General features: G+C 35.3%; 3 protein-coding genes, 1 long non-coding RNA gene and 1 pseudogene across 8 annotated transcripts; 1 reads left to right on the top strand and 4 right to left on the bottom strand.

Annotated features, from left to right (window-relative positions):
* Positions 1–9,333: 9,333 nt before the first annotated feature.
* Positions 9,334–11,525, bottom strand: LOC127948981 (membrane-spanning 4-domains subfamily A member 4A-like). Its single transcript, XM_052545874.1, has 6 exons — positions 11,299–11,525; positions 10,966–11,085; positions 10,827–10,883; positions 10,090–10,227; positions 9,459–9,602; positions 9,334–9,342 (listed from the first exon to the last, which is right to left on the bottom strand). The coding sequence occupies exons 1-6, from the start codon at positions 11,461–11,463 to the stop codon at positions 9,334–9,336; spliced, it is 633 nt and encodes a 210-aa protein (XP_052401834.1). The 5' UTR covers positions 11,464–11,525.
* A 2,801-nt stretch (positions 11,526–14,326) lies between these two features.
* Positions 14,327–18,683, bottom strand: LOC127948980 (membrane-spanning 4-domains subfamily A member 4A-like; annotated as a pseudogene).
* A 14,255-nt stretch (positions 18,684–32,938) lies between these two features.
* On the bottom strand, positions 32,939–35,453 carry med28 (mediator complex subunit 28). The gene is made up of 4 exons (XM_052544883.1): positions 35,258–35,453; positions 34,414–34,480; positions 33,744–33,856; positions 32,939–33,569 (listed from the first exon to the last, which is right to left on the bottom strand). Exons 1-4 carry the CDS (start codon positions 35,417–35,419, stop codon positions 33,372–33,374), a joined length of 540 nt encoding a protein of 179 aa, XP_052400843.1. The 5' UTR covers positions 35,420–35,453; the 3' UTR covers positions 32,939–33,371.
* A 3,268-nt stretch (positions 35,454–38,721) lies between these two features.
* Positions 38,722–54,332, top strand: LOC127949304 (neuropeptide Y receptor type 1-like). 2 transcript variants are annotated; one of them, XM_052546397.1, is made up of 3 exons: positions 38,722–38,803; positions 43,354–44,188; positions 52,392–54,332. In XM_052546397.1, the coding sequence occupies exons 2-3, from the start codon at positions 43,463–43,465 to the stop codon at positions 52,806–52,808; spliced, it is 1,143 nt and encodes a 380-aa protein (XP_052402357.1). In that variant the 5' UTR covers positions 38,722–38,803; positions 43,354–43,462; the 3' UTR covers positions 52,809–54,332. The 2 variants fall into 2 exon arrangements, with proteins under 2 accessions (XP_052402357.1, XP_052402356.1); XM_052546396.1 differs by lacking the exon at positions 38,722–38,803 and adding an exon at positions 41,534–41,592.
* Positions 54,333–54,411: 79 nt separating this feature from the next.
* LOC127948599 (uncharacterized) lies at positions 54,412–58,674 on the bottom strand. Of its 4 annotated transcripts, none has more exons than XR_008152126.1 (6): positions 58,594–58,674; positions 57,769–57,817; positions 57,145–57,292; positions 56,921–57,056; positions 56,502–56,629; positions 54,412–55,685 (listed from the first exon to the last, which is right to left on the bottom strand). It is a non-coding gene; the product is annotated as an uncharacterized LOC127948599 (long non-coding RNA). The 4 variants fall into 4 exon arrangements; XR_008152127.1 differs by having other exon boundaries at positions 57,145–57,289; positions 58,594–58,672; XR_008152128.1 differs by lacking the exon at positions 57,769–57,817 and having other exon boundaries at positions 58,594–58,652.
* Positions 58,675–64,493: the final 5,819 nt, after the last annotated feature.

Here is a 64,493-nt window from a genome sequence, read left to right as displayed (position 1 = left end):
GGCTGCGAATTAACACGCCCGGCTCCGTCTCGATATGGTGCTGAATCAGGTTTGTACGGCCCGGTAGGTGCGAGAAGATGGCGGCAAATTCTGCCTGTAATTTCGTTAGATCAGTGAGTTGGGACGGCGAGAGGTGATCTCCCCCTGGGGCCAGGGCGACTGTGGACTGTGGTTTGACATTCGCCTCTTGTCCGAGATCATCCTCCCCGCCAATCACCGTTGCCATCATCACTGATTCCTCCTCATTCCAGTTTTTTTTTTTGAGGTTGAGGTGACTTGTCGTGTGACCTCAAACAGTCCCTGCCACTTAGCCATTAACTTAGAGCTCGACGTTGGGAGTAATACAAGTACTTTCTCTCCAGATGCAAATTTGCGTAATCTAGTTCCCCTGTTATAACTGGCTCTGGTGGTCCTGGGCTTGTAACAAATTCTCCATTGATAACCGCCCCAAAGTGTGGAGCTTTGTTCTCAATTCCAGCACATACTGAATTTTGTTTTTGCCCTGAGATGGCCCCTCCTCCCAAGTTTCTCTCTTCTTCTGGCGCCTGTAGAGAAGCTCAAAGGGGGAAAACCCCATGGAGGCTTGTGGGACCTCTCGCACAGCGAATAACAAGGGCTCTAGCCACTTATCTCAATTCTTGGCGTCTTCTTGAACGAATTTACAGATCATGGATTTAAGCTTGCGATTAAATCGTTCGACCAGACCGTCGGTCTGTGGGTGATAGACACTAGTTCGAATCGATTTAATATAATCTGTACAGTTCGAGTAGTGTACGTGACAAAAACGCTGTGCCCTGATCGGTGAGGATCTCTTTTGGAACCCCCTCACGGGAGATTAGACGAAACAGGGTGTCACTCTTAGCAGAAATGCTGCAGAGGGCCACTGCTTCAGGATATCGTGTTACATAGTCAACTATGACTAATGCAAAGCAATGTCCCCGTGCAGATCACTCTAATGGCCTGATGAGGTCCATTCTCTCGAAGGAGACCTGCATTAAGAGAAGGGGCCGCAAATGCGCTTCAGTCAGTTGGTGATTTCACCAACTGACATTCTGGACAAGACACACACCACCTGCACACGTTGTCATGAATGCCCGGCCAAAAGAAACGGGTCATGAGGCGATTTAGTGTTGCTGCCTGTCCCAAATGGCCCCCCCATAGGATAAGAATGAGCTGCATGGAAAAGCATTTTCCTGCAGCTCTTTGGAATAAACAACTGGGTTGTATTTACTTTTGTCTGAGTGTCTTGGGTCACTGATAAAACCGATCTCTTAAAATGGCAAAATACAGATAGGTGAGCAGGTGGGCAGGTTGGAGAGGATGGCCATCGATGGAGCGGACCTGTTGAAAAGCATGTTTTAATGTCTCGTCCTAAGACTGCTCCAGAGCAAAGTCATCACGCTCCAAGATAATAAGTCTCCCAATTTCGCTTGGTTCCCCTGAAGCAGAACCCAGCGGTTTCATCCAATGCCTCCGGTTGAATCAGGCTTTGATGGATTGATTTTTGTTTACATCCTGAATCCACCAAGGCCCACATATGTACCCCCCTTGATACTCACAGGTATTTTGTACTCAACGGCTCACTTTCTTTTAACAGTTCACTTTCTTTTAATGTTTTCTCTGCCTATTACCAATAGTGAGTTGAGCTCTGACAGAGCTCTGAGCCAATGAAAAGAGTTTGCTGATTTGTTCAAGCTAATGTGCTTTGAGCAACTCAGTAACACAGGAACAGATGTGGCCCTGTTCAGTATGTTCAGGGGACAAATTAGTGTTGAGCTTCCATGTACTCATAAACATGCTACGGTACTTTAACCAAGTGTTTCTGATTGCCTAGTAATCTTTTGGGGTGAGGAAAATTGACAAAGTGTGTGCTTTCTTATTGAGTTCTTAGTAAAAGACCAGTGTTTACTGCCTGATGTTCAATTCATACAATGTTATTGTTTTGGGACATACATAAACACACACAGTCTCTTTTTAGGCAAGGCTCTCAGGCAAACTGGCTGACACAGCATCTGCAGCTCAGCTGTTTCCTCTTGCTGTGTATAGTTCCTCAGCTTAAAGCCAATCAGAAATCAGTATTCTCCTGTAGCCAAAAATAGTTGTATCTCTTGCAGCCAATTAACGCTCAGTGTCAGATTAATTAACGAAGCACATTCAGAATATACTGCACTGGAAATTAATGGGAAGTGAATTACATATAGTAGAAGCATTTGGCACTACCAAAAGCTAATTTTTTGAGTTATCAACCAAATATATTTGAAACACAACTTCTTTAGATTTTTTTTCAGTTTCAGTTTCAGAGTAAAACATGGTTTCATATATATATATATATATTTCATATTAATATATTTCATATAATATTTTGAAACAAGCATTTTTTTGCACTTTTCATGATAATAAACTTAAACCTCTACAACCGTGTTTAGTTTCACTTTTTATGTTTTTTTCTCCCCACTTAATCTGTCAAGTATCTTCTTTAAAAAGAGACTAAATTTAAGTGTGCGCTCCAAAGCATTAAAGATTTACCACAGTTTAAATTGGAAATGTTAATTCCATGTCTATGCACAAAAAGTGGATACCATGTAATAAATGGATCATAACTATACCAGAAATATAAGTCCCCTAACCATAAATAATATTGCATAAAAATAAATAAATAAAAAATATAGAGCATTAATTTTATTGAGATAAATAAACAACACCAAAGTGTTAATGGGGTACCTCTGGGTTTTGTGCTGGACTCGGACCTCTGCTCGATATACGAAACATAGCTGGGACCAAACATCCAGGTACATTGCTTTTTCTATGTATGCAACACTGGCACACAGCTCTGCTTTTCAATCCAGCTTTACAATCCTAAAGGGAATGCACAGATGAAAGAATACCACCTCCAGCTCAGCCTATCCAAGACAGAGCTCCTCATTTTCCCAGCCAGCTCGGCAATTGATCACAGTTTAGCCAGGCTCATCAAAAGTAACACCATCCAGGATTATGGATCGGGCTAGTGCCTTGGGGCATCAGACTATCAAGGGTCCTAGTCTTAAATTCTGAAAGGTCCAAAGGAAGCAGAGCTATTTGTAAATAGAGCATGAGCTGAACACCTCTGGGTCATTCTGCACAGAAGGCACATTCCTTAACACACAACGGTCCCTGCTCCCCTCAAGAATATAATGCAGGACAGGCCTCGGAAACTATTTTTAGTCTAACGTTAGCTACAAAAACATGCATTTTATTTATTTTTCTGTTTCTGTGGTCTCCAACAAACCCAAGACACAAACATGTGCTACACCTTTTACTAGTGAAGTTTACGTGCAAACAAATCATATGATTAATGGCTCAATCTGACTAAATAGCCTTCAAGCAGACTTAGTCCAAATTAAATTTCTATCAGTTTAGAAGGGGTGGTGTACAGACCTGACACAATCCAAACATAATCCAACTATTTTTTCAAATACATTCAAAAAACGTGCAAATGCGCAGTTGTGTGGTGTATCAAACATTACCATATGATTAGCATTTTTCACACATGCATATTTTTATTAACATCTTACAAACTCAGTTTTGCTCAAAATACATTCTGTGCATATGCACACAAATATGTAAATTGCAATGCAAATTTTAAGGTTCATGTAAAGAGAATGATCTGAATCTGAAATCAAATAGGATTCATTAGGACTGACCAAAATGAGTAAAAATAAACATAACTGTCTCTCACTCTCACTCCACTGATTTCGCGTTCCAGCTGATGCTTGTGTACAGAACCGTCCCTGGATAAGCATGCTAAGCAAATGTATATTCCCTTCAGAAATCTGCAGTCAGTGAGTCAGTTGTGTGTCATGGCACAAACACAAAGAGAAACAAAATCAATACTGACTAATCACAACATCTGATTTCCTATTTATCTTCAGAAAATGCCAACTTTTTTGTGTGCACCTGGGTTATAATTGTTAATGCAGCTAAAAAAAGCGGTGCATTTTACAAGATTACATGGCCGTGCATGGGGGGTGGCCCGGTGGCTAGAACCACTGCCTGTTTGCCCTCATCGGCTGAAGTGCCCCTCTCACCAATCCCTTCATCACCCCAGCTCAAAGCTTTCTTTTACCTCTCCGCTAAAGATAAATTAATTCCGCTAATCTGCTCCATGTTTCCCGCCCACTCCGCTGCATCACTCACAATCTGTTTGCCCCTCTCTGAAGTGGAGACCACAGTCCCCAAAGGTCACTGCATTACCAGGTAGATGCATTACGATCCACATTAGTCATTGGTTGATCCACTGAATTAGTAATTAGTTGGTAGTCTGTTTTTTGTTTTTGTCAGTAAATACTCAGCCTTCGAAAAGTGCTAACAACTTGTACAAAATATCCACGTTCTTTGAATTAGAATGTCTAATCAAATTATTGGACCCGATCTTATCTAAAATATTAGATAATACCAAATTTGCTGTTGTTGGGCACAATTTGTAGACAAAAAAAATATAAAAAAACATAAAGACATAAACATAAAAAATAAAAGCCTTCACAAAAACGAAGACAGAGAGAGAGAAAGAGGGAGGGGAGGCTGCTAAAGGCAGTTCAACCATGCAAACATGAATACAAAGCTCCAGCATCCCAGCAGGTAAATCATCATATAGAATATTTAGCAGTTTGTCAAACTTTAGTTCTTGTAATTAAATGTATTTCCCATTATAATCACTTGTCTTGATACTAGTAATCTATAACATAATCTTTTATTAAAACCAATTTAATAATAGGCCTATAAATAGTTTAAATACTATAATGTTCTAAATTTGTTGTTTATAAGAAAATAATATTTATTTATGCTGTAAAATATACATTTTACTTATGTGGTCCTCAAGATAAGAGAAAATGACACTGAAGTACAATGAAAGTATCTATCCTATCCTATCCAAATGATAGTATTCCTTATCAAAATTATCAAAATGTATCTATGACAAAGGATTAAAGAAATGAGAAAAGCAAACTGAGCGGGAAGACAGCGGAGTGGATATGTTGAAAGGTGAACTTCATGAATGCATGATTTGTGGACAAGTCCTTCCTGCAAAGGATATGATCCAGCACTTAAAGAAGCACATTTAACTATCCCTAATATGTAGTACACCAGGAGAAAGAGTACGATCTGGCAAACACTGAGAAGAAATGACTCAAATGGAGTTGCAATTGTATCAAAAGTAAATTAATATTTTCAACCAATAAATCCATACAGATTACTTTGAAATTTTGACAACGTAGCCTACTAAATATAAATTTGTTGCAAACACATGTTTTTTTTTAATTAAATATATGTTATATTGAGTAATCTTTACAAGGCTTTTTAGATGTTGCCTTTTCGAGATAATATTTAAGCAAAATTTACTTACTGTATAAGACTAACAGGTGGATTTTTCTCAGATAAAAGATCTCTGGCATGAATGTGCTTTACAGTAAATATATATGACTAAGATTTTGATCTGACAAAGAAATGTATCTATTTTGTGATGATAGCATAGCCTACTGAAACCATGGAACATCTGTTTTTTTTTCACTGTACAGTATATATGTGGATGCTTTATGGTCTGATATTCATCATGGCTGGCTTTACCCAAAGGTACCTTGTCTATTAAATTCAAAATGTAGTATCTTTCTTTTGTCTTACACTGTCTCACTTCTGTCTCAGTACTTAAATAGTTTTCTGTGTCCATTCAACATCCAAATGCCTAATAAAGAATAACCTACATTATTAACTGTAATAGCTGCACTGGGATACATTAGGTAGTCTCTTCATTATCTCATCTAATTCAATATCTTAATAGCTAATCCCATCAATTAATCAATATTCAACTTAAATGACAAAGTGACTACCTCTGTTCCCTCATCAGGACTTTTCATCAGGGCTTTCAATAGAGAGACAGAAACCGCAGGTTTCGATAGTCAATATTTTATTTTGTGTTTCAAAGATTAACAAAAGTAAACAATGGCAATGAAATTACAAGCTATCTGACAATGTATGCAATAACACCAAATCACACTGAAAATGTCATATTCGGAAATAAAGAGGTACTAAAATCAAGTATTGAATTCTATACCAATTTTATTCACTCACCCCTGCTGACCAGCATACATTTTCTGAACAAGGCCGCAATCTGCAAAATTATTTGCGTATCCACAATCCCAAATTTGAGCTAATGAATGCAGCACTTTTGCACAATTAATGTTAGAGAAGGGGTGTTGACAAGCTCAAATATAAAACAGAATTAATCTAGGATTATCAGTGTCTTTGCTGTTAATGTGTAAAAATATATGTTGGCTTGCAGAAGTCTGTGAAATCTGTTTGATATTGGATAATCAGAACGCGACTGTTGAGAGCAGTGGTGCCCTCTAGTGGTGGTGATTATGCACAGATAATGCTGGTGAAAGGCAAGCAAAGCTTTAACATTTAGGGAAGGCAATTCTTTCCAGAAACACTTTTGTTAAACTGGTTGAAAATCTCATCACATTCTGATTAATAATTACAGGAGGTCTAAATATAACCCTTAATGGGATATCATAATTTATTAATGACACACGCTATATTAATGTCCACGCAACAAAATTTTATTTTAATTATGTCAAATGACATCCCCTTCAACCAGTAATTGTTTTGTTGTTGTTGATGTTGTTGTTGTTTTTAGCTACAGTCTGTGCTTCACATGTTTTGGTAACAAAGTAGTAAAGGAGACGTAAGCACATCCCTTACCACAAAGTGGGAGCTATACTTCAAATTTATTTTATTAAGTATACTTAAGTAAAGTTCAAGTCTACTTTATGTAGTACGTATACAGATATCAGTGTACTAGTAGTATACTTGTAAGTGTAGTATTTCAATACTCCTTGGGACTAAATAGGCCCACATTCTAGTATAGAAAGTATAACAGTAGACTTTGAGAACACAACAAGTTTAGATCAATATTTGTAGCTGCACCTATAATAAAAGTGAATTTATAAGTATAAAACTTGTAGTAGCATTTTAAGTACACTTTGTATAGTCTCAGTAAACTACAAGTTCAGTAGTTTTATACTGCAAGTCCTCATAAGTTTCTTTAAGTGAACATTACATCATACTTACATCATACATCATACTTTACTTTATTACAAGTATACTACTATGTCCCTATTTAGGTATTAGTTTGTATATATTTAATTATAAGACTGAACACAATAAAATATGTACCCCTAACAAGTATTGAGTATATATATATATATATATATATATATATATATATATATATATATATATATATATATATATATATATATATATATATATATATATAAAATAAATTTATGATATTTCATTGAGTATATATATATATATATATATATATATATATATATATATATATATATATATATATATATATATATATATATATATATATATATATATATATATATAACATTTTTAGTGAATACAATAAGCCAAATTTACTTTTATTAAATACACAAGTTTCACAATTTGAATTACTGAAAAAAATGAACTTTTCATGACATTCTAATTTATAGAGAATCACCTGTATTTAGACTTTTTTCTAAGTATAAGTCAAGTATACTTAAATGCAATTTTAACTATATTTCTGAGAAGTTCATAAAGCCCATTTCTGAAAGTATACTTTCCTTTTTTGTGTGTGTGTTTAAAAGAAGTATACTAAAAGCACACTTGAATAAGCTTCTTTTTCATAAGGGATGTTAGGTCACATGCTCTTCAGGCTCCATAGTGAGAAAATAGATAGAAAATATACATGAATTGAAAATAGAAATTGAAGAAAAATATAATTGTACATCCAAATGTGTTTTCTGGATATGTTTTACATTTTTAATGCACTTTTATAAAAACAGTAACTCTGAAATAAAAATCTGAGCGTCATACATAACTGACAAGTACTATTATGGGATGCATATTTGGTGTAGCTGGCACTATTGACCAGCATTGGCAGGCAGGGTAATAGCCTTTATGCATGTGTTTTAGGTCCATTTTTGTAAAATCAAGAGACAAATCTCTACTTATTTCATAAAGTATTGATGATAGAGATAGGAATGCATCAGTAATGTAGTAGAAAAGGAGTTGTTGAGGACCAATGAGGATAGAAGCAATGAGGGTGAGGGCAGTGATTAAGAATAGGTTGTTGTAGAAGTTAAGCATTCTGGGCACATTATTGTATGTTTGAATGGGGTAAGGAAAATAATCTCATTTCAAATAGAAAACAAGATTATGTTGCTTGCCCCATTGGCAGATTTTTTTGCTTGTTTCAGGCAAAAAAAAAAAAAAAGAAAATAATTTTTACTATTTTTACAGAGTTTTAAGATATTTTGACTGGAAACAAGACAGTATGCAATATATATATATATATATATATATATATATATATATATATATATATATATATATATATATATATATATAGTCAGTTATTTTTTTCAAGCTGTGAATCCCATAGAGGAATAAAATATATAAATATCTCTTCTGTGGAAGTCGACTCAAGATCATCAAATTTGTGTCCAGTCATTGCATGTACTAACTGCATGTCGACCTATGTATGAGAGTTTGGGGCATGGTTACGGTAGCAGGCTGAACCAGAGAGTGTTTAGCAGGTGTGGAAAAAGAAGTGCGAGCAAAATTCAAGTTGTTACAAGAATAAAAAAATTTTTTTTATGTAAGTGCATAGTAGTTAAGGCCACCTAAAATAAAGTGGGACCATTGGACCTTACTTTTACATGTTTTCAGGGGTATTTGCAAAAGACTGTTTGAAGACAAGCTATATTTTTGTAGTCCAGCTTGGTGACACCAGTAGCGTAGAAACTGCCTACTCTACCTTAATTTTCATTCAAAAATAATCACATTGAGGGTGAATAAATTATTTAAAATTTGTAAGGGGTAAATGATTCATTACATTTTTCTGTACAGCTTTAAACATGAAATCTCATCTCATATCAAAGCATATTTTACACAATGTAAATACTGTAGTTATTTGAACAGTCATTGATGTCAGACAATTATTATAGGATTGAGGATATTTGAAGGGGTCACCTTTATTAAAAGGCTTATATTATTCATAAAAAAAAAAAAAAATCAAGATGTTGTCGACAACATACAGGGTTTCACAACATGGTTTCAGGCTTACTGTATGACCATGCAGTCAGAGTTTTGCTCTCACCCTGATCAACTCACAAGCTCTCTTTTTACACATAGAAATACCTTGCTACAGATAGAAACACTAGAAAGTGTTTGATTGGTCAGAAGCCACACTATAAGATATTAATTCCTTGCAGTTTTTGGATGCTAGGATCTCTTCAGGGTGACTCAGTGTTGCTGGGAAGTATCAGACAAGATATATTAGAACAAGATTCACGAAAGTGTGAAAACCTGCAGAATTGTCTTATATAGATTAAAAATAACAACTAAAATAAAGCTTTTAAGTCATTCACCTGGTCTAGTTCCAGATTGACCACTGTAGAGTCGTGGTTGTTGTTGCAGGTGGCTTTGCATGCAAATGCTGAGATACAGATGGAGATAATGAACTGAAGGATGGAGAACACCAGCAATATTCCAATGATCCCAAAACCAAATCTCTAAATAAACACATTCAACATGATCACATATGAAAGCAGTTCCACAAATAACATCCCAGCAATTATATACTGTAGTTGATCAATAATTATATTGAAAAATTATATTCTACAGCAAACATTTATACTGATGTTAAGGGTATGTAACACAGAAGTACATTGTGTCATCATTTTCTCACTTGAAATGCAAGAGAAGCAATTTTGAAAAACGACTTTTAATGCATTTGCAGTGAGTGAAGCTTGAGCTTCCCTCCTAAAAAACTACAATAAATAAATGAATAAATAACAAAACAAAGCTTTATCAAATGGGTTTATACAACTTGTGCATTATATTAAAATTTTCTTTCAAATCATCCAACAGCTTTATGTGAGAAACAAAAATTATTTTAAGTGATTAATCTTAATTTTGGGGTGCACTTAGTAAATAAAACAGCAAATGCTAACCGAAAACTGAAATACAAATTAAAACAAAATATTGCACATTTAGTACCTCAGTATTTATACAGTCATGAATATTGTAGCAGTTTCGAGGGTTCAGTGGGCCTAATCTTATTTCATTGCCAGTTAGAAGAATGGATATTGCTGAAGTTATGGCACTGAACACATTCATTCCATGAGAGGCTTTCACCTACAGGGAGAAAAGTAATGAGATTGTAAAGTAATAAGTAAAGTAATAAGTTTGATATCTTTATCTGTTAGTGGTAAAAGGATGAATGCTCATTGTGCTAAAAAGCTGAGTAATGTCTTTTTTTTTTTAAATTGGAACAACTTAATTTGTGTGCAAATAAAAAGTTTTCATCTAAAATGATGTAAATATAAACTCTATGTTAAGGGAAGCAAAAAGTAAAATGCTCTGGTGGTATTCATTGCTAATTTTGTGTTTAAGAATTAAAATAAAATCACAGTTGTCTTTTACCCCAAAGTCCCATTGTACCCTATTAAATGTAGTCTTTACTCAAAGAACAGAAGATTGAAGGGGCTTTGTGCTTACAGAAACTAACTATGCTAAATATCAGATGAGTTTGGCAAGGTCAGTTGTGCATCTAATGTTAATCTTGATCGAGAATCAGTATAAAGCTACAATTTTATTTACTGCTAATAGTGTCTGGGCTGGTGCTCAACTGTTGACAACTTGTGGTGATTTAAATTGCTCAACAAATAATATTAATATATAAATAATGATGTGCAAATACCTATTACCTACAGATTTCAGTACATAATACATACCACACACGGATGAAGTTTATTCTGCGCAGCAACAGACAGAGATCCAGCACTGATGTACTGAGAGAGAAAGATGTTGAAATACATTCTGGCAAGTCAAATCAAAAGGGAAAATAAATCAAAGCTGTTAAATGAAACTTACAATGAAGGATCCCCAGTAGGTGATGCCACTAATGCCAGAAATCGTAGGAAATCTGTTGAAATTTGTGGACAGTACAATACCAAGTAAAAAGGACATCACTCCAGTCATTATTTGTACAGTCTAGAGAGCAGATAATGTCAAATGTAAGCATTTATGTTTAGCGACACAAAAGTGGAAGCTATTGATTTTTAATGCACTAAAGGGAATCGGGCCAAAAATTATCTTTGCACTTACAACAAGGGACTTCTGTCATTTTAAATAATCTAGAAGAAACAATTTCTAAGAATATTCCCAAAATCACATATCGTTGTAACTCATCATTAAATGCATCACCCCGAGTGTTTTTGGCTGTGCTTTGAGAAATCCTTTAAGAGCTGCATTGTGATTTGTTTCTCCTGCCTCCTGTCCATCAAAATAAAAAGCACTCTCTTTTGCCTGTGGGTTTATTTGTATGACAACTGTAGCTTTGTCAGATGAGAGAACCTCACGTGTTTCCATTCTAAGCTGAGTTTTGGATTTCACCTGTAACTAAGCATTAAATGTAAATTAATAATAACAATTAATAACATGATTTAATATGCACAGTAGTACAGATTTTTCAGATTTTTATGTACATCTACTTATATTTCATGTACACATACTACTAATAAACGCATTAAATATTTTACCTTAAATGAGTTGTGGTGATGTGGAGGTCTGATCACTCTTATGGTGTATCATTGTGTGTTTGGACTGTGACGAACCGCTAAGGAGGAGCTTGTGTCATGTGAGCTTCCTTCATACTTTTAAAGATTATGATGATGTGCTTTACATAAAGATAATAATTACCATAAACTATGGGAACTGATTGAAACAAAAATATTCATAATTAAAGGCAAAATCACACGTGCATGTGTTTCAAAACACACTAATTCTGTAGTTAGGCACTTTTTTGCCTTTTTTTGTGTATAAAAATTTTCTAGCAGCTTCATACTATTAAACAGGAAAGGCAAATTTAAATTCTGTTGTAAAGCAGCCCTCACAAAAAAGTGTCATTATATATATATAATATATATAAAAAATAAATGTCTCACACTGCAGACTTTAACTGATAAAATGTACCTGTTTAATATGCATTACCTTGAATGCAGTTTAACTTGCTCTGGAAAAGAATCATTTAATCTAATACTTAATAAGGATGTCTTGTGTTGAATGAGTTCAGACAGAAAGCTATTTTACACCAATCAGGTTACAGTATACCTTTGTTGACGCTTGACATTTCCTTTCCATTCCACTTGCTGTAACTTTGCTCTTGTTGGCAGTGGGGAGAGCTTGCTTTATCTGACATGAGCAGACTGCAGTAATTCAGTACTTCAGAGGTTTTGGTTTCCATCTCATGAGCATACTGTACTGTAAAAAACTGCAAGGAATTTACAGGATTAAGAGTAGCCTATTTTACAATAAAGGCATTTACTGTGAAACCAGTGCATTTTGGGTCATTTTCTTACAAATGACTGTGAATGAGCAGCAGAATGATGCTAACATCACACAGTAATCTAATGTTCTTGTTTTACTGTGAAATCACATTGTAAAGTTGTCTTTAACTGTGTTACTGTGAGACATTTACTTATTACTACTGCAATTTTTTTAAGTCACAATAATTGTGGTTCATTATTAGTATTTATTTGGGATCTTGGACCACATGTTCATATTTGAATTTCTGATAGTCACGTTAGAAGTATGACAAATGAAAACATTTGCAAAGATGGTGACAAGCTAGAATATGAAATAAAATGTTTGCCTGACTTTAAGGTATGAACTGTTCTTAACATGAATATTACGGTTTTTAAGCATTATTTAAGAAGATTACTCAACAACTTATGCATTACTGTTTCTGGACGGATATTACAGTGAAACAACTGCTGAGCAAAATTCAATAGCACAATTAAAACCAACAAGAATAATATTAATAATAAAAAACATTCATGCTGCATTGCATTCTGGGTGCCTCATATGGGTGGCTGCCACTGTATATACAGTGTGTATGCACAATTAGTAAACTTTACAGTTGACTGAATAAATTCTGATCTGATGTGGGCTGTAAGACATGCTTTACAGCACAATTAATACTGCTTTGACACAATGTGTATTTTAATCTTTGAAAAAAAAAAAACCTAGTCAAGAACTGTGGGGTCTGTGTGGTTTCCCATAACATCCTTTTCTACAGTCCACTGAATCAACAAAAAATGTGTTTTGATAGAAGAAGTGGTTGTGTGTGGTTAGTGTAACTTCTTTTCCCACGAATTTATCCTAACAGAACGACTGGTGACATTTCTCAGTTTTGCAACACCACAACTACATGTGGCTTTGCTGGACAGAGGTTATCAGTAAAGACCTGCTGGAAAAAATAACACCGGAGGGCCAATGAATCTAGCAATAATATTGGGAAAATTGGCCTCATACTTCTACTTCAGTAACTTCAGTTCTACTTCAAGTTTTGTCATGTATTTTTCTTTTTTCTAGATCTAGCAAAAATTTTTGTCTAGTGCTTATAAATAGTACTCCAAATAAAATAAAATAAAATAAACTTGTGGTATTGATAGGCAGTAATTTACTTTGGTGAGTATGCTACTTAATGGGTAGGATTAGGGTTGTGGGGTAGATGTGTATCATATGTACACGAAAACTGTATCATATGCATGGCAACAAATTTGGAATCATATGCACACAAAAACTGTGTATTATATGCATGCCAAACACATGCTTATCATAAAGTCAATTTTTTCCACAAGTTTTGTTTTTATTTGGGGTACCATTTATATGAATTTACATGATACCGGGCTCCATTCTTATATATACATGTATAAAATAGTGAAATCTCTTTTTAATCTCTTAAAAAAACTTCAAAAATGTTTGATATTCATCCCTGAGAAGATATTTTAATTCACAAGAGACGCAGAAAACCAATAGTTTAACTTAACTTGTATGTATTTTTGTACAGGTTTAGGCTTATACGAAAAAGAAAATTGTTTTATCTTGTTGTTTTATGATAAGCATATCATAAGTTTAAAGGCTTTTATTGGCAAAAAATATATAATGAGTCAATATTTAGAGTGCTGAATCTTGTTCTTCATAACCTCTGCAATTCACTCTGGCATGCTGTATTAGTTCTGGGCCAATTCCTGACTAATGGCGATCCATTCTTGTCTTATTAGTTCTCGGAGTTGATCACAGTTTGTGGGCTTCTACTTGTCCACTCGCCTTTTGAGGACTGACCACAGATTCTCTATGGGATTGAGATCCAGGGAGTTTTCAGTCAAATAAAGAAGTGGATTCTGCACACTGAAAACTATTGCTCCAGAGGAATTTAATCAAGCAACATTTAGACCTTCAGGTCTTCATCAGCCCGAATTTCAGTGTAATGATCTCCGAGCCACATCATCACTCCTGCTTTATGACATGGTGCTCCATCATGCTGGAAAATGCACAGATCATCACCAGACTGTGTGTGAAAAGGTAGTTTTTTTGGCCAACTAAGCTTGGTCTTGAAAACCTCTGTCCAGGGAAACTGCAGTTGTAGAGTTGCAAAACTGAGAAATGTAACCAATTGTTCTGTTAGGATGAATTAGTAGGAAGTTTCACAAACCACACACAACCACTTCTTATATACATATATATATATATATATATATATATATATATATATATATATATATATATATATATATATATATATATATATATATATATATATATATATATATATATATATATAGTATTTCAAACATTTGTCAGTGTAGTGTAGAAAATGATATAACAAATTTCAAAACAGACATAATTCGATAAATGTTTTAATCATGAAGCCACAAGGTTTTGACTATTTTTTTTCTCTCCACATTGTTGTCTCATAACCGAGCCCTCAAGTTTTGTCCAGTGTTTTTTTTATATATATAGTTTCTCTATCCTTGCTTGTTTATGTGGACAGTTAGTGTTTAATGTAAATGTTGAAATGTTTTCACTTGAAAACCAATTAACTTATTTTATTTTTTTTCAGCATTTCTCATCTGCTCTAGCTTATTTCCTAATTTCTAACTTGGTTTTGTACACTAAAAATATTGTTGGCTTTGTGGCGAATGGCTGATGTTCCTGTATTTTAAGTCACTTTGGAAAAAAGTATCTGCTGAGCACATAAATGTATGTCTGCTATTTCCAAAGTTAAATAAAAATAGGATACTACTTTTATATACAGCTAGTTATATCTAGTTTATATCTACAGTAAAGCAAAACAATAAAGCCTATAGAATGGCCCAATTTAGAATTAAAGAGTTCAATTAAAATTAAGCCATAAATTATTCACCCTGAAGTCATCCTAGGTGTATATGACTTTCTACTTTCAGACGAATTCAGTTTAATTTATTAAAAAAATTGTCTTTGATCTTTCAAGCCATTTGATGCAACTTAGCAGGTGTTGCACTCCATTGTTCCATGATAAGTTTAATATAAATCATCCATTGAAAAAAGCTCTGGGGGGTGAGCAAAGGCCTCCTGTAGTGAATTGATGCATTTTTGTTAGAAAAAATATCCAAATTCAAAACTTAATAACCCCTTTAATCTAGCTTGCGCTCACAGCGAAGCAGTTACGGGGGAATGATGTATGAGGTCAGCTTTGCGCCTAGACACTTTTTTTTTAATGGATGAGCTTTTTTATTAAACTTTTTATGGACCGATGGAGTGCAACACCTGCTAAGTTGCTTGAAAAATCAAAGACAATTTTTCTAATAACTTCAACTGAATTCTTCTGAAAGAAGAAAGTCATATACCTCATATATAAGTCATATATATCCAGCATAACTTCAGGATGAGTAATTTATGGCTTAATTTTCCTTTTTGGCTGAACTAACCCTATAAGTAAATACACTAAGTACTGTCCATTTAAGGCATGTTTTTGTGACATTGTTATTATTAAATGTTATCTTTAATACATGTAAAACATGAAATAAAAAATACATTACAATCCACACATGACATTTAATTATAAAATATGGACAAATATTATTGCCTGTAACCCTAGAAAATATATATTTTTAAACAGGAATTTGAAACTTTAATTCTTTGTAGACTTTGGATGCTAGGATCTTCTCAAAATGAAACAAGAGTAATTTTAATTCTGCCAAAAACCCACACACTTAAATAGTCTAAGACACTAATAATGGTATATCAATGATACTAAAATAACACTGGCTGTGATTGATGTATAGTTTATATATCCGTTTCAATAACTAAAATAACTATTTATTGGTGTGATAAAACTGCCAGGCTTGTAATACCCAAAAATAGCATTACCCCATCTTAATCATTTACCCGGTTTAGTGCCACATTGACCACTGTAGAATGGATGTTGCAGGTGGCTTTGCAGGCAAGTGCTGATATACAGATGGAGATGATGAACTGAGGAATAGTGAACAGCAGCATTATTCCAACAGACCGCAAAACAAAACTCTGCAAAACAATCAACATTCCCATATATGAAAGCAGTTCAAGAAATAACATCAGTCAGCTAGAGTTAAAAAAATTATACTGAAGATAATTTTAAGCTAATTATGATAACGTCTCAAAAATCAGCCTAAGTGATCAGTCAGTAAAATATCTGTCATCATACCAAAACCAAAAATGTATGCCTTTCTTTCTTATATGGAACGTTATATTTTGAAAACTGTTTTGAATTCAATTACAAAGAACTGGAGCTTTCAAGCTTCAGAGAAGAAAAAACAAAAAACAGCCATTTTGTTTAAGGCACAGATTAGTATGCGTGTCAATATTTACTTGATATTTTTGCCCCTCTGCTGAGCTCGGTTTTCTTTTTTTTTTTTTGGTATTGAGTCTTGAATTTAAGAAACAGATCAGTCCAATGAATGGACAAATCAAATGTATGAATTAAAAAAAAAATACAAAAAAAAAATAAAATAAAATAAAATAAATAGGACATTGCTACATCTCTCATGAGCTCTCATGAACATGCAAGGAAACCTGTCTGTTTCTTACACCAATCCATACAGCCAGCTATGAATGCAGTTTAACTGTATGGCACTATAATCTCCTGGAGAGCTGCTTTACAACTGAATCACATTTTGGAGACAATGCTATTAAACTGAATGTAATCAACATTAAATTAAGTCGAACTGAATAATGACATTGCTGTCTTTTGAAGAACTGCTCATAGTGAACCAACACTGAAACTGATTTGAGCACTATCCATCATTGTAACTACTGTATATGTTGCTGCGACCAGAACAATTTTCAGAAGTTCTCCATTGGTGTTTTACAAAATAAATAAAGTAATGCAGGTTTGGAACCATATGAGGTTGAGTAAAGGATGACAGAATTAGCATTTTTCAAGTTCATGTTTACTTTAAATAAGACAGCAATTAAAGACTGAAAACAAATAAATACACATAGTATTACAAAATATTGCACATGTAATATATGCATGTAATACCTGAACATTGAACCTTGAATACTCCAATGATAATCCTAATTGTACACCCATCAGAAGAATAGCTAGTCCTGCTGTTATGCCACTGAACACATTCATTCCAAGAGAGGCATTCACCTATAATAACAAATCCACAACATTCAGAAAATTATGCAAAGAGCAGATTAAAAATGCTTGCAGAAACACATTACATTTAATTAAAAAAAAAAAAATGTCTGAGCAGGGTTCAAATGACCCAACTTCCCTCTGGACCCTCAAAAAGTGCAAAAGTTTAAAAATGTTCAGTCTCCATTGGACTGTTGTGACACACTATCTGTTATATGTATATGTATAATGGACAGTGTATAACATATAACGTATAAAATCACCCTGACAATAATAACCATCCCTAACCTCTTTCTTTTTTTTTTCTTTTTTTTATGAGACAATCAAAGCTTTGCTGCTAACTGATGATATTTAAACCTCACATACATGTTTTATAAACTGAGGATAAAGTGTCATCAACAGAATTAGTGTGGAAATACATCATAAATTATGTTGCAAAAGAAATGTTGAAATCAGTGCATGATACTGTATGAACTTACCAATCGTGGATTACATTTATTCTGTGCAGCAACAGACAGCGAGCCAGCACTGACGTACTGAGAAAGGAACACATGGTATGTTAAATTTCATGCTGGAAATAAAAATGAAAAGGGAAATAAAGCAAAACTAACTTACAATGATAGATCCCCAGTAGGTGATGCCACTATTGACAACAATTTGGGGATAATAGTCACTGATGGAGAGACGCCAAGTAAGTTCAACCCCGAGTAAGAAGACAGTCACTCCAATCATTATCTGGACAATCTAGATGACAGGTATAGGTTGTTTTATTCATGATGGCCTAGAATTAATGTTTGAATAAAAAAATAATAATAATAAATGATTATCATTGTACACAGTCTAAATTGAATCAAACACATATCTTTTCACTAGGGCTCTTATGTAAAGAGATTTAATTCATTTTAGATGATTTAGAAGAAATGTTATTTTAAGAATGTTCCCAAAACCAGATATCATTGCAATTAATCATTAAATGGATTACCCCCAGAGCCTTTGGTTGTGCTTTGAAAAATCATTTAAGAGCTGCATTGTGTTTCATTGTCTCCTGTCCATCAACATAAATAACACTGTTATTTGCCTGTGGATTTATTTGGATGACAACTGTAGCTTTGTCGGTTGAGATAACCTCTCTGGTTTCCATTTTATAATTTCCCCTGTAATAAGCATGTTCATGTTGATGTTATTCAAGATTATTAAGAAACGTGAACAGTTATGGATATTTAAAGATGACAAAAAGTTGTCCTTCTCATAGTTAAATACCTCTTTTGTGATCCTGATATATTAAACAACTTTGCATTGCCATTATAAACATGCCAGTATAATTATAATCATTGATTGTCTAAGGTAAATAATTAATTTACATGTATGCGTTACTTTTTATAAGGATGCCATTGGATATCTTCCTCTATATTCAGAGATCATAATTTACATTCATATTATTTTGAAATGGAATATATTATTTTTGTAATTAATGTTGAAAGAAATTATAAAACAATCAAACTGAGTTTTTAGTACATAGCAATATAGGCTACTGTTGCGAAAGATAATATTAGTCAGAACATCATATACAATTTTTTGAAACACAGACAGTATACAAAATGTAAAAAGAACATGAATGTTACTTGATAAAAACTGCATATATTTTAAAAAGTATTTTACCTGAAATGAAATTTGTTGGTGTCTGGTAGCTCTTTTGCTGTATCTCTGTGTGTGTTGACTGTAAAGGAGGAGCTATAAGTTTCTGTCGATTGCTGCCTTCCTCTTAAAATACAAATCAGTTTACACATAGATTGAAAAATACTCTGCAATGTATTAGAGAGAATCTATAAATAATAGAGAATATATTATTAAGATAGATGCCTACATATATTGCATACGCAAACTATGGATACAAAAATTAACATTGTTTATTCCAGATAGTTTGCTTCTGCGTTATTTAAAACAAATTCAATGTTAAGCATGAGACTAAATGAATGTTTTTAGGCAAGATGTTTAAAGGGGGGGTGAAATGCTCGTATTCACTCAATACCCTGTTAATCTTGAGTACCTATAGAGTAGTACTGCATCCTTCCTAACTCCAAAAAGTCTTTGGTTTTATTATATTCATAAGAGAAAGATAGTCTGTACCGATTTTTCCCGAAAAAACACGACCGGCTGGAGGCGTGATGTGTGAGCGGAGCTAAAGAATCACGAGCGCAAGTAGGCTTTTGCGTTGAGAGCGTTTGGAAGCTGTGGAAAAAAAACAACCAAAACAAACCTTGGCTAACAGTCAGATTCAGCGTATATTTATGATCCAGAATCAGATCCAGAGGCTGAAATTTAACAAGAGCAGCCTCAGCAACAACGTCTCTATGTGGTATGTACTTAAACTGAATATATTTGCTTAGCGGTTTTGGAAAATGACTAAGTTCCACTTTGTCGTCTTTTTTTTTTTTAAGCTGTACATGTGGAAAGTGCAGTTTGATGACAACATCGCATGTTGTTTACTTGATGTGCTTACACGCCGATAGCTAAGTTAACAACACAAGAGATATTTGAAGCAGTTTTACTCGTGCAGTTTGATGACAACATCGCATGTTGTTTACTTGATGTGCTTACGCGCCGATAGCTAAGTTAACATCACAGAGATATTTGAAGCAGTTTTACTCACCGCCTGCGGTTCCAACACACGACGTGACCCTTTTTCGTTGGGATTGCATGATCCTTAAGAAAAAAACGATATGCAAATCCGGCGTCAAACTGGGCCTTGTTTGTAAAACAAGCATCTTCAAAATGCAGGGGAACAAACAAAAACACTTGCACAACTCCGTTGATGCTCTGTAAAAATAAACTGCATGAAATAGCATTTCACCCCCCCCCCCCCCCCCCCCTTTAATTACAGTATAAAACAACTGCATATAATATTAATAATTGATATTTGCATAATGCTTGCATAATGCTTCAAATTTTCCACTGTTATTTGATCTGGACCACATGATTTATTCAAAGCCAATTTTTCACAAACCTAACCTCAATAGGTCTTATCATCTGTCAGTGTTTTGTTTGTTATGTTCTGTTTTGACCTCTAGGGGTCCTCATGATGCTCTCATGACCAGCTTACTCTGCTTGTAATAAGTGTTATTAAAGTCACCTGTGTCTCGTTCAGCTGTGTGTATTTAAGTAACTTTGTCTCATAGCTTCTTTGCTTGGTGTTTAGTTGTTCTGAAGCCAGTTGCCTGAGTAAGTGTTCTCTGTATCTGGGATGTTTTTTAGTTTTTCTCTTGCCTGTGGATTATTCCTTCTCTAGTATTTTTGTGCACCTTCTCTTGTGGAGTTTTTGCTTCAAGATCTTTTTGAAGATTTATTTTTGAATTATTTCTTGTGGAATTCCCATTTTGACAGTTTTTGTTTTTGAGAAATTCTTTTGCTGTTTTTTGCTCCAACTGCGGATTTTTTGTTGCTTGAACTTTTATTAAAGGTTTTCTCTGCATCTCAACTTCTCCAAAGTGCGTCTTACTGTTGGGTTCACCATTCTCAAATGGCTCAAGGACTGTGAGTCTGACTCACAGCCAGAGATGTATAGTAACGAAGTAGAACTACTTCACTACTGTACTTAAGTACTAAAAGGCGGTATCTGTACTTTACTAGAGTATTATTTTTTTTCTCCTACTTCCACTTTTACTTCGGTACATATTTTCGCTGAGTTTAATACTTTTACTCCGATATTTTTTTTTATGTGCTGCATCGTTACTCGTTACAATTATAATAATGTTACGAATCATTCCATTACAAACCACTGCCAGAACAGTAGATGGCATGGCAGGTTTGATGAAGCTGGCACATCATTGAGCGAATCAAGCGAGACTGACTGAACTGCTGTGAAGAGAGAGATGAACACCGAGCCGAGCCAGATAATGACTCGTTCACGAGTCAAGAACCGGTTGCATCGGTTTTCGGATGACCAGTAACGTTAGTTCTTTCTGACAGTTCGATTCAAAAAACCAGTTGAAGAAAACAGTTCACCGATTCTTTTGCGCTCGATGCAATAGCGTCATTGGCGTTGACTGCACATGGGCTCATAACATTAACACAGAATCAGTTCAGAATCAATCACCAAAAGAATCAGTTCGGTTCCAGACGCTCTGTATGTCGGTTTGCTTCACGCTAAATCACACATGCGCAGTACATGCGCAGTACCATCAGCTCCTCGGTTCACGATTCGGACGCGTCTGACAGAAACGGTTCTTGACTCGTGAACGAGTCATTATCTGGCTCGGCTCGGTGTTCATCTTCAGTTCTCTCTTCACATCAGTTCAGTCAGTGTACTGTTTGAGTCAATGAATTACTCCGGGATATTGGTTTGTTTTAACTCAGAGGGAGTGTCAGACACATTAAACAAGTTAACAGCTTAATTCATCTGTGGATTAATGCGTATTGGAGACTCGAACCGTTTAAAATGATTCAGTTCGATTTGGTGGACTGTTTAAAAAAGATCCGGTTACATAGAATGATTCGTTCGCGAACCAGATATCACAAACTGCTTTGTTTTAAACTGTCTTACAACAGACACGGAAGAGAAGACAATGCTGAATAAAGTCTAGTTTTTGCTATTTTTGGACCAAAATGTATTTTCGATGCTTCAAAAAATTCTAAATGACCCTCTGATGTCTTACTGGTTTGAAACAATATGAGGGTAAGTTATTAATGACATCATTTTGCAAATTGGGCTAACTAACCCTAGTAACTGTTTTTTGTTTACAAGAAGTTACAGTCAAAGGAATTGTGATTGTCCTTTAGGTTAATCATTTGAAATAGTAAAAACAATATGTTCAAACTTTTGACTATTTTCTTTAATAGCTACATAACACAATACTTCTACTTTTACTTTCAGTACTTGAGTAGTAAATTTTAAAATAGACTACTTGCAATACTTAAGTACAAAAAATGTTGAATACTTTAGTACTTCTACTTAAGTGTGGTGCTTAAAGAGCACTTCTACTTCTACTCAAGTCACTTTTTTGATAGAGCACTTGTACTTTTACTCAAGTATGGTTCTCTAGTACTTTATACATCTCTGCTCACAGCACACAAGAGCTACTCACTACTGTGGCTCAGTCCAACGTCATGAAGCAGTGCTAGTCCAGCAGGAGGCCTTGATGGTTAAGCATTCACAATTATTGTCTGATGTCATGACCTCTGTCCATCAGATCTTCGATCGTCTGCCCCCTACTCGAGCCATGGCCTCAACTGCAGATTCTGTTCCACTTCCGGGTCCTCAAACGTCAGCTCCCCTTGTAGAACCCTGCCTACCTCCACCACAACGGTTCTCTGTAGATCCCAGTGCCTGCTGTGGATTCCTCACTCAGTGTTCCCTCACATTTGAGCTACAGCCCTCATCCTTTCCTTCAGATAGGGCCAAGATTGCATATGTCATCACACTCCTTTCTGGCAAGGCCCTCTCCTGGGCAACAGCTGTTTGGAATGCCCAGAGCCCTTTCTGTTCAAGTTATTCTGAATCTGAAGAGGAATTCAAACGAGTTTTTGATCATCCCATCAGTGGCCGAAAAGCATCTAAACCTTTGTTGTCTCTCCAACAGGATACCCGCAATGCTGCAGAATATGCCATCCACTTTCGTACCATTGCAGCAGGGAGTGGCTGGAACAATGAATCCCTCATGGTATGCTTCCAGAACGGTTTTTCTGAGACACTTCAAGATGAACTTGCTACACGAGAGCCTACCCACAATCTTGAGAGCCTCATTGACCTGGCAGTGCAGCTGGATAATCGTCTGAGGGAGAGGAATTTGAGTCGACGGTCTGTTCTTACACCCCCTGTCACTTCCCTTCCCACAGAGAAGTTACCTCCATTCCAAGGATTTCCCGAACCTATGCAGTTGGGGGGTACTCGGATCTCCCCATCAGAACGTGATCGGCACATAAGGGAGCAGTGTTGCCTATACTGTGGAATGCCTGGACATTTCCGTTCTGCCTGCCCAGAGCTCTCGGGAAACGCTCGGTCCCGTACAGGCAAGGAAGGACTGTAACGGGAATTACTCACATTGCCCCACCTTCCAATTCATGATTCTTTCTCCCCATCACACTCACTTGGGGAAATCATAAGCATCAACTCAAAGCCTTGGTGGACTCAGGTGCAGCCGGGAACTTTATGGACCTCTCTCTTGCTAGAAATCTCCAGATCCCCTCTGAATCACTCGCAACCCCAATGGAAGGCCTCTGGGTCCAGGCAAAGTAACACTTCTTACCTCTCTCCTTCGCCTCTCTGTTCGCCAACACCAGGAGGAGTTGTGTTTTCATCTGATACAGTCTCCAGAATTCCCAGTTATCCTTGGTCACCCCTGGCTTCTTCACCATAACACTCATCTTGACTGGTCCACTGGCACTGTCCTCATTTGGGGTCCCACTTGTCATGTTACCTGTTTTGTCCAGAGTTCCCCTGACCCTATTCTCAAGTCTCAAGATCCCCTAGACCTTTCTCAAGTCCCCTCCCAGTACCATGACCTCAAGGCATTCTTCAATAAAAAGAAAGCCACCTCTTTACCACCACACCGTCCCTATGACTGCGCCATTGACCTGCTTCCAGGTACCTGTCCCCCCAGAGGCCGCATCTTTTCCTTGTCTTCTCCCGAGCGTGCTGCCATGGACAACTACATTGAGGAGGCCCTCACAGCAGGGATTATTCGTCGGTCCACATCTCCGGCTGGAGCTGTTTTTTTCTTTGTGGGAAAAAAGGATGGGGGTCTTCGGCCCTGCATAGATTACAGAGGCTTCAACAAAATCACCATCCATAATCGTTATCCATTGCCTCTTATGGCTACAGCCTTTGAGTTACTGCAAGGAGCTTCAATATTTACCAAACTTGACTTGCACAACGCTTACCATCTTGTACGCATTAGACAAGGGGATGAGTGGAAGACCGCATTTAACACGCCCACTGGGCACTATGAGTACCTAGTTATGCCCTTTGGCCTCACCAATGCTCCTGCAGTTTTCCAGGCTCTGATTAATGATGTCCTTCGAGACATGCTCAATCAGTTTGTATTCGTCTCCTTGGACAATATTCTAATTTTTTCAAGTTCCCTCAATGAACACATGGGACATGTCAGGAAAGTTCTCCAACGCCTCCTTGATAATCACCTTTTTGTGAAACCTGAAAAGTGTGAATTCCATGTGACCCAAGTACAGTTCCTGGGATTCATAATTAAACCTGGCCATATTTAAATGGATATCCAGAAAGTTCAAGCAGTCACGGATTGGCCCACTCCTGTGTCAGTGAAAGAGGTGCAACGATTCCTTGGCTTCGCCAACTTTTACCGCAAATTCATTTTGAACTTCAGCTCTGTGGTGGCTCCCCTATCAGCTCTCACTAAACGGAATAATGCTGGGTTTTGTTGGAGCCCTGAAGCAGAGTCAGCCTTCAATGAACTCAAACTCCGCTTTACGTCAGCACCCATTCTTAATCTCCTGGACCCAGACAAACACTTTGTGGTAGAGGTGGATGCTTCGGATGTGGGTGTTGGAGCAGTGCTTTCCCAGTGGGGGGAGGATAACCGACTTCATCCCTGTGCATTCCTTTCACACCGTCTTACACCTACAGAAAGGAATTACCATGTGGGAGACCGTGAGTTACTGGCTGTTAAACTGGCACTTGAAGAGTGGCGACATTGGCTTGAGGGGGCCAAACACCCATTTCAAGTACTCACCGACCACAAGAATCTAGAGTACATTCAGCAGGCCAAGTGACTCAACCCTCATCAGGCACGCTGGTCTCTATTTTTCAACCGGTTTCAGTTCCTCCTGTCCTACTGCCCCGGTTCGAAAAATCTTAAACCTGATGCCCTGTCTCGAGTATACGCAAGCAGTAACCAAGAAGATCCTATCACACCCATTATCCAAAGCTCCAAGATAGTGGCCCCTGTAAGTTGGGAACTTGAAAATACAGTAAGACAAGCCCAGGCCTGGGAACCAGACCCAGGAGGAGGGCCAGACAACCGCTCATTTGTCCCTAAAGCTGTTCGCTCACAGGTTCTTCAGTGGGGTCACTCCTCTCGCCTGACCTGCCATCCAGGTACCACTCGCACCCTTGAATTTCCTCCATAGACATTTTTGGTGGCCGACCATCAATGAGGATACCAAGACCTTTGTTAACACCTGTCCCATATGCAATCAGGGGAAGGTCTCCCTTCGTTCACCTCAAGGGTTGCTCCATCCTCTCTCTATACCTCAAAGACCTTGGTCTCACCTCTCCATGGATTTCATTACCGGACTCCCGCCGTCCCAAGGTAACACCATCATTATGGTTGTTGTTGACAGATTTTCTAAGGCTGGCAGATTCATTCCTTTGCCCAAATTGCCCACTGCTAAAGAGACTGCAGAGTTGATCATTAACCATGTTTTCTGAGTTTTTGGCATCCCACAGGACATTGTTTCTGATCGAGGCCCTCAGTTCTGCTCTCGGTTCTGGCAGGCATTCTGTCAACTTTTGGGGGCAAGTGTGAGCTTATCTTCTGGATTCCATCCTGAGTCCAATGGCCAAACTGAGAGGTTGAACCAGGATCTGGAAACTACTCTGAGGTGCATGGCTACCAACAACCCATCTTCTTGGTCATCCTTCATTATGTGGGCGGAGTACGCCCACAACACTCTACGCTCCTCGGCCACAGGCATGTCTCCCTTTGAATGTCAGTTTGGTTATGCCCCTCCACTGTTCCCGGACCAAGAAGTTGAAGTTGGAATTCCCTCCGCTCAACAGTTCATCCGACGTTGTCGTTTGACCTGGAAGAAGGCTCGGCACAAGCTTCTTAGAGTCTCTCAGCAGTACCAGCGACAGGCTAACTGTAGGCGCAGACCTGCCCCCACTCTGCGTCCTGGACAAAGAGTTTGGCTCTCCACAAAGAACCTACCCTTACGAGTAGAGTCCCGCAAACTCTTGCAGCGATTCATTGGACCTTTCAAGATTGCAAGGAAAGTTAACCCTGTTACCTACCGATTATACTTACCTAAGTCCATAAAGATTAATCCCACATTTCATTTTTCCCTTCTAAAACCTGTTTTGTCTTCACCTTTTGCTCCGGCAGGTAAACCTCCCCCTCCTCCCCGCATCATTGGAGGCCAACCAGCTTACACAGTCCACCGAATACTGGATTCCCATTAGGTGTGAGGATCAATTCAGTATCTTGTGGACTGGGAAGGCTATGGCCCGGAGGAGCGCTCATGGGTTCCTGCCAGAGACATCTTGGACCCCAAGTTGATTCGGGACTTTCATGCTCATAAACCTGATCGTCCTGGGAGGAACGTCAGGAGCCGTTCCTAGAGGGGGGAGGAGGGGTGGGTCCTGTCAGTGTTTTGCTTGTTATGTTCTGTTTTGACCTCTAGGGGTCCTCATGATGCTCTCATGACCAGCTTACTCTGCTTGTAATAAGTGTTATTAGAGTCACCTGTGTCTCGTTCAGCTGTGTGTATTTAAGTAACTTTGTCTCATAGCTTCTTTGCTTGGTGTTTAGTTGTTCTGAGCCAGTTGCCTGAGCCAAGTGTTCTCTGTATCTGGGATGTTTTTTAGTTTTTCTCTTGCCTGTGGATTATTCCTTCTCTAGTATTTTTGTGGACCTTCTCTTGTGGAGTTTTTGCTTCAAGATCTTTTTGAATTTTTGAATTATTTCTTGTGGAATTCCAATTTTGACAGTTTTTGTTTTTGAGAATTGCTTTTGCTGTTTTTTGCTCCAACTGTGGATTTTTTGTTGCTTGAACTTTTATTAAAGATTTTTCTCTGAATCTCAACTTCTCCAAAGTGCGTCTTACTGTTGGGTTCACCATTCTCAAATGGCTCAAGGACTGTGAGTCTGACTCTCACGCCCGAGTTCTAGTCCCGGCTCTGACAGAATCAGAATTAGAATCAGAATGAGCTTTATTGCCAGGTATGTTTACACATACGAGGAATTTGTTTTCGTGACAGAAGCTCCGCAGTACAACAGAATGACAGCGAAAGAACATAAAACACATAATAAAAGAATAAAAAATACAAAAAAATACAAATAAGTAGATTTACAATCATCACACCATTATTATATGGAACCTGGTTAACTTCGTATTTCATTAAAATATCCTGGTAATAGTTCCTCCACAATTTAACAATATTCTCGGCCCCAGTGACCCCATTAATTAGAGGTCTTCACGGGTCAAAAAATTTGTGCATGAATCCGAAAGAGACCCGTAATGTATTACACCGAACCGACTCAAGCATAATAACTTTGACTATTTGCCCTTTTGAACTATAATAAGGATTGCTCGTTCAGTGCCATGTCCGCTGACTTAATTTATTTACTATCATCTCTGTGCTCTCTGCTCTGCGTCGAGTCTGAATCTGACCACTAAAACTTTACGATTAAACGGTTCCTTTTTATTATTATAAAAATGGGAGAAATTATAAAGCGCGGTTTTAACGCAATTTGAGAATCATAGAAAACATTAATGTGACAGTTTACCTCAGAACACAAGCAGTGTCTGATCACGGCCGGGTGTTCTCCGAGTACGATGACTCAGATCGCACGGGTATTACACACAATGTTAAACAGACCCAGGACCTGAAGTAATAGATTCGGACCCGACCCAGACACGGCTGATCATTAAAAAATAAAAAAGAAACCTGAACTCGTACGGGTCCCGGGTCGACAGGTCTCGGGTGCACTGTGAAGACCTCTACCATCAATAATAACTGGCAACTGTTCTTTACTATTAACCTTCACTTCTTTTCAAAATTTTATTATGCTAAATTTTCCTGGCCATTGAATTTGATCTCATGGTCGCCTCATTTCTTTTAATAAACTGAACGGCACTTTGGTCTGTTTCTTTCTCTCATATTCTGGACTAAACCTAGCTTTACCTGTTAATACCCCATTTTTAAATGCATCTCTAGCCTTCAAATGCAATTCAGACACAAAATCATTTAATCTAGGAATTATTCATGTCCTGGGAATGTTTTCAGCAGCAAATTTTATTTTACTTCTCAGAATGTTCTGCTAAAAGGTAGGATAACATTATCTAAAAAACATTCTAAAATATTATTGATAACATTATTAGAACATTATAGTCTAACATTCCTATAAAGCTTCCCACCACACTAGATGTGGACTTACATTGCTCAGAAGTCAAATTTTGGTTGAAAGTGAAATCCCAACCTTTGTTTGATGTCAAGCTCCAGCATAAATAACTCTAGATTCTGTATGATGCACCCAGAATACATTGCAGCATGCTACCATTGTTGAGATTCATACACTGATTCTTGGTGTGTGTGTGATAAACGTTTTTTGTTTTACTCCTTGAAATTATCTGATTAAAATTCTGCAGGATCTTGGTCTTTAGAACCAATGAATTGCCATGATAAATAATGTGCAACTAATAGTGTATATTAGTTTAGATGAAATCAGACAATTAGTTTGCTATGTGATGATATTTATAATCATAATCATCAGCAAGCAACCAGTATAATTTAATGTTCTCTTTTTGTTTTTACCATAACAAACATAGTTACAACAGCTATAGAAAAGAAAAATCAAAAAGTCAAGAGTCATATTGTACAGACACGTATCACCATAATGGTGACATAAAACCAAACTATTACTTTAAAAAAAGACATCAATGTCTAAACCACTGTCAATCTCAATAAGACCTTTTTGTAAATGTTTGACAGAAATAAAGTCAATCTGGTTTATAAGTGAAGTTGGACTTTTTTGAGTTATTTAATGAAGTTGGAACATCATCAAACAAAGGCTGAGTTTTTACTTTCAACCAAAATTTGACATCTGAGCAACATTTGAGTCCACATCCAATGTCGAATGGAAGGTTTTATGCTTAAATCTTAATTAGAACCTTGACCTTGAGGAAAATATTCTGGGGACTAAAATAAAACTTGCTGCTGAAAATATTACCAGAACATATGTAATGTTCTCTCTGCATTCTTAGAACAATAACATTCCTAGCTTTACAGCCCTTAGATAACAATTTTTAGCTACCTTTTTATATTCATGATACAAAAGTTACATGTATTTTATCACACAATTTACTCATTATCTGCATTTTAATTGTAACAACAGCCACAGACCAGATTATTTGATATAGTATATTACAATCAGGGTCTAAGATCTGAACTGAAATTAAATAGACCAATCAGGTTAAGGGTGGTTAATAATGGAATATTTGTGGTTGCCTTATATTTCTTTTTCAAACTGCTTGCTGTACCTTTAATATATATATATATATATATATATATATATATATATATATATATATATATATATATATATATATATATATATATATATATATATATAGGTCTCTGAGCTGAGTCTTATCTCTTAATGCGCACTAATGGCTATTGTTGCAGTAATGGCACTGAGCACATTCATGAACCTGTAAAATGTTTTAAACTTTTCAATTAAGTTTTTGAAATTGTCTTGATCTGGTACACACACACACACACACACAGAGAGAGAGAGAGAGAGAGAGAGAGAGAGAGAGAGAGAGACGCTGATTTTTTGCTGTTGATATTAGGTTTGGCTGGTTTGATATTTGTGCCCTGACATTTTCCAAACAAAGCTTTTTAGTACTGTTTCCAGTACTGAACTCCTGTGGAGCTGGTCTTTGTTTTTTAGCAATTTCATGTGATGTTACATTTAAGTGCCATTATTTTAAATAATGACTGTTCTCTTTTTTCATCACCTTTTTCATTATGTTTACAGTGCTATTTTTTTCTTTGTGAAGACTGATGTTCAAAGATCTACCACATCTGAAGAAACACCATAACTTATAGACCATGCATGTTGACACATTTAAAAATTGTGATAATAAAGTAATTTTTTATGGAGCCCTTAAGGGATGGAAAAAAAATCATTAATTTATTATTATTTCAATACTTTTGTGTTCCCCTGAAAAACGTGAAAGTGCTTGCACATAAAACTGTTCTTTGTGAGTTTAAAGTTAAATTATTTTTACGTTCCCCAGAGAACATCATATTTTTTCATCACCGTGTGTCACCATGACACTCTGTACATCTTTGTTTAATATTTCTAATAATAATAATCCTGAGCATCAAAAATAACTTATTTTTTTTAATGAGTAAATGATTCTGTACTAATTGTATATAGTATCAGCCTCAGACCACAATAAAACTGGCGCTTCATCTATGCATGATTCTCTCCTGACTTAGACTAGATTAATTATTCACAAATAGAATATATAACAAAATTTATATTTATATTTTAGCTGGAAGCAATAGTTAATACATGTAAAATGTCTTGATGGATTTGTTTCTTACAAACACACAGCTGTTACGTCTTGAGACATAGAGTGTGTGTGTGTGTGTGTGTGTCTTGCTTTGCTGGTCCCCTCGTTCTCTCTCTTTCACAGGATTGGATCCTACCAAAGTGATCTCCAGATCTGATTGGTGCAAATGGGACCAAGGAGCAGCAATAAAAGGATCTGCTGTGCCTGAGGAGGGAGCTCTGCTCATCTTGTGATTTCCTGTTGTTCCATTGTACATGTGCTGTTGTGTGTGTTTGCTACAGTGTGTTGATGCTCTTAGCTTGCCTGGTGATCTGCCTATTGTGTGCAGTGTGGATTTTGAGGTGATAAGGTGTTGTCAAACTCATTTTTTCCATTTTGTATATTGTATAAGTTTTGTAAATACTCTTTTTCTACACTTCGAAGCTGTAGGGGGTCAGTGCCATTTTCTTTTGCAAATATTATTTTCTCCTGTTTTTCATTAGATGGGGAGTTAGGGTAGCATATTGTATTTTTATTTAGTATTTCTTTTGTTAGGAAATTTAGTATCTTCTGTAAGGAGCTTACTTGGTGTTTGTTTGTTGTTTTGGTCTTTGCTCACCCCTGAAGTTGTGCTTTTACTTTGTGGTTCTGTAAATAAATGTACAAAAGATCTTTGATTGATCTTCATCATGTTAATTGATGGACTGGAGTCATGTGGATTACTTGTATATTATTGTGATATTTTTATCAACTATTTAGACTCATTCTGATGGCACCCATTCACTGCAAGGCATGTTGACTTCTCCACACTTCTGCATACTTGATGTAATGTTGTGTAGAAGTTTTTTGTTTGTTTGTAAGATTCCTTACTGGCATCATGTGGGTTGTAGCCACATGCTGCTGGTTCCTGGCCAACCACTACCTCCATGCTGTAATGACCTTCCCTATTATCACAACCATTTTTGCATTATTGACACTGTTTTCCTAATGAATGTTGTTCAGTTGCTTTGACATTGCTTTGCAATGTATTTTGTTTAAAGCGCTATATAAATAAAGGTGAATTGACTTGACTTGACAAACGTGAATTACAGATTTCAAAAGAGAGCACATCTTTTTGTATTTTTTGGGTAAGATTTTTTTCAGATAATGTGCGTTTGGTTCATTCCAGATTCCTGGATTGATTGCTGCTCTTTGGGGTGTTGTATGGTGTATGAGTTCTGTTCCCGCTGTCTATTGCATTTATCTTTTTGCATTGAACTCTTCATCTCCTCCTCTCTCTGCCTCAGGGTTGGCGAAATTAGATTGTCCTCATCGTTGCTTTCGTTCTTGTTTTATCTGGGGCATTATTGACTGCATTCTCAAAGGTTTAAATCCTTTTTAGACATGAGCAAAAAGGCAGAGAAAAATCTTAGGCTGAGCGTTTTGAGATTTTAAGTTTATCTTTTAAATCACTGTTTTTTTGAGGGGGGGGGGGCGTTTTGTGTACATATAAGATACTTAAAATGTTACAGCAATATCAGCACATAGTTAAATGTTTATTTTTTTTTTGTTTGTTTGTTTTTTTTATCTAGGAACACAGTTCACATTATTATTGTTGTATTCACAATTAACTTTTTTTAAGTGTTCACACTATATAATGGATCTCATTTCACTGTATATTTGCACATGTAATGGTTATTGTTTTTTATATTGAAACAGCTGCACAGTATAAAAGCAGGAATAGTATGTAATGCATAAAGACAATAAAGCATATTTTGAAACCAATTAAAACTTTATATTTTTTTTCATGACAATTGTACATATTATCACTTCAAATTCATTTTTCATTTATTTCCAGTTATTCTCAATGGTGACCATCAGTACTGTAAGATAATTTAATTTTATTGCACATTACATTTAAATAATGTAATGAAATCGTTATAAACATTTACATTTTTTGGATTGCTAATGGATTGTTTTATTGCTGCCAAACTGTCAGAGGCCTTAGGGGTTTTTTTTTTTGGGGGGGGGGGGGGGTACCCCTATTATTAACTATTATTAATAGTTGGAGAATAATTGAAAAATGTTGCATATATTGCCTGTTATAAAGGGAAAAAGTAAAGCACATAGTAGAGAAAGAAAATAATGTAAGTGAACACACAATTTTCAGTAATGACAAAGCATGTTTATTTGAAACTTAACAAAAGATATTTCAACAAAATATGAACAATGGTGGGGGGATATCCAACTTAATTCTCTCTAACTAAAGCCATTTCTGGTCATTTCAGCTGTAAAAATGTCTGTGTTTGTAATATTAAAAAAGTGATTAACTTGCCATCAATTTTCAAACAAATTCAGTTTTAAGTATTCTGACGACTAAATGTCTAAGACCCTCGAGTTTTCAGAATGACCTACAAACTCCTCATGAGAGAGAAGTGGCAGTAACGTCCTTTAGCACATCATGGATGTACATAACATGACAAAAACATCACTAACAAGAGTCCACAACAAAGGCTTATTGTAAGATTTGCTAGGCCTAGAGACAGTGTGGCCCGGGAACACAGTCTGGATAGGGTTCTGGATCTCTGTTCATGCTTCAGTTTGGTTTCAAGGGTGCAGGAATGTTAGCTGAGGCCTGTTCCAGGAAGGCCAGTGGACCCTGCGGCAGTTCTGTGGGCTTCTTATGCTGGACGTTGATGTCTTCCAACACCTGCTGCCAATGATGGATCTTGCTTAGATGTTTCTGAATCAGAATTTCTTTCCTCTGGAGTTCATTCTTCAGTTCTGACGCATCCTGAAACACCGAACAGCACATACAGTTTAGACTAGAGTATACTGTATGTTTCAAATATTATAATGGCACTGTAAGAGTTATAAAATGTTCATGAAGGTGGTATTGATTTAGGTAATGTATGGATGGATTTTAACCAATTTTACGGAGTATTTAAAAACAATAATATCTGTTTACCTCTTTTTCCACCTGTTCTGGTTTCTGTACAGACAGCTGCAGTCTTTTCTGAAGGAAGAAACATTCAGTCTGTCTGGCTACATCCAGAAACTTCTGTATACACTGATCAACCCCTTAAAATACATAACATGCAAGACGAAGGTAAGAAAATTACAAGTAAAGCCACTTTTACATGCAATGGTCAATTTCAATATTTTAGGCTATTTTACTTTTATAAAATCTCTTTCAGATTACACTTTATTATTTTTTTTTCTTTAGATTTAAATTACAGCACTTTAAAGAAAACTTAATCAAAACTAGTTTTGTCTCATGTACTACGCTAGAAACCTCCACTTCAGTAGCATTCCCATATACCAACTTCCCTGGTTTATTCCTATCTATACTCTTAAGGTTTTAGCAAAGGAATTTGTTTGTACATTATTAGCCTCATTTATAGAACATTCTACTAGTAAAACATTTTTTTTTTTTTTCTGGCTGTAAACAGTATTTTCTGATAAGAAAATTTATAAAAACCTTTGATTCCAATAAATCAACAAAATGAATTTTGTAATACCACGGTATTGATATTGCACTACTGTAATATCACTACAGTAATAGCATGATATTTTTTTAAGCACTTTAGAGTATATCTATCTGATATCACAGCATGAGGACACAGCTGGAAAATTACCAGTTCTGATTTCTTCCTGGTCTGTTCCATTTACATAGTCTTGACTGACCAGAGATGCAAAACACGCCTGTGGTAATCAAAAACAGTAAAATACGGATTACATGACAAAATCTAGAATAACAACACACCTGATCACACACACTAAAATATAAAAGAATAACAACTTCACTGACCAATTATTGGACACCTTTTCGATTGTGAACAATTAATTTCTACTGCATGCATAACGGATGCGCTTATATATATATATATATATATATATATATATATATATATATATATACATATACATATATATATATATACATATACATATATATATATATACATATACATATATACATATACATATATACATATACATATATATATATATACATATACATATATATATATATATATATACATATACATATATATATATATACATATACATATATATATATATACATATACATATATATACATATACATATATATATATATACATATATATACATATATATATATATACATATATATATATATATATATACATATATATATATATATATATACATATATATATATATATATATATATATACATATATACATATATATATATATACATATATACATATATATATATATACATATATACATATATATATATACATATATATATATATATATACATATATATACATATATATACATATATATACATATATATATATATATATATATATATATATATATATATATATATATATTCAAATTAAATATAAAAAGAGATCAGTGCGTGTAAATTCAGTAGAAACCGTCGCTCTTGTAAGCCGCAGCAGTTTTATCGATCTGCTCACCTCGAAAGAAGCTTCCAGCTCATCTACTAAAGTGTTATTTGCCCCTCTGTTACCAGGAGGACCTGTGAGAAGTCCTGGCTGACCTGGACCCCCAGGACCAGTAGGTGGGTGAGATCCAGGAGGCTGCTGACCGGGGAACATACCGCCCATGGACGACGCCATTATTCCACTAACAAGTTAACAACAACTCTTTCTCGCGTGCGTCAAAAGACGTCCCAGTCTATTGAAGATGTAAGCTATCGCCACCTAGTGCACAGGATGGGCAATGCAATTCATTTATGCCATGCCTGTTTATGTTCTTTATAACTAAACAAATAAATGTCATTAGCTTTGATATTTACACCACACAGTGCTACACATCACAAGTCTCAATCACAATCACGTTTCATCTAATCTATTATTAAACTTTGATCAGGGCAAAATTGTTCATAGTGGTTGAAATGATGCCTGAGCCATGACTTTTAGAAAATAATTTGTCCACAATATTTATTCAAATGTATGTATGTCTATGTATTTTACTCTTTGTTTTAAAACATGCAATGGCTAATTCATGACATTGTTTTATTTTTTATTTTTTTTATTTTTTTTTAAATGTGAAAGTTTAGCACATGTAGGCTAACATATCTCCAAGACAGATTTAATAACAAAAGAAAGTTTAAATCTGTTTTAATAAAATACATTATTGGGGCAGTTCTTCTTATTTTCTGACTCTTATTATGTATCCAATGTGTCCTGAAATCCAGACTTTGATGATTTCAGCTTCGTGCAATTTCACATTCTTCATTACACACACATGGATATATAACAGCTCAAAAATGTGCCATTTCGACAGTCCCATGACTTGAAAGCATGACTTCTTTCCAAGAAGCTTGAGGAAAAAGAACCATCCAGATAAAAAAGTGTCAGCTCACAAAAACAGGTCAAATAGAAAGTTCACTGCCATTTAAAATAGCTCCAGAGCTCCTTCTAATGTAACTGGCAGAAAAATCTATAGTGCATCAGTCTAGTTGTCATTAAGTGTCAGAAGAGTTCAGAAGTGTCAGAACACTTTCAGTTATTGGACAACATAGTTTTAGCACGTCCTGATTTTGCCAAGTTCGATGTGTTCCTAGGTCAACATATTTTGTTGACCCTGGAACAACATTTTACTCCAAAAATATATTATTAACCATATCCCTACACCTAAACCTAACCTTAACCATGAGTAATCCCTAAAATCAGAGGAAATGATAGATGAATGACACTGATGTACAAGCACCAAACACTGATTTTAAGCGTAAACTTCACAAAATCTATAAACTGGTTCTTCAAATCTGATTGGTTAATCACAATGTTGTTCCAGGGTCAACAACGATGTTGTCCCAGGAACATGTCTCACTTGGTAAAATCAGGTTCTGCATAGTTTTACCAAATGTTTGTCTCTTTCATGTTTCATGTCAAAAGGAGAAAGAAAGAAAGAAAGAAAGAAAGAAAGAAAGAACGAAAGAAAGAAAGAAATGATTTACAATGAGAGAAATATTATTTTGAAAGAGCTAAAAAAACTTTTAAATACAGTTAAACTTTTCATCATATGGATTTCATATTTAATTTCATCCACTTGAGCAAATACTCAATAGCTACTTTATTCCACAAGGTGGCGCTGCTCCATTCAGTAAGAGAGGCTTCACAAAATCACACCTACAGCGCTATCGGAACGTTTCAGTGGGTGTGTGGGAACTAATTCCACAGCTTTTGCCAGGTTGGTTTATTTTTAAATGCCAAATTCTGAGAAACTTAAAGTCTTGTGGACAAAAAGATAGGCCTACTGAATATTTATATTCTATCGACCAGAACCAACACAATTTACAAAACAACTAAAATATACAGTAACTGGATGAATTGCATAAATGTAGCCTGCTATTAAAACACAGCTCGAATTTGCTTTGACCTGACATTTATGACAAATGTATTTGTTCAGAAAACAGAAATCAATCTTTTTGGTTAAAATCATCACTCTCATAAATCAGGCCTTAGTGTATGCCAGTGTGATTTATTGTGTTCACTTGCTTACATAACAGCTATTTAAAAAAAATGAAATTTCAGAATTCACAGAAAATATTATAATTTAATAGGGTTTTTGAACTATAGCTTAAGTTTGAAACCAACATGCGTAATTTGACTTTTTCAAATGACAGGATACATCCTCAGAACGCGGGCTAATGTTCTGACAAGAGATATAAACAAGCATTCTTCCAGTGACGTCAGTAGAACGTTCGCTCAAAGTTATCTGGTTGAACACACATACACAACGTCTCCTTAAAGATGTCTCTAATGTTTGCATAACCAGGAAAACGAGTTTTAATAACTAGGGATGCACGATAATATCGGCACAATATCGGTATCGGCCGATAAAAGCTTAAAATGACCATTATCGGTATCGGCCGATATGAATATTTCTGCCGATGAGCCAAACCGATATTCTCCAAGTGAAATAATTGACCTGTTTTTCAGATGTGAATGTCTGTCTACATTTGTAAAATAATAAATTTATGGTAGAATCAGTACAGAAGAGATACATGGATTTCTCTTCAGTAAAATTAAAGTTTAAATATATCAGTATATATTTGTATATATATCGATATCGATATCGGCATCGGCCAAAATTATTTTGAAAATATCGGCATATCGAATATCGGCCAAAATCCAATATCGTGCATCCCTATTAATAACATTTATAAAAACGATTTTAAGAAAACATAAATATAAAATTAACTTAATGTGAACTTTAATAAAACCTTCTTAGAACATATTTCGTTAGCTGTGCCCTGCTGAATAAAAGAAAAAAAAAAGAAAGAAACCATCACAGAATTTGAATTTGCTTTTACTGGTTATAATGGAAACTGTAATGGACCATGCGGGTCTCTACTGGTAATTGGTCACCTGCTATTGGTGGCTTATTAAAACGACTCAATCCTAATATCCCAAACACATTAGAGTAAAAAACATTTTTTAATGGTTAAAAGACGATGGTTTGTAATCTTTGTAATTACTGAAAACCATTAGAATTTTTGTATTGTTTTCTACAGTTGTTTTTTTTCAGCAGGGTGGTATCTCCATCAACCTTTACGCAGCTATAGCCTACTGAAACAAGGCTCTGGATGTTTTACTAATTTAAAAAAAAAAAAGAAGAAGAAGAAGAAGAAGAAGAAAAAGAAAAAACACCGTGAACAACGCAACGATATTTCCACTATGAAAAGGAACCATGTGTTAATAAAGTGCAAACAACATTTAGGCTATCAAATGACAAAGCTTTAATAAAGACGTGAATAATTTTTCTACAAGAACTAGAGCAGTATCAGCAGCTCTTGAATAAGTGTCATGCTGTGAATGCATCACAGCGTCATACTTGGAATTGGTGGTGTTTGGTGCTCTCGGACAGCCATGTAGACCACGCGTGAGTAACGCTTGTGCAGAGGCGCAGTTGAGCAGATGTCAGTGCTGCACACACACGTTCACTCACACACACTGATGGAGACTTCAGCTCTGGCCGCGCGTGAAGCGCCGCAGGTAAGTCTCTGGAACGCGCTTTTTTTTGGAAACATGCTGAATCTCTCCACTCGATCGTCACTTTTTTTTTCTCCGTGCATGAAAATGCCATGTTATTATTTAAGAACAACCAGCCACGCAGTGCGATTCAATCTTCCTCACTATGGTTGATGTTATTTTGTGCGTCAATTCACTATAACACGTTTTGGCTTCAGGTGAAAACGCAGAGAAATCTTGGATAAATAGGTTGTTCATTTCATAATGCGTTGAAAATAAACTTTACAGGCTCAGAAGCGCGATAACCGACCGTAGCTATAGTGAACAAGAAGAAATGGAGCATTAGGGTATGAGGACTAAAGTACCTGCAGGACTTTGACCTGTTTACGATACACTAAATGAAAGCACTTAACTCCGGAGTTTGGAGGCTAAACGCGCAATAACTGATCTTAATGCTGTCATCGAAACTGTCTCTCCTGGGAACGAGAGAACATTGAGAAGATGCTTCGCGCCTAAATGTTCCCCTTGGATGGTCTTATCTTTCTCTTTGGGATGTAATTGCACATTTCAGATTGTTGAAAGGAGATATTAAGGTCTATATTTTGGTGAGCTCAAATCCTCTCTTTTTGTGTCTTATCAAGATTGTATTTCAACACTAGATACATATTATTGTACTGCTGTCATACTCTGTGAATTTGTCTTTTATGGTGCTCTATAAATTCTTGGTGCAGACTGAAAATATCAAAGTTCATTTTGTGTCATCATTCTAGCCAAAGGATGTTTGATGCTATGTGTGTTATGAAAGACAGACAGAGGTGTTTTCTTTATATTTTAATACCGATTTGTACAATTTTACACTATGCATTGGGGATTTGATATTTGTGTTTCTGATATAGCCTATTATTTATATTTCCCCTTTAAATGTGCATCATTAGAGGTTTTTATAGTGCACCTGGTGTAGAACATATACACACATGAGTAGGATCCAGTTTTACTATCTACTAGATTAGAAAACTAAAAAATATATATAATTTTTAGACATCTGTTTTCTCCGACTTGCCTTCCCTGTTTTCTCCTTCGCCTCTTCTGTCAGTCAATATGTCACTGTGTTGACCAAAATTGACCATACTAAGTCACAAAATATATATTTTTTAATGTTATAGAGTAGACAATCAACATATGGTCAATGAAATTACAAATATTACACCCTCAGTATAATAAAAAGTATGAATAATAGAGTATGTTTAGTTTCTTATGTTGTTATGAACAATGTCTATCCCTGTTTAATGTGCAAGTGGAGCTTCATTTATATGTAAACTGTACAAATAATTATTTGTCATCTCATTAACATTTAGCTTTAATCATTTAGCAGATGTATTATTATTGGTGATTAATGTTTTCTCAGGCGGTTAACTTCTCGCGTTAACTGGAGATGTAACTTGATCTTGAAACAGATCAGTCTGACTCATAAACAAATTGTTCAGTCTGATTTTTTTTTTACTGAATCAGTTGGTTAATTGAAAAGACCCAAAATAATTTGTTCACTTGGTTTCGGAAATTTTTAAATATAGCGCACAATTACTACTTAAGATATAATTAAGATTCTTCATAAATCTCCTTTTTTATCTCAGAGAAAAACAACAGCATGCAGGTTTGGAACAACTTCATGGTGAGTAAATAATGGCAACATTTTTATTTTGGGGTGACCTATCGCGCTACACTAATGTGGACTACTGGCTTACTTAAGACAGTTGGGAATTACTTCTGTGGCTATAAACAATACAAGAAACCGTGGACACTATAGATCAAACAAAACATGTCAGATCCTAAAACAATGCACTGCAAGTAGGACTGGAACCTTGTTATATATCCACTGGTTGTTATTTGATGTTCATGAAGAAAAAATCTTTAGGAGAAGTCCAGTATATGACTGCAGAGAGAAGCTGTTTTACTGGAATATGGAGCAATGACATTCTGATAAAAAAAAAGGTAAAAAAAAAAAAAAAAAAAACCTTATGCATGGATGAATCATTCACAACAAGATCAATACATTTAGAAAAGCGATAGTAGGATGAATTTCCATTTCATGCCAACTTAAACAGTGCAACTTGTCTGAGGTTTTGTGGCTGTTAAACAGATCTTTTCAAGAGACAAACAGACTTGTCAGATTGTCATTCAGTGAACACTCTATTCTAAGTCTTAAACCCAGATATGCTTTATGCATGCATTATACTGTACACCCAAGATACCCGAACAGCCAAGCAGCGTCTTGCACTTTCAAAAAACATCTAAAGGCATCTCTTCTGTGAACCCTTGACCCAATCCAATAACACTTTTCTTTCACTGTTTATCCCTATTATCCCTGTGCTAGCGTTTAGTTCTCTGAACAATCTTATTTTACCCCCTTCTTACCACCTCCTTATAAAGAATCACTACTCATTTTTAAGTCGCTTTGAATAAAAGGGTCTGCTAAATGATTCAAGACAAATGTCAGTGCGATAAGAGACTATTATTCACACAGTTTATGTATTAATGAGGTTCAGTTGGAACATTAATCACTAATAGGGTTTATTATTCGTCGTAGCGTTTGCCATCTGTTGTCCACCGTTAACTACCTTCAAACATTCCTTGAGTATTAAGTGACATTGTGTTTTTTGAGTGAGTTCTCAGCAGCTTATAATCTAATTTAACATTGCTGGAATACATTTTTAATACCCTGCACTCCTAATTAGATTTTCCCTTTACAGACATACAAAGGCAAATGAATGACTTCCGCTCCATCTTGACATTTAAGAGCCTGCTTCAAAATGCTGGTAAATTCCCTTTGTAGCCCAGTCTACTCTTAAGGTCACTTTGTGCAGAGTATTCCCTTGATGGTACCGTTCTGCAGAGCATGTGGACAGCCTGCCATTTAGCCACGGTCTACTGGGATTAGCCACCGTCTGCATATCCCATTGCAGTTCATGCACACGAGACTATTGTAATGTAAACGTATTGGCCTGCTATGAATGCAAAAGGTTAGTTAGAGATTCACAGCTGGGCTTCCGGTACTGTTTATGTTGTTTATATTCATACAATGTGTTTACAATAACTAAACATGTTGAATTATGAACCAGTGAATTTAGAGTTGAATTTGGCTGCTGAGAGAGAAGATAAGGGAGCCAGTGATGAAAGAACCAGAGACCTAAAAACAGGAGGCTTTGCCACCTCTGTTACCTTGACAACCTGCTTCTAACTCTGATATATAGACCAATGCAAGTCATTCATATAGTTTATGTCTGTGCTTATGTCTGGAAGTAAAACTATTTAGGATAAAGACGTATGGTTTGATTTACATTTAGTTGCCTGTAATCATGAAAAATGTATAGTTATAACTAAGGTACATGCAACAAGTGTAAGTTTCTAGGGGTGTAATGGTACGTACTGTAATCATGCCGGTTTGGTACGTACCTCGGTTTTGATGTCAAGGTTCGGTATGGTTTTGGTACAGCAGGAGGAAAAGAATCAACAGAACTCCTTTTTAATACTTTAAACAGTTTTACTGAACAGATAGCTCTTTTTAAAAATAAATTCAGTTATAATTAATTGGTACACTGGTACTAAGTACATTTTCTTAGGGATAAAAATCTAGCTCAGTTTTGGCTTTAAACTATTGAGTCCTTTTACGTTACTGTAAAGTTACAATTAACAACAGAGCCCAAAATGAAATTCAATTTCTATTTAGTTTTAAAAAATCAACACTCAACTTAAAAAAATTGTATGCAAATGTTTAAATTGCTCATAATGCAGTTTTAAATGATCCAATTTCTATGTTATTGAAATAAAATAATTTACACAGTGGCTGTCTTAACTTGTTTCATAACAGATTTATTTATTAAGCCTACATTAAATAATTAAGACATCACTGACATGTAAAGTCAAATATAATGAGTATATAGTCTAATATTTGGTGAAATGCTCTTCTCTAGACTTGCCTGGGGTGAATGACATTTTGTTTGGAAGCTGTTTTATTGACATCTTCCGCAATCAAAACACTGATTGAGCGATAACATGAGTGTGTGTGTGTGTGTGTGTGTGTCTGTCTGTGTGTGTGTGTGTGTGTGTGTGTGTGTGTGTGTGTGTGCATGGGCCAAAATCCAATGGATTTATTCATTTCATTTATTCAGGAGTATTTGATGGCTTAATTTAAAAAAGGAATCGAGTGCCAAAATTCTTAATTAACTTCTCAATTCCATGCATATAATGCAGGTTTAATTAAACAGCTTTTATTTATTATTTCATAATTTTATTATATTGCCTGTGGAATGCTGTTGGATGATTTATAATTATTACACAATTAAATGTGTATTACTTGCTCTTTCAAAGTGTAATATAAGTCTTAGAAATAAAGGTCAACAAGGCTAAGGTCAGTAGAAAAAGTGATGCTAGAAGATTAAAACAGCTCTTTATTAAATATGACTGAAGGGAACATTTATTGATTTTTATAACTGGATTGGTCCCTAATCAAACATGACAGTAGATACTGCCTTGTCGTTTTTGAGTATCGATTGAAATGTTTTCTTATGTCTCCACAGTGTGTCGTCAGAATTACTAAAACATGGTCCTGGAAAAGTTGTTACCTGAAAGGAAGTTGTCTATGATCACTTGATATAAACCAACACCAACTGCATAGGAGGTGGAACAATGCCAGACTCCGCCCTCTCTCCACCAGTTCCACCAATCACTGCTCTGAACTGCTCCTTGGATGCATCGAATTGCTCCTTTGCTAACCTCTCCACAATCGCGTATGGCGACGAGTGCTATGGCAGCCACTCTTTGTTTGTTGTGATGGCCATTGCTTACAGTGCTGTGGTACTTTTGGGTGTCATCGGCAACCTGGCTCTCATCCTTGTCATCGCACGGCAGCGGGAACTTCACAACGTCACAAATGTCCTAATCGCAAACCTCTCTGTTTCAGACCTGCTGATGTCCCTAGTCTGCCTGCCGTTCACCTTCATCTACACCTTCATGGACCACTGGGTGTTCGGCGCGGTCATGTGTAAACTCAACAGCCTGATCCAGTGCTGCTCCGTCTCGGTGTCCATCTTTTCCTTGGTTTTGATCGCCATTGAGAGACACCAGCTCATCCTACACCCTCGCGGATGGAGGCCAAGCCTGAACCACGCCTGTCTGGGCATCAGCCTCACTTGGGCCCTGGCCACCCTCACTGCAACACCCTTTCTGTTGTTCTCCAGGGTGACAGACGCCCCGCTGAAGCAGCTGCCCTCAGTGTTTCAGGAGCAGTACAGGGGAAAGGTGGTGTGTGTGGAGGAGTGGCCCTCCAGAGAAATCAAGCTCACCTACACCACTGGCATGCTGGTGCTGCAGTACATCACTCCTCTCACCTTCATCTTCATCTGTTACTTGAAGGTAAGACCAGAGAGACGAGTAGGAAGAGAACATGCTTTTTTGGGGCGTTAAATATTGGCGCAAATACCAGTAATTTGAATCGCATTGCGTGATTCATTTTAATATTATCCTCCCATAGATTTTGTGTCTGAAAGGGAAATTCCTACAAAATGCTTATTGAATAAGGTCAGGTGCAAAAATAACTGTGTCCATACCTTTTCAGCGCTAATTCTTTAGTAAATCCTGACAGTACTATTTTAACTCCAAACGATGGTTTGCGTTAACGCAAGCTGTTCGTAAATCTGGCCTAATATGTGTAAGTCTGTGCCGTGTATGAATCATGTATACCTATGTTTGTACATATACAGTAGTACCACTCAAAAGTCTGAGGTCAGTTAGATCGCTTAAAAAAAAAAAAAGAAATTTAATACTTTTATTCAGCACAGTGATGCATTCAGTTGTTGAAAAGTGATAGTGAACATTTCTACATTGTTAAAAAAAACTATTTGAAATAAATGCTGTTTGTTTGATTTATTGATTTATTTATTTTTATTAAAGAATCCTAAAAATAATGTTTTTCCCAAACGTATTATGTAGCACAACTGTTTTCAAAATTGGTAACATAATTAAATGTTAATTAGAAATCAATATATGAGAATCATTTCTAAAGGATCGTGGCTGCTGAAAATTCATCTTTGCCATCACAGGAATACAGAAATCTGTCTGTCTATTGTCTTCGTGCTGAATTGCAAAATAGTTTTGCTGATATCGAGGAAGGACATGGATAAGGTTAGAGGCAGGTTTGGTGTTTGGTTAGGTTTAAGGGGGTAAAAGAAGGGTAAACCATATAATTATAGATGTGATTACAGAAATTAATTACAGATGTAATTACAGGGGAGTACAATGTGTAACATAAGTATAATGTAATAACATGCATGTACACAATAAGTACAAATGATAAATTGAAATGTAAGTACATTGTATTTAAGGACACTCGATATAGAGTGGGGCTGATGAGAGAGAGAGAGAGAGAGAGAGAGAGAAAGAGAGAGAAAGAGAGAGAAAGAGAGAGAAAGAGAGAGAAAGAGAGAGAGATTTATGCAGAGAATATATATTCAGTTCAATGAAATGAAATAATGAAAATTGTGTCATTGTATACCCTCAAAACTAGCTTGCTGTTATTTTTTTCCCTCCTGTGGAACATTCACAAAGACATACAAGCAAACAAATATACAGAACATATAGATCTTTTCCACAGTTGTTTTAATACAAGTTTAGATTGACCTTGGGCTGAAGTCATTTTTCACTGTTCACTAATCAGATGCGCCATGTATGACGCATTCTGGACGTCAGCATCATCAGCCATCACTGGTCTCTTAACAAAATGTCATGATGTAGAACCCTTGACATCATCACAGGAATCATAGGCAAAATATGATTTGCTGTTGAGATCAACATTGTCAGGATGTAATTTACTTAAATTATGGTCTGTTCCTCACAAAAAGCTATTATGACTTCAGAAGGGTTGGCATGTAGTGCATGAATCATTCAGACCACTTTAATTCAATTCAAGTTTATTATATTTTGTATTTACTAATTATTCAATAATTCATTGTTGTCTTTTTTTTAGCTTGAAGTCTGTGGTCGTTATGATGAACAGTTACTTTATGGAGAAGATCAATATTGCAATTCTCTGAAAATAAACATACAGGTTTACAATTTCACAAGGAGGAGTAATGACAGAAATTTCTGAGAGTCTGTTTTTTTTTTGTTTTATCTCATTGCTGTCTCTGTGAGAACAAATTAAGCCATTTTAGTCTTATAAAAGTTTCATATGTTATTCATATTTCCTTTGGGTTTACCTCAGAATACTACATGAAATTGAAAAGTAGATTTTCCCTTGAATAATGTACTGTTTTTTGGAGTGCTAGAGGAACGCTCATCTCTCTCAGTCAGTTAGAAGACACTCTGTAGGCTGTTAAGAGCCCAATTTATTCTGTATTCTTATATCAGTCTGAAAAGAACAGAACAAATCCCTCCTACAACATCCTGACTGCTGTATCACAGTCTAGTATACGTCTCTTGTGGAAGACTATGATATTAAAGTATATGTACTGTACATGCTTGTTGCTCTTTTCCTGTCCCTGGAGAGTTCAGCTTATGTCTGACCGGGGAGGTTAGAGGTGGGTGAGACATCACTGAGAGCTTTGCAGTTTGACATTTATTCAGGCTTATTAAGTGGGTTTGGTTCTTATTTATAAACGTTAAGCTGGCATACTTGATAGATTTCAATTTAATAGTCAGTGGTTATCTGTCAGAAGAGGCGCAAGACGCTCAAACTCCCCAAACCTTTGTCAAGTACAGTGATAAATGAACTGGTTTTTAGCAGTCTCTTAGTAATGTGCATGAATCAGATGTGTAGAATGTGTCAAAAAAATGTATTTAGATTTTTTCTTTCATGTAGCCAGGGGTTTTCAGACTTTTTTGATGCCACCAAAATATGATGAATGTGATCATGTAAGGGACCCCCGTAGTAAAATACATATTTTATGATCTTATTCAGGTATGTTTTATTTTATTTTATTTTAATTAAATAGTTTTACTAAGGCTAGTTCTAAAATATTATCTTGAAAATATTTACTATTTATCTACTTTTACAATAATGCTAGATTTATAAATCGTATATATAATATTTTAAACACTATCAAATATACCATTAAACACAAGGGCTGTCAATACAATAAAATAAGATAGATTAATTGTATGATTTCCATAAGCAGGATGAAATCCAATTGTGTAAATTTGTTAAATTGTTTTGTTTTAAGGATATTTAATGGATATTTTAATCCTGCCAGCCCTTAAATACATTTTGTAAACCCAATTTCTATTGAATTTTCGACTGACTCTTAGGCATCCTCTTGCACAGCATACTTCCACCATGGTAAATGATGCGTTATACATTTCAGTAACAAGACACTTTATAAAGCCCTAAGCAAAAAAAAGCACAAGAGTCAGTCAGTATTTGACCTAGTAACTGTGATGCGAACGGCTGACTTGGAATTCAACTCAATGTGAGATTCTCTATGTCTGACTTTTTACTCTTTACTCTTTTTTTTTTTTTTTTTTACTTTCAGTTAAAGCTTCATTACTTGATAATATTTATAAAGCTATTTAAGATGAAGTAAATGATGTATGTTTTTATCCAGACTGATTGTCCTCAATGGAAACTGATACAAAACTAGTTGAATATTATAGCAGTCTCACAAATACAATCATAAATGCACACACACACACACAAACAAAAATGCATTTCTCTACAATTCTGCTGTATTGTATAAAGATTATTGCTGAGTTTTTTTTTGTCCTAGAATCCAGTAGCTTTAGACATAGCTCAGTGAAACAGAGTGTATTTTCTGACTGAACATGACCAGCAGCCAACATGACCTGCCACATCAGCTCATTGCCAACATGAACCCAGTACTGCTGCAGGATTTGAGAGAAAAGAGAGAGGGTGGGATTGGTCAGAGAATGGCAAAATAAATGAGTAAGAGGGAGACAGAAGATGAGAAGAAAGGGTCTGTGCAAAAACTGATCATTTAAAAATTCAAAGACCCCCAAGATCACAAGGATGAGTCATAATGGCTCATCCACAAGGGGTACAAAAATAGAAGTAATAATAATAAAAAACAAAACCAAAACAAAGATATGCTGTAATACAAAGGATTCAAACCTTTATGATGTGTAATGAATGGCGTAAATGGGAAGGAGGATTCATGTGACAAGCTCCCACTTCTCAGTAATGAGTTTAATATGGAGATTGTTATGTTGTAAAAATGAAAATGCGTGTGTGGGGTGACAGAATGAGCATCCTGCCATCATTATGACGATGGCTCACTGTTCAGATTGTCAAGTGCTGTTGAGCGTTTGTTGGTGTTCAAGTGAGATGACCGAGTTTTGTCAAGGATGCTTGTCACTTTTACACCCAATTAACCACGGGAGGTTAGTTCAAAAATGGAACAGCACTTAACACCCACATGCACACATATCCAAATTTGTCTCATTCGTTCTCTTCCCCTCTTCCTCACTTGTGTTTTTCCCATCTCTGCCGCTGTCGTTTTAAAAATTTTGCTTTTTTGCATCACAGAAAGCAAAAGCACTTTTCACACTCTTGCTAGTTTATTTAATTTGTTGAGCAGTGGAAACAGAAATTTTGTCATTTTTATGAAAGCTATGAAAACCCACTTCTGCCATTATGTATTTTGTCTGATAACATGCTGGGATAGAAACGATGGTGACGGAAATCACATTTTGGTGTCCCATTTGTCTCATTTCAAGACCAATTTTTTTTTAGCTAGCTTTTCCTAAATGCACCGTAATAAAAAAAAAATAAAAAACATCCGATTTTCTTATTTTCTAAATCTTGAAACGAAGCACAAAAATATCCACAAATGATACTTACATAGATTTTTCATTGTAATGCATACATCATGTTTCATATTTCATATCAATCACCTTCATCTGGTAAAAAATAAGAATACTGACTTCTTATGACAATGTAAAAAAAAAATCTTTAAACAGCTATATTTTTGTAGTTATTGGCTTTTTTTACACTGTCAATACCAACATGCTTTATGAATGGACTGAGATACAAAAAAATCATATTTTGACATTGGATTTTCATAGTTTAGGATTAAAACAAGGGTAAAACAATTAAATCTATGCAAATGTAAATGATGGAGTACTGTAAAATGTTTCCAAAACCTTTATATAACAAAAAGAAAAGTGTTACCTTTTAATAATGGCAAATAAATGTGCTCAGATATTCACGTTATTTAAATCAGACTTATTTGACATCATAATTACTTCAAATTCACCACAATATTTCAAATATGCTACTCACTGACAGCATTGTTAGTAGATTTTTATTTATTTTGTAATGTGATCTCAAAATGGCCATTTACCAGCCCATTAATCACCCTGGACTATATTTTGGTCTATCTTGATCTATCACCACCATAGAGGATGACTAAAGCATTTATATTCAGTTGGATCCTTAGGTGCTACTGTCATCCAACCATCCTACGGTCCAGTACTGCAGAATGTGACGCCAACAAAGATTCTGGCTGTCCGGTCAGGGCAGCAACTGTCGGATTGCATCAGATCAGTCTCTCTCTCTCTCTCTGTATGAGCCAACGACTTCATGAGTCCTAATGACTGAGGGACTTTTTTTGTTCAGCTGTCAGTAAAATCGACCTAGAATCACATTTAATCAGCCCACTAAACACAGCCAGCTTTCCATGGAAATGATTTGGATATGGAGTCAAACCTACAAGTTGCATACCATACTGTATACAGATTCACTGTTTCAGTCTGGCTAATGTTGGCTTTCAGATTTGAGCTGAAGTAAATAATAAGTTCTGAACACATACATCTCAGTCTGCGTATTCATTCTTTCTCTCTCGCTCTCTGCCTCTGGGTTTTGTGTCATGCAGTTATTTCAGGTCACAGGACTCTGTGCCAGCGTTGCCATTCATCAAATGAAGAGAGAGAATGAAAAACGGAGGAAAAGAAGGAGGCTGGAGTCAGTTGTGCTTGCAAGATTCTGATCTGTGCGCGTCTAATGAACTAATGATTAATTAATTCATCTTGTCGTGCTAATAAGGCATGCAAATGCACATGCACTGGGTGGAGCTTGTACAGATGTTCTGTTCTAAGTGGACGGAGTGTTCTTCCTTCTATCAGTAGGAAAGAAAAACAAGGTTTTTGAGAACGGCATAGCTGCTCTGTCCCATAGCTATCCAAATTATTACATTGGTTTTTATTTATCGAAAATTTTGAGGGAAATGTTGAAATCTGGTTCATCTTGTGCAATCTAAATGGCCTTTTGGAGCCAAATAAGCTTTTGCAAAAGATAACATTATGGGACATATTTAATATGATATGCAAATGACATAATGAGAGTATCAGAATACAATAATGATCTCATCAAAACAAAAATGCTTGGTTACTTGCTTTAACACAATTTCTGTTTGTGAGTTACTATTTTACTTGTGTGTTTACTGGAAATGTTTGAAAAAGTTTCTATAGATATTTATATATCAGTGTTAATTTAGTATTATTTAAATAATATTATAATATTAATATTTGACCTTTGTATAATATATAATGACCTTTTTTATTTCATATTTATTAAATTATTTTACTAAAGTTTAAACTTTAATTAAGTCTTTCAATAATTGTTATTTTAGTACTAGATTTAGTCTTTTTTTTCAGTTAGTTTCCAAGGGAACATTTATTTATTTATTTGTTTGTTAACTAAGACTAGATAAATTGATTATTTTTGGTCTAGCCCCCATGAATTCTTAAATATATATGGGGGTTAGACCTATAAACCTTTCTAGCACAGGGCCCCTAAATGTATGTCATTGTTTAATGGTTTGTACATGGTGCTGGATGCTCAAAAATATGTTATATTGTGCCATTAAATATTTGTATTTAAAAAATGCTTGACTAAAAATTTTTAGTTAGAATTAAATATTTTTGAATAGTCATCAATGGGGAGATATGCTCTTTATAGAACAGATTCCAATATCTACCAACAAGAGCTAAGTCCATGCTAAGCAGCAATAACTTAACCTTTTGGGTCGGACCCCTGCCTCCCAGCCCATCTTTTCATTTGAACTGTCTTCTCTTTGGTGTTAGAGTGGAACAAGAGAAATCTCTTTGCATTTGCTTTGATTTGTTTTTGGCAAGTTCAGTGTGCTTACTGAGGCACTTTAACAGTCTCTGACAACAGAGTGACATTGTAACGCCATTATATAACTTGCAATATTGTGTTTGTGGTGCTTAAAGAGTGTTCTGTTTGTATTCTGTCTGTCAATTTGTGTTGACTCAATAATACAAAAGACACAGAGCCTGAACACACACACACACACACACACACACACACACACACACACACACACACACAAAGATCATCATCTGAAATGTCAGAGCAGCTTTTCCCCTACTGTGTTTTTAATGATGGTTTGCCCTCAGGTCAGCTATAGTTTATGAGCTTCGGCGAGCGTGTCATAGGGTTGTTTACTGTGGTTGTTGGTGGAGGGAGTTGATTTTAGACTGCAGATCTAATTAAAGTATATAGTAAATATGTATTCATATAATCCTTTTGATGAAGATCATGCACATTAAAATCCACTTTGGACCATTATTTTCATGACTTTTTTTTAAAGGCCTTTTATGTATAAACTTTTACTTTTGTCCAAGACCTAGATTTTATTAACAATATGTCATAGCTAAAGACATAAATCATAAATGCAGTTCATAAAAATCATAAAAGAGAATTCATAATAATAAATATTGTTTGAAACTGTATAAAAATCATATTAACATAAACTTTTAAACATTTAAATATTTCAAGTGTGAACTTTTTTAAACTATCAATAAAATATGACTCAACTATTCATTATGGATACATAACAATACATTAAAAATGTGATTAATACAAATAAAATCTCTCTCTCTGACATTAGCCTTATCAAAACAAATGATTCACTTTATTCCAAAAATGTGGTGGAAATTGTCATAACTTTCAGAAAAAGTAAAAGAAATGGCAGAATTTCTCTCTATATTGAAATAAATATATTGGGGGGAAAAATATATAAATAATTATCTAAACGTCCAAAGGGCCAATATTTAAAAAAACACCCATATATGAAATATGAATAAATGATTGCTTATCTGTCTCCCTCTTCTCTTCTACAGCGCCATAATCACATGATGATTTTTGTGTTTTGTTTGCTTTTGTATTTATTTATTTATTTTTTAATAAGCTACTCTTAATTCACTTTATACACAAAATATGTCTCAGTTGTTTAATGCATTGCACATCTGCATTGATACACAATGTAACTGAACAAAATGTTCCATTACTATTTCTAATTTAGTAAGGATATATGTATCCTCTTGAATATTATTTGTAATATGCAGTATATTTTTTAAGATTTATTCCTTTATAACTAAAAGAAAAAATCTTAATTTAATGGCAATTTATGTTCACTGTGGTCAAGTTATATTTTTTAGTCCATTTGAAATTGTAGGAGTGAATATAATAATCATTTTCTAAATGTCCACTGGGCCAAAAGTGTTCATACTGTAATTGAAGAAACACTCTCATATATGAATAAATAATTGTTTATCTGTTCCCCTCTTCTCTTCCATTCAGATCTACACACGTCTGCAGCGGCGTAATAACATGAGGGACAGATTACGTGAAAACAAATACCGTAGCAGTGAGACTAAACGGATTAACATCATGCTCTTTTCCATTGTCGTGGCATTTGCGGTTTGCTGGCTCCCGTTGAACGTCTTTAACGCTGTCATCGACTGGAACCATGAAGTGGCTATGAACTGTACTCACAATCTCCTGTTCTCGCTGTGTCACTTGACTGCCATGTGCTCGGTCTGCATTAACCCAGTGTTCTACGGGTTCCTAAACCGCAACTTCCAGCGTGACCTCCGGTCCTTCCGACTCTGCAAGATTGTGTCAGCACGGGAGAATGAATATGACATGGTTGCAATGTCTACTATTCATACAGATGTGTCCAAGATGTCACTGAAAATTAGTAGCTTAGATCTCTAGTATAGTTTCTTATTCATTATACATGTCTGTGTTCTGAAAAATGCATCTCTTTAGATTTAGCTCAAAAGTGTGCATTTACAATAAGAGTGATTGCTAGTAAACGTAACAATTGATGTCAGGACGATTGCTGCAACTATTTTCCAAGCTTTGTATTATAGTATGTTGGTAAAATTGTAAATACAAAATCAAGCAAGGATGCTCAATACATTTCTTGCGAACATCCTGTGTCCCGCATCAGTGAGGCCTCATGGGGACCGAGTCAATGTCTGAAGACATAACAGAAATTGTATGAGGCTCAGACGAGTGGACTGCGCTTTGATCACTAGGATGAAATCTTCTGGCTGCGTGAAAATTAATGCAAAGCCCAAGAGGTCCCAAATTCAAAGATGGATTTAAATGTATAATGAATGTCAGATGTGACTTTTAAGAGAAACTCCGAAGTGTTGAAACCCAAACTAAATTGATTTTCTTCTTAGTTATTCCTTTGACAAACCAAGCCTGCAGGAAGTAAAAAGCCTGTTTTTAAGAGGCATTCACATGAGCAGCAATTTGCAGGAACAAAGTGACCTGACATTGTTCATTTTCAGAGACTTTGCGATTTCTGATGTCACGAGTGACAGCGACTGTTGGCGATGTGACAAAGCTGTGCAGAGCGGCTTGGCAACCTCCAGCCATTGAAATGCTGTCAGTGTGAACAAGGCTGTTGTGCAATTGCTCACAGTGGTTTATTTTAAACCAGGGTGTCCAGTTCTGCTCCTTGAAGGCCAATGTCCTGCAGAGTTTAGATCCATACCATAATTAAACCAGAATTAAAACACACCAGAATCAAGGTCTTTGGAAAGGATTGGGTAGACCTTCTTTAATCAGTTTTGTGTTTGTTCTGTTTTGTTACTTTCAATCCATATTACACACAAACAAACTAATAAGAATGTGTTAGTATAGTTTAATAAATGTACATCTTCAGTGATGCATAATGATTGTAATTGCTTTGCTATTTCTAATTTGTTACGTTATATGTGATATACTATTGCTTATTGACAGATTTTCAGTATACTTTTTTGATTTATTCCTTCATAATAAGAATATTTTTTTTTTTATCCAAAACAGCTGATGATTTAATGCCTCCACCACTTGTTTTATGGCCACTGTGGTCATTGAAGTTTAAGTTTTCAGACATTAAAAGTGTAGTAGCAAAAATATTTTTTGATTATTACCCTCTGAAATTGCTAAATGATAAATAAAGACCACACTCTAAAAAACACTGGGTTAAAAACAACCCAAATTGGGTTGTTTTTAACACAACTGCTGGGTAAATATAGGACAGAACCCATATGGGGTTAAACTAACCCAAGAAGTTGGGTTATTAATTTTAACCCAGCAAATGGGTTGTTTTTTCTACCCAAAAATTGGTTATTTTTACAAAAATAATGGGTTAATTTGATTTCATAAATGGGTTATATTTTCAAAGGAATTTTTATTCCTTTTAACATTAAATATACCACATAATAAACAAACAGAACAACATTGTATTATCTTTATTTTTCTTTCAGCATATTACACTTTGTAATTACACTTTACCTCAACCAAAAATTCAAGAGATCATACAAAACAAAAAAAATAAAATTCCATTTATAAACAGTATTTAAAACAATTTCTTTCATTTTTATGGTTTGCCTCTGTAACTTTTCTAAACTGTAAATGTTTAGAAAAAAACATTTGAATTCATAAACTCCAAAGAACCACAAGGTTTAGTAATGCATTAAAAAAATTATTCATATTATTTTTAATCCATATGCTCATGAAATTCATGAACTCCAAAAAACCTCAAGGTTTTTTTAAATATACAAATAAATACTTATTTTTAAATAATCCATATGCACATGAAATTAAAACTAAAATACTTTACCTCAAGAACTGTTTGTTACAAAGCACATTCGTTTTAAGTCTACATTATGGACCTGTTGTTTTAAGTCTACAAAATGAACACAAAAATAAATCTATGAAATACAACGTATTGGCAGTAAAAGATTTTTACATAAAAATGTAATTGATAATCAGTACGCATAAAGTAATACTCTTCCTCAAGCAATAAAACAGTTGTTTATAAAAAATAAAAAAAAAAAACAGAACAAAAATCTCATGTGCAAATAAAACTTAAACTAAAATGCTACCTCGTGTTCTTGAACCACTGTTTGTTCAAAGAACCTCTTATAATCTACTTGCAAGAATGTAGTGCCCAGTGCAAAAATTTCACTGTTGGGGATTCACTTCCCTCCAACTCAAAAATATTATGAATAAACTCCCTAATATAGAAACAATGTTTCGGTTAGTTTACATCAAAAACATAAAACGATTTGAAACATACATTTACTATCCCAATGAAGTGAAGTGAAAGTGATGTGACATTCAGCCAAGTATGGTGACCCATACTCAGAATTCACGCTCTGCATTTAACCCATCCAAAGTGCACACACACAGAGCAGTGAACACACACACACACACACTGTGAACACACACCCGGAGCAGTGGGCAGCCATTTATGCTGCGGCACCCGGGGAGCAGTTGGGGGTTCGATGCCTTGCTCAAGGGCACCTAAGTCATGGTATTGAGGGTGGAAGAGAGCACTATACATTCACTCCTCTCACCTACAATTCCTGTCGGCCCGAGACTCGAACACACAACCCTTAAATTGCGAGTCCAACTCTCTAACCATTAGGCCATGACTTCCCCTTAAACAATAGTTCTTTGTTCCAAAGCTTCTCCTGCGAGGATGACAAATGCCCGCGACGCAATGTGTCCATTTTCAAGTTACAGGACATATGGGTAAGGTCTTGATGCTTCAGCCTGCTGGAGGTACTCCACCATATTTGTTCCAACCTAAAGGACAGATAATGCAAATTAATAAAGGTGAAACAAAATGGGAGTGTCAGTGGTGTGGGTATGGGTGGTGGGTTGGGGATTCATTCGAAACTGTTTATTCAATCAAGCAGTCTTTAGAAACAGTAGGTCTTGTATAGCCAGAGCTTTGGATGAGGCAAAATACCTGAAAATTATTACAGCTTGATCTGGCCCACTTTGACAGAGCCACTGACAGGGATGCAAAGCAAGTCAAAAGAGTTTTGGTAACACTTGAAATACTTTAATTTTACTTTAATTTCTACATTTAATATTCTGCCCTACAAAAGCAAAAGACCTTAACTTGCTAGAGTGTGAAACTGAAAAAAAAAAAGACTTTTTTTTTATCTGTCTAGTAAAATTAATTATAGCTAGGACACTAGAAATTTGCCAGTAAGATGTTTTAGTAATGAAAATTATCTACAGAAAAAAAAATTGTGAGCTCAGACTTATTTATCCAAGATACATTATAAATTAAATTACAAAGTTCTTATGGAGCATATCTTGTCAACATGTTACTATATATAAGACTGGAATAACGATGTTGGACATTCAGCTTTGATCACATAAAAATGTTCTTAATATATTCAAATGGCAAATATTAATTTATTGTAACAATATTTCACAACATTACTATTTTTGCTGTATTTGGATCAAATAAATGCCTTTGTAAGCAGAAGAGACTTAATTTAAAAACATTTAAAAAATCATACCGATCCCAAACTTTTGAATGGTAGTGTATTCAACCTGGTGAAGTCATTAAATGATTGAAGTAAATTTCTGTAAAGTTGTACTTACAGGCTGAATGTCAATGAAAGCTTTTTTGCTTTCATCAATGCTGGGTCGGACTGTTTTTCTGCCAATTTTGTAGGGTGGAGGTAGAAGCAAAACAGGTAATAGCTTTAGTGCAAGATTTCCCTTTGCATCTGTAGGAAAATAATATTACATTCATCAACACTAGTAAAAACAGAAGCGAGTTGTCATTGAGAATATAAGGCCAGACTTACTAAAAAGGTCAAATTAGCGTGAGTCCAAAATCCCATAAAAGTGTAGACTGAAGTGTAAAGTTGTGCTGTTGATCCACTGACAATATGCAAATAAAAAAAAACACAGATTTTTTTCATCACTGCATTTCTATATTAATCCTGACAGTACTATGGTGCAAGCTATTAGTAAATCTGGCCCATAATATCAAAATATTGTAGAAACATTTTAACCTTCTGTCATTTCTTCAGCTGTACATGAAAGCTTTGCTTCTCGCTCACAAAAAGCAAGATCCTGTCAGTATACCAGCCATTTTCCAAACAGTTTTGGGGCTTCATCTTAATGTAAAATGTGAAAGTCCTGTGCAATCTAAAAGCAAAAATAACAAAAAAAACTTCTCAAAAAAGACTTAATATAACTCATGTTACCATATGACAAAGACATTATGTTAACATACCATGCCTGAGGTAGTTAGCCGAGGAAACTCATGGAGGACCTCAAACATATTTTTCGCATGTACTGTTCCACCTGGCTGATGGGCTGTGTGTTGTTTCTCAGCCATTGTTTAATTTCCTCAGCTCTCTCATCAGATACGGTTGATTCTACTGGACAAAGAAATAGCAATGCTGTTAATCAAATAGAGGCTTATGAACATTTTTTACATGTAAAAGGATTAGTTTCCATAAAAACAGAAATACTCTTCAGAGCTTTTCAACACTTTAACTAGTAAATCCTGGATGTTTCTAAACTCCATGCAAACTGATTCCTGAATTATACTGCTTAACATTTCACTTTGCTCATAATTTGCTCACAAGTCGTTCCAAACCAGTAAGACCTCCGTTCATCTTCGGAAGACAGTTTCACGGTCTCACGGGTTTGGAACAACATGAGGGTGACTTATTAATGACATAATTTTGATTATTGGGTGAAGTAACGTTAAACCTTTAACTAAACGGGTATAACCACAATAACGTTACCGGATCTTTTTAATAATAGTAACAGCTGTTTTTTATGGTTTATGGTAATTGTATTATGATCAATGTATGGCAATCATTCAAATTAGATGAGATAAAAGTGTCACCTCCAGCGAAAGGCTGTGGATTTGCCACCACGGACAGTCAAGAGCAGGTCTGAGGGGAAAAAACAATATATTTTAGTCCAAGATTAATTGACACTTACCTGGATTTCAAATAATAATACATTTATTAAATGAATAAATTATTAGAAATGTATTTTTATTGTGAAAAAAAACCCGAAACGCATCAGACAGAAAAAAAAATAGGTAACGTTATCTCTGGTGCTCGCAAATGCAGGATGCTTTATGATCTATCATATAACGTTAAGTGATATTTTAAAATCAGAATGGGACATTTTTGCCAATCGGTAACGATTCAATGATAAAAAGACCAATACAAACCTTTATTTCACCAGAAAAAAAGGCTGAAGTCAGTTTGTTTTTAAAATATTTTCTCCTGTAACGATCCAAAATATGCCCGCGACAGATGACCCAAAAATTGGGTTGTTTTGACTTAGCACTGCATGCAGTAAGATGGGGGATGGGCAAGTCAAGGAATGCACGTTTACATCACATTGATCTCGTGGCATTGAAATTAATTGACTTAATGGACTTTGAAGTAAATTATGTCATTAAACAGTTAAGAAGAAACGTAAGACTTTGACAAAAGGGTCGTTTAACACATAAAAACTGAAGAAAACGTATTTACTATCCAGCAGGCATTACCAGCAAACCAAAACGAGCGAATCTGGCGGTGCATTTAATGTCATGTAAACGTGACTGTTGTCGCACATTTCTTTGCCTTTTTATCGCTCGTTCGCTCATTATAATGGTATGTGTGTAAATATGTTTAAAAATACATGTCAAATGTATAAATATATTGATACGAACCTTATTTCTCCAAATATTACAGCGTGTGTGTGGCATCCACCTCCACCTCGAATTCAGTCAGCTCGCGCTGCGTCAGCGCTGATCCTGCGCGGAGTTGATTTGACCCAATGAGCTGGGTTATTGCGTCCGAATGGGGGAGGGGGTGCATTGATTCAGCTCTCAGTGAAAACGACCCAGAAAATAACCCAGCGGTTGGGTTACATAGAACTACCCAAAAACTACCCAAGACTGAGAAAATAACCCAAAAAATTTACCCAAATGGCTCAACCCAGCACTTGGGTAGAAAAAATAACCCAGGATTTTTTAGTGTGCATTGAAGTTTTATCAAGGTCCTCTATTGCCGAGCAGACTATCATGCTCTGCTGTTGGGATTTTGCCAACATCAATGATTGATCAGCTCTAAATTACCGCAACAACATAATCAGAAAAAGATCAACCCAGTACAAAAGAGTCCCAGATTACAAAGCAATGCAGTGATAGAGATTTGCCATGGCATGATTATGTTTGTGCATGGTAGGTCACTGTGCTTTTTGCATACAGAATGTTCCTGTATACATAACTATTTCATTTGCTGGAGATATCGTTTAATCTTTTTGGATTTCAGATTTCAATTTTCCCATGTTTGTTCATTTTAGCACCCCCCCCCCCCCCCCCACACACACACACACAAAAAGAACAGTTGCATGTTCTTGCATGTACAATACTAAAAACACATTTTAAACAATACTGTATATCTGATATTCATTATGTTATACAGTTTAATTCACTTATTTTTTATTATTTGGATTAGTATGCCATCAATATGACAAACAAGTGAGCAAAAATGCATCTCTTAGCATTTCTTGTTTACTTTCAGTGTCAGAAAAAGCTCTTTAACTTCCCACAAGAGCTTAGTGATACAGGGCCAAAATTGGAGCAACAAAAATATCACAACACAAGCAAACACATTTGGCAGATTTATTCATTTATTTTGAAGTATAAGTGAGCGCTGCCACCATTATAGGGAATCAAGAGGGAATAGAGTGCTGGGAAAATAACAAGCAAAATAATGAAATATGTATTTCCAGCACCTGCTGTTTTCATTCTCAATATTCCAACTGTCTGTTTTCCGAGCTTGTAATATTCGAAAGGAATTGTACAGTGATTTTTTTTTACCTAATTGGAATATTTTACTGTCAGTGTAGATATCCTGTGGATTCTGCAGTGATGTTCTACTTTTAATATTGCTTATATCCATGCTTTCTCCATGGCAGTTTTTCATGATTTCAGTCAATGTCTCTTTGTTCATGTCTAATAAGATGTTCTACACTGCATTATAGATCAAAATCATCAATGTTTGCTTCACTGAGTGCTGTGATCTTTTCTCTCTGATAGGGAATTATATCACATGACCTCTGACACAACCTTTCTTTGTAGTATGATAAACAATGTAAAAATGCATGTTACGGTACTTGGTCTTTAGTTGGTTTTTGTGTTTTTGCCATATGGGGGTATTTAACACTTAAAATCCTACTTGTTTTTATAGAGTAAGAGTAAGTGAGTTATAGAAATGGACAGTGATCTACGTTATGGAAAACTGAAATAATGACCAAATAATTCTTTGTGACCTACAGGAAGGATCAGCTCAACATAAAAGTTGATACATTTTTTAGTCATCCGTCACTAGTTGGGTACTAATCGAACAGAAATGTCCGACAGTTGGACAGAAAGTGTGAAGGGTAATGGAGTAAAGGGAAATAGGAATAGGAGAGGATGCGATGAATGTGAGGATGAGTCTAACCAGAGGGAGGATGGTCACCTCTCCTTCTCTTTTGAGCCTCATGCAGTTAAACACTCCTGACAGCCGCCATGAGCTACTCTGACAACAAGGAGCAGTGACGACAATCACTGGAAATGAATAGCTAGATAACATGCCACACAGCAGGCTTCGTTTTCATGATGCAAAACTTGACAAGAAACTACCGTTTTAAAACTCACAATACCAGTGAGCTTTAAAACACTGGGTGAAATAAAGTCTCTCCCAGGCTAAACCTGTTGCTTAGCAACAAGAGGTAGACATCTCGAAGAAGACAAAGTTGTGGCTCTTACACAACTTTTTCTCTTTTGTCTGAAACAGATGTCATCATTAAAAAAACTGAAGCATTGAATGTTTTGAGACTTTGAAATGGGGTTTGTGTGCTCTTACATTTTTACATGAGCAAACATATACTATCAAAAGTACTATTAATTTCTTTGTGTATTTTTTCATTTTTTTTTTTTTCTTTTGACCGAGTGCATCTTTCCCTCTAAAGAAAAAGAGGATTTTGGCATGTGTCTGTATTTGTGTGTGTGTGTTTACACATGAAAATGAAAGTGTCAATTACATTATATGGTTTTAGGAATTGTTTATATTCGGATGACAGTTTTGTTAGCTTGCATTTACCTTGTCAAAACAAAATCACATGACATAAAACACAATCACTTCCTCCTCTTATTTTTATTGGTATATTTTTATATATTTATATAAAAAAATCCTGAATAAGATCCTGTCATATGTTGCAAAACTCATTTTTTCTTATACTGTACTGTTCTTGTACGTGACTGTCTGTTAGATAGTAAACTTTATCTTTATCAGATATGCTTTTAACTGATTTGATTCAGAGTATTTATCTGTATATATACTGTAAATCAGATAAAAGCAGATCTGACAAAGATAAAGTTTACTAAGAAACAGGCACATACAAAAACATGCAGAACAGTGCAGTATAAGAAAAAACTATTTTTGCAACATATTACAGGATCTTATGAATGATTTTTTTCTAGGTTATGTTTGGATACATTTAAATTTACATTTACATTTATTCATTTAGCAGATGCTTTTATCCAAAGAGACTTAAAATTGGGAAATATATCAAGCAATTTATCTTAAAGAGGCAAATAGTCACAGGAACAAGCTAAACAGGGAATGATAAGAGAAAAGAGAAAGTTTTTTTTTTCCTAAATGAAGTCAGATAGTGGTCAAACAGAATAAAAAGAATGTACGTCTTGTTAAGCTTTTGAAAGTTAATTTCACTAAGGCAGAGCTGTAATGGCTTGATGTTAGAGCTTGGTAGATATGGGTGTATTCTGCATAGATTTGGTAAGAAAATTAGTTTTTTGGATGATAGTAGGAGCATATACAGATCGAACAGAAAATGTCCAAGGATTGAGCCCTGGGGGACTCCAAAAATCATAGGGGCCCTCGCAGATTTATAGTTGTTAATAATCCCTGCTTTCTATATATTATCCAAACCAGCTGAGGACCTTCTCAAAGAGTGTTGTTGTTTGAATCTGTATGTAGGCATATATTATTAAGCAGATTGGAAATTACCCAGGTATCAGTTTCTGTTTACAAATTTGTTATGCTGAATGAAGATAAATCTAACATTAATTGTGTGCAGTTATTTGGATTTTTTTTCTTTTGAAGATATTTCTTAAATTGATTCTAATAGACTTTGGAAAACTGTCTGAAATGACTGAGTCATTTTCTGTATCTAACATAGGTCTCTTTCTATACATTTAAGCACACATTTTAAAAAAAGGATGTTGGCAGTGAGACATTTTTAAAATGCTACACTGTTTCTTCCTGGGTTTTGCAGTCAATTGCTTTAACATTAGACATAATGACTAGTTTATTATGTTGCTGTATTTGGAGCTGTTTAACGTGGAGCATGTTTGCAACATGAGGACTTGATGATTACTATATACACAAACAATCAGTTTGTGTGTATACAGAACAAACTATTTTTGATGCGAGTATACAGGTGCTTCTCAATAAATTAGAATGTTTTGGAAAAGTTAATTTATTTCAGTAATTCAACTCAAATTGTGAAACTTGTGTATTAAATTCAAAAAATTCAATGCACACAGACTGAAGTAGTCTTTGGTCCTTTTAATTGTGATGATTCTGGCTCACATTTAACAACAACAACAACAAAAAAAAAGCCAATTCACTATCTCAACCAATTAGAATACTTCATAAGACAAAAAAAAACATTTTAGTGAACTGTTGGCCTTCTGGATAGTATGTTAATTTACTGAATATGTACTCAATACTTGGGTAGGGGCTCCTTTTGCTTTAATTACTGCCTCAGTTCGGCATGACATGGAGGTGATCAGTTTGTGGCACTGCTGAGGTGGTATGGAAGCCCAGGTTTCTTTAACAGTGGCCTTCAGTTCATCAGCTTTTTTTGTTCTCTTGTTTCTCATTTTCCTCTTGACAATATCCCATAGACTTTGTTCCACTGGACACTCCAGTTATTCTCCTTATCCCAGTTAAGACACCTCTGACGTTGTCTATGGTTCAGGAGTGGTTTAACAAGAGGAATACGACAACTGTAGCCAAATTCCTTAACACGTCTATATGCCTTGTCCCCAGCCTCAGTCTATTCCTTGTGTAGTTCACTGAAATTCTTGAATCGATTTTGCTTGACAAAAAGGCTGTGGTTCTATCAGTTAGTTTTGAATTTTTTTCTTCCACACTTTTTCCTTCCAATCAACTTTCTGTTAACATGCTTGAATAAAGCACTCTTTGAACAACCAGCTTTTTTTGCAATGAATGTTTGTGGCTTACACTCCTTGTGAAGGGTGTCAATGATTGTCTTATGGACAACTGTCAGATCAGTAGTCTTCCCCGTGATTGTGTAGCCTTGTGAACCAAACTTAGAGACCATTTTGAAGTCTCAGGAAACCTTTGCAGGTGTTTTGAGTTGATTAGCTAATTGGCATGTCATCATATTCTAATTTGTTGAAATTTTCTGAGGTTTTCTTTGAATGTGAGCCAAAATCATCACAATTCAAAGAACAAAAAACCAAAGAATTAAACTACTTCAGTCTGTGTGCATTGAATTTATTTAATACACAAGTTTCACAATTTGAGTTGAATTACTGAAATAGAATTACTGAAATAAATTGACTTTTCCACAAATTCGAGTTTATTGAGAAGTACCTGTAGATGTTGGACATACACATGAAGTCTACACTCTAGTGTCTTTAATTTATCACCTCTATGGGAGAATTGAAACACCCATCTTGATATGTTTGTTATTGAATTAACTGATTGTTAAAATGACTTAACAGAAAGAAGATTATTTATGAGTGTTAGGGTTATTTACTTTATAATGGCAATAAAATGTTCACATCAAATCAAATAAAACAGAATGGGTTGGAAATAAAGAACTACTATTAGTTAGGGATTGAGTTAGCTCATTATGAGGTATAAAAAGATGACTTTAAGTTAATTTTTTTTATATTTGTATTTAATTTAATTTAAATATACAGTCATCACTAAATTAATAAAATCTATTGCCAGTATCCATTGACCTGTCTTTTGTTCGTTAAAGTTTTTTGTTTTTTTTAAAGACTATACAGGATGGAAAGTCAGACCAAACAAAGGAAAAAGTTACACTACCATTTAAAACAATCTTTAAATTAAAACTTTAAGATTGGAAATTGAAGCACTAACAATTAAAACAATCCTTCTGTGAAAAAAAAAAAGAAAAGAAAATATCAAGTGTAATAATTCATATTTATTTTATTGGCTGAATTTTATTATTTTAAGACTGGAAATCTGGTTCTTTTACAAAAACAACAACTAGTATCAAACATGGTATAGCACATGGCTTTTCACAATAATTTATTTTGATGACACCCAAAAATATAAAAAATACCCTACTTGCTACACCTTAGAAGAAATTCCCATATTTGCTACACAAATATGACTGCACTAAGTCCTTATGTACCTGTACACACTGTACATACACATAACCCCAACATTTTATTTTTCTGTTTTAAAACATTTCTCACTGGGGGAAAATATGATATATTTCTCTGCCAAAGTAACTGTAATCTATACTGATGCATCATGAGGGGGAGAGGGTCAG

The sequence above is a fragment of the Carassius gibelio genome, chromosome B1, assembly GCF_023724105.1.
Source record: "Carassius gibelio isolate Cgi1373 ecotype wild population from Czech Republic chromosome B1, carGib1.2-hapl.c, whole genome shotgun sequence".
In the NCBI taxonomy this organism is placed as follows: domain Eukaryota; kingdom Metazoa; phylum Chordata; class Actinopteri; order Cypriniformes; family Cyprinidae; genus Carassius; species Carassius gibelio.
This window is presented reverse-complemented; position numbering and strand designations above follow the sequence as displayed.

Bases quoted from the DNA above. Each gene is read 5' to 3' on its own strand.
- LOC127948981 (XM_052545874.1), bottom strand. From the start codon at position 11,463: ATGGAAACACGTGAGGTTCTCTCATCTGACAAAGCTACAGTTGTCATA. The intron at 10,884-10,965 runs GTAAGTTTCATT...TTTCTCTCTCAG, and splicing joins CCTACTGGGGATCCTTCATT to TACATCAGTGCTGGATCTCT. The intron at 9,603-10,089 runs GTACTAAATGTG...GTGTTTATTTAG, and splicing joins ATGACTGTATAAATACTGAG to AGATTTGGTTTTGGGATCAT.
- med28 (XM_052544883.1), bottom strand. From the start codon at position 35,419: ATGGCGTCGTCCATGGGCGGTATGTTCCCCGGTCAGCAGCCTCCTGGA. The intron at 33,857-34,413 runs GTAATTTTCCAG...ATGTATTTTAAG, and splicing joins CCAGGAAGAAATCAGAACTG to GGGTTGATCAGTGTATACAG. The intron at 33,570-33,743 runs GTAAACAGATAT...TCGGTGTTTCAG, and splicing joins CAGAACAGGTGGAAAAAGAG to GATGCGTCAGAACTGAAGAA.
- LOC127949304 (XM_052546397.1), top strand. From the start codon at position 43,463: ATGCCAGACTCCGCCCTCTCTCCACCAGTTCCACCAATCACTGCTCTG. The intron at 44,189-52,391 runs GTAAGACCAGAG...TCTTCCATTCAG, and splicing joins TCTTCATCTGTTACTTGAAG to ATCTACACACGTCTGCAGCG.